This window comes from Anser anser (assembly GCF_964211835.1).
Source record: "Anser anser genome assembly, chromosome: 2".
NCBI classification, from domain to species: Eukaryota; Metazoa; Chordata; class Aves; order Anseriformes; family Anatidae; genus Anser; species Anser anser.
In genome coordinates this window covers 54,513,138-54,585,226 of record NC_139721.1, presented here as the reverse complement: position 1 = coordinate 54,585,226, position 72,089 = coordinate 54,513,138, and the positions used below count along the sequence as shown (strand labels likewise).

Here is a 72,089-nt window from a genome sequence, read left to right as displayed (position 1 = left end):
ATTCACATGTGGATTAGCTGCGGAATACTTGCAGCCATACATCACGACAACAGGGCCTGTTCTTGCACATACACATGTGGCATATAACATGCACATATGGCATGGCTGCTTATATGCAAATGCATGCATGCAAATATCAGCAGACTCGGAGCTCCAAGAACACAGGCTGCGTTATCCCCCGATCCACCCAAGCAAACCAGCTATTTTAGTCACTGCAGGAGCATGGGTTACATACGCATACAAAAACAAACATGTGGGGTGACATTCTCTCCACATGAAAAGACGACTCTGTCATCTCCGTGGATGTCAATTTAGCATAATCCCCGCAGAAAAATTTTGCTTGCTTTAAAATACACAGATGTCTTATTTAAGAAGGGCCCATTCATTTCAGGCCCAAAATACATAAACATGCCTTGAGTAATAAGGCAAAAAAGTACTTTTTGCTGATGTGTTGTGGTTTAGGATTTCTGAGGAGGTGAAGTATGGAGCTCAGTTGTTGTTTTCGTTTTCTGAGGGGCTTTTATTATTATTAAGTTTTAATTCAGTTTGGCTCAATCTTTATTTTGTAGGTATGTAAATACAGGCAATCCAGTGCCAATAGCTAGAGCAATAATTCTGGTCAAAATGAAACACAGAGCTCTAGGCTATAAAACTAAGACAAAAATCAAAGCATTTAAATGAAATCTGACATGGCAACTCATTAAATTCAAGACTATCCATGATATTTTATTAAACATCAGTTAAGTGCATCTTTAAACAAGATGAATGCAAGTTCAGGAAATGAAATAGTCATTGCCTAAATATTTAACATGCTAGAGACAAAGGCAACACACCATTGCTGAACCAAATCAGAGGAGCAGCCCCAGCTCGTCCACAGACTTATCTTTAAGAGTAGTCCCTGTCAGCGTCTCCAGAGGTAGCAATATCTTTTCTAGAATATACTCTAAAACCAGTCTTCAGATAAGATGACTGAACTGAGCAGAGTATTTCCAATGAGGTGACATCACCATGAAGACATCAGAGCGTGCAATTCTTTGACTTCCCGTGTCTTAGCTATTTGACCAATAGGTTTGATTTTAAGTTCTTTTTTTATATATATACTGAACATAAAGCTTTCACAATGACACCCAAAATACTGTTTATCAGGATACAAAAATCACCATACAGTGTAAGAGTCAAAGTCTCAGTCTGCAGTCCTGTTTCCAACAATGTCCAAGTGTTTCAGTGGGAGACCTAAGAGGTCTACAGCAAATACCTGAGATGATCTTCCCTCCTCCTGTGTCGGACATCTTCCTTATCAATGCCGGTTGGCTTCAGTTTAAGGTCTTTTTATGTGATGACAGAGTTCATTCAGAGTTCCAGATGTTCCTTCCAAAGGTACATTACTTTGTAACTTCCCTTGAATTTTATCTGTCATCCACTTGACTCAGTTAAATCCATCTGTCATTCTCCCCAGTCACATTAGCTGAAATATTTTTTTGTTATTACTTTGGATTTATTCATCCCTTTTTGCATATCATTAGCAAATATATATGGTAACTTCCATCTCAGGATATGAATTCAGCTCCCTTCTTGTAAATATTACGTTGAGGGTTGACACTCCTATTTTCTCAAGACACTTAGTTTCTCATACCATGGCTGTTTAAACCTTTTGTGGATATGTTTTACCAAGATCAATGACTAATTTAAAATTATCAACCAATTTTCCTTTGTCTTTTATTTTATTATGACCCAACCTAAGTTTACTAATAGATTGCAAAAGCTGTGCCAGTTATATTTGAATACATCATGATATTTTTAATGTTTTATTTCACTTTCAATGCTCTTTTTTAAGCAAGGACAAGAATCACTCAGTGAAGGTGTTGCTGCCCTGTAATTATTAACATCTCCTTTTTGCCCTTTTGAAACATACAGATCCAACAGAATAACTAAATTAAAACAGTTACATTAAAGCAATAAGAATTTTTAAGCAATGAGATCTTTAGATACCCAGTTACTGCCTTAAGCATATGGTGTTAAGAAACTGCTTTGTTCCTGTGTACATGTAAACAATTAGGTTTTAGATGAGGGTATAGCAGAGCTTGTTCAAAAATAAGTAGGTCCATTCCTGGCATTTTGAGGACTAACATAATGTATGCTTATCTGCACTACAAACAGCCCTGCTGTTCATCTCACTTCTTAGACATACATACATTGTATGGCAATTCAAAACACATTTTCCCAGCCCACCACATCAAGTCTTCAATCCCCACAGGATTAAAAGTGACTAAAAGAATAGGGAAACTTAAGTAGCTGACAAAATACATTTGAGTGTGGCCATTTTTCTCAATCTCTCCTGCTTTAACAAGCTAAAAGGAACAGGGCTTATTTTACCATGTATTTCTGGCTATGGCCATACTGTCCTATTGCCAAAAGCTCTGCAAACTGTCTGCAATGGGTGTACAATCTGCTTCTCAGATTTCTCATTACCCAAGGAAAATCAGTAGTCACCATTCAACCAGAAAGGAGAAAACTGATCTTGTGTGGCTCCTTGGTATTAATCTACATTTTGTTGTGAAGCATAACTTCTCCACCTCTATAGGAAAGTCACAGGGCTCCCAGTTACTATTGCAAAGCTGATTTCCTTGTTGCCCATACCATGCTCACCTTGGACCATAATGAATATGTCGGAGCTGTGGCACTTGTGTGCCCCTCCATGAAGCTTGTTTTCTGCATCTTTGTGGCTTGAATCACCCAACACATAACCCAACATAACACATAACCCCATATGCTCTGGCCTTCAACAGATAGCATTCTCCCATGTGTGGTAACATCACTCCATCATGCTTAATCCACTACACAAGAGCTGATTGTGTGGGGCACGGCAAGGTCCAAAGAGAAGACCTGAGCCCTCCTTGCTTTATCCAAGAGTATGTACGGCACCAGCATTTTCATAAAGCCTCCCAAAACTGGTACACCCAACACAGGGCTGTGGGTTGGGTATATTAACTGTATAGCTCAACAGCGTTATGCACAGGAGAGCAGCCAGTTCTAGAAGACTAAAAGCAAAAACACAACCCCACTCTAGGGTGAAAAATTCCTTCTTCAAGTTCGAGGTGTTTCTGACAGTCCGTCACTCATGCTGCAACATAATATTCACCTGAGCACAACATGGGATCTCAGCACCATCCAGGATAATTAAAAATAATAATAATAATCTAGACAGGATGATGTGAATGGCTACAGCACAAGTGATGTGAAACAGTTCAAGGGACATGAGAGAAAAATGGAGCAAAGGCAACTTTTGAGCTTAAGGATTTTTCAGAGGGCAGTGGCATAATAATCACATTGCTTTGTGAGTTTCTCACAAAGGACACACTGTCTGTTCAAAAAAAGACCTCCACAGCCCCATTAGGATCAGCACAACAACAGGTCTCCATGAGCAGCTAGCTATCAGCCCTACAACCCAGCAGTCATGGTCCAGCATTAGACCACCAGCAGTCATGGAAGACATCCCATCACCAGGCCAATGGCTAGGACTATTGGGTTTAGAAAATCTCCATCACTTGGGAGTGTGTGTATAGCCCATCAACTGAATTACACTCACCTATCCCCCAAGGAAGGAGAACACAAACTTGGTGGACTCTCCTCCTCCTTATCTTCTTCATTCATTGGGCTTGATAAATGCCTTCCTATAAGGTACCACATGATATGGCTCTGATATACTGGCCACACAGAAGACAAGGACAAAACAAAATCCCAAGTGATCATTAATTTCCAGTTTTAGCCAGTATTTTCATTCCCAACAGGCCTTCAGCTTAGGGACTTAAAGCATCTATGTAGCATAGTCTCTAGTACTAAACTCATAGACACAAAATACACCACAGTCCGCAGCTACCCAGGCACGCACCAAGCCAACTCTCCAGCTGTGGCAGAGTGGGCTTCTAACACTTCAACCAGGCAAGGGAGGAGTTCATCCAGAAGGACAAGAGGGAAGAGCACCATCTCACACACAAGTAGAGACTCTGTAGTGACTACACAGAGATGGAGATCAGCTAGGGACATGGTTTAGTGGGTGACATTGGTAGTAGTGTGATGGTTGGACCAGATGATCTTGGAGGTCTTTTCCAGCCTTAATGATTCTGTGATTCTATGGAGGGAACAGGACTGGCAGCAGCAGGAGTACCTGGTAATCCTGGCAGAGGAGCCCCGCCTCAGCTCTCCTGCTCTGGCAATACTACCTCATCAGCAGATGTTTCTACATGCCCTCCAAGCACTCATGAAAGCAGCCAGCCAAAAGACCTATCACTATTTTACTTCAGTGACTCCCGTATGAAATTCAAATCCCACATTTGCACCAGAAGCAAGCAGAATTAAAAGTGGCGCCTTTATCACCAATGAAATTGTGAAAGGTACAATGTCATCTTCATGCCCAAGAATTCAATATGCAACTTACATTTAAATGAAAACTTTGAAATAGATATTCTAGCTGAATCAGAATGATTTCAAATCTAAATACGTCAAAATTTTCTGAGAAATAACAACACTTAAACTTTGCCAACTCTCTTCCATCTGAATGTTCCATCTCACCCAACATACCAACGTTATTCCTCTTTTTTTTCTTTTTTTTTTTTTTGGGGGGGGGAGAGGGAAGGGGGGGGGGTAGAAACAGACTGAGTCAAATATCCCCAAGCTCTTTGATCTGAACTGTGAAAATAAATTATTTACTGGGTTAGATGATATCTTTGGGACTTCTAGTAGCATTGTCTGTAAATTTCCTTTAGTTGTGCATAACAGATGGGCAACAGGTTAGTTTTATTTACAGACAGACAGCATTCATAGAACAACAGAGGTGGAAGGGGAACAGCCTGTTTGCTTTGACATGAAGGACATCTCTTGGAAAAAGTTCTGCCAAGAGGTTTAGGGGGACTTAAAGTGGCCTTTTTTCTTTAATTGTTTTTCATTATCTGTTTGGACTTAAACATCCATCCCACAGTTCTATTGTTCTCCCCTGGAAACGTTTAATCAAAGTTTAAACATTAATCAAAAAGGAAATAAAACTAAAATTACCTCTAAACTGCAGTGAATTATGTCTTGGCAACTCTACCATTTTGACCCTGCTATCACTTTGATGAATCCATCCTATTGTGTTTTGTAGTACAGTGCTGGCTTGCAAGAGCTGTAACACAGGCTGCCAACTTGTACATGGACAGATTAGTTTGTAAATGCCTATGTTACCAAAGCCTCTGAGAGCGTATAAACAAAGTCATAGATTGGCTTAAACCAAATTCCCGAATAAAACCAACATCTAGGCAACAACTCCCAGTCATCAGAGAGAAGTTTGGGAGTGACTTGAGCCTTGCACCATGTCATAAAGATCAGATTCTCCAAAGCTAACAGGGAAAAAAATTAGCAGAGAAAGTAGTTTTCCTTAAGAATGATTGGTTGGGGTTTACTATCGGTAGATCTATCATAAGTTGGCCATAATCAATTAATACTAATAATCCACTGTTTATATTAACAATATACTCATCTCACTTGGGAAGACAAGCAGAATTTCAAAAGGTCTTCCTCCAGGCTGTACAAGGAATCAAGCATCCTTGTGTGCAATAACCTTTCTGTCAGGTTGTTGCCCAGAAGTCAGTATGAACACTTTCAGCTGCACCCACAAGTAAGGAGCTTGCACTGGTGAAGAACTGGTATAGTCTGTCCTGCTCTGGAGCACAACTGGACCTGTGAGCTGTAACAACAGTTTCATGTACAAAGGAGATCTCAGGTGCTGAGCTGTGACTTAGGAAACCCAAAACAAGCTCCCAGCTCTGCCATTGCTCTGCTGTGGGACCTTACCCGTGCCATGCTGACACTCTTCCACTCTCATCGTCTCTGCTTTAGTGTGATGTTTCGCAGTACACCCACATTGGGTCAGGTAGGCAGGAAGACTAACAAAATGATGTCAGGATCTTGATCTAGCAGTAAGCTGCAATTACCATTGGAAAAAGATGCTTTTCTACTGATATCACTTTAGTGTCATCGGAGCTGCCTGAAACAAATACTTCATTGTCTTATTGCATAAACATCCTTCTAGGTCACGTCTGCCCTGATGAACTCTTTCTGTGCCATCAGAGGATGACAGATGTAGCCAAACTGCGTCAGCTCTGCAAACCCACTGTTTCCCGGTTCAACAGCTAACCGAACTGTGTCCACACATCATTGCTAGGGAGCCGGCTCCTTCCCAGAAGGAAAATAGAAAATGTACTGTATCATTGTGGGGCAGCTCCAGCATGCTAAATAGAGTCATATACTACCACTTCATAAGCAAAACCTGCTGCTGAGGGGAAAGAAAGGTTATGTTTGGTTTTGAGGTTTCAAAAGCATTTTTTTTTTTTCTCTTAACCCAAACGGATCATAGCCAGAAGTTCCTTCCTGTCTGAAAGAGTTAGGCCTGGGACATTTGTGGCCTGATTCTCTCAGCTATATTGAGTTAAGTCAAACATACCTCCAGTGGGCTGACAGAGCTACTTCGGTGTAAAACCAGGGTGAGGGAGACAAGGATCTGCCCCACACTAATGAAGTCATAATGGCAGCAGCCATCCAGAGCGGTGTCAGCATTTTCAAACCAAAATGATGTTGATCTTTTAACTGGAACACACAAGATTTTGAAGCTCATTCAAGCGCCAAAATATTAAATTCTCTTCAGGCATGATTTTATTGTGGTTGATAATATGGGTCTGTAGCCTGCTGAGGCTAAGAAAAATGGCACTGATTTTACCCTTTTTTCTCTGCTTGCCAGTTTTTAACCCAGATGTAATAAAAGCATAATTAGAATAAGCATCAACTTTGGGTAAGGAACCCTTGCATATGCCACAAGGTATGACTTTCTCTAGTGCATCATGGTACTTGGTGACAGAGGGACTGTTGTGATCATGGCATGAAGACTACAGACGTCACCCAGCAATTCCTGCAGTGAGACCCAAACCCTTGTATGACTGGGAAGGGGTTTAGACACGGCAAATTCTCAATTTCCCTCAAGAAAGGACAGAACTACCATCTATGATTCTATTATCTGCTTTGGACTTATGTGGCAAGGGTTTGTTGGGGGTCACAGGAAGGCGGGAGGTTGCAGGAGTGGCCTCTGTGAGCAGAGCCCAGCAGCTGCCCCATGTCAGATCAGAGCCAGCTCCAGCCAGATCCAAAAGGGACCTGCTGCTGGCCAGAGCTGAGCCAGTGAGCGATGCTGGGTGGGCCTCTGGGAGAGCAGACTGAAGAAAGGGACAGGGGGGAAACTTCTGGGCAACAGCAGCTGGGAAAGAGGAGTGAGAACCAGCCCTGCAGCCCCCCAGGTCAGTGCAGCAGGAGGGCAGGAGGTGCTCCAGGCACGCAGCAGCAGTTCCCCTGCGGCCTGTGGAGAGGCCCCTGGTGGAGCAGGCTGTCCCCCTGCAGCCCATGGGTCCCACCCGGAGCAGATCTCCACGCTGCAGCCCGTGGAGGAGCCCCCGGTGGAGCAGGTGGATGTGGCCTGGAGGAGGCTGCGGCCCATGGAGAGCCCCCGCAGGAGCAGGCCCCGGGCCGGAGCTGCAGCCCGTGGAGAGGAGCCCACGCAGGAGCAGGGGGTCTGGGGGGAGTTGCTGCCCGTGGGGGATGTGTGCTGGAGCGGTGTGCTCCTGACAGATGGACCCCGTGGTATAGGTCCACATGGGAGCAGTTCTTGAAGAGCTGCTGCTTGTGGGCAGCCCCCGCAGGCTCAGTTCGGGAAGGACGGCATCCCGTGGGAGGGACCCCACGTGGAGAGTGGGACCCCACGGCAGAGTGACTGTGAGGGAGTGGCGGAGACAAAGCATCAGGGACTGACCGCAGCCCCCATTCCACATTCCCCTGCACCGCCTTGGGGGGAAGAGGTAGAAGAGGGTGGGTGGGGGGAAGGTGTTTTTAGCTTGGTTTTTAGTTCTCACTACTTGAGTCTGTCAGCAATAGTCAACAAATTATATCAATCTCCTTAAATTATATTAATCTCCTTGCCCATGAGGGTGATGTTTGAGCAATATCCCTGTCCTTATCTCAACCCTTGAGCCCTTTTTCATCATATTCTCTCCCTGTCTTCAAGAAGGGAGAGTAAGAGCACTGTGGTGGAGTTTAGCTAGCTGTAAGTGTGAAACCACCACAACATCATCATGTACCTCAGACCTTTTTCTTTTTAAATCAAGTTATCTTTGTAGACTCTACTAAAGAAGTGAGACTCAGTGTCTATCGTAAAGCAATCTTCTTTCTTTGAAGAAAAACAACTGCAGCCTCCAAGTTTGGTCCCTGAAAAACTTTGTGCCCTGGTACAAATTCAATTTCTAATCCTAGTTAATACAATACAGGTAGACTCTGCCATGGGGGACATGTAAGTTTTCAGCATACAGCGCTCCTTGTCTGCTCAGTCTTTTCTTTGACCTTCGAACTTCACTTGTAATTCTCGACTTAGCTCCTGACCCTTCTGCACAAACTTCTGATTTGACCTTTGATGATTTTCTTCCTTCTAATCCTGACCTGCCTGTATTACTTTGCCTAAACTTTATTTCTACTGCTATCCCAGAATCTGCTCTGAAATTTAGTCCCTGATCTTGTGGTTAAGCCTCCAAAGACCTTCTTGCCCTTCTGGCTGAGTGTACCCTATTTCCCAAATTGTAATTGACTGCAGAACCTACATCCCACCTCCAAGCCTGATGCCAACTTGATTCTTGTTGGGGGTGGGGGGGCTGATTACCCATATCCTACTGCATAACTTTTACCTTCCAGGGAAGATGAACGTGGTAGATTAGCCCCTGAGTCATCTTTGAAGACTACCGATATCCAGCCTACATTCATTGCTGAGACAACCTATCCCTTCCACATCAAACATTCTCCCCCTTTTGGAGATATTATTCAGGCTGAAATAGTTTGCATTCCTTTTTACATTTCTGTACTTAAGCATTTGAATACAGGAGAGGCCCCAGACAAGCATGAGATATCCTGGACCCACCCTGCACACTCCAAGTAAAAGATGGCTTTTCCTGTGTTTTGTTACAAAGCATATTTCCCACTCTGGCAGTGGACATCAACAGCCCAAGGCAGAGCTAGCCACTCAAATCTCCAAGTCTCATGTTACTGTTCCGGTCTCATCCTATTTTTGTGACACTCTGTGCAGACAGACACCAAGCAGACATAAGGTCACTGCCCTTCCCTTCATCTGCCACTCCTGAACCAAAAGTGTCTATTCTCCACCTGAACTACTCCTTCTTGAGCATGAGAAGCCCAGCCCTACTGATGAACGCAGCTCCCCTGTCCACACCCTGCCTGCATCTGCTAGCTTTTTCCCATGGCATCAGGTAGAAAAAGAGGGATGGTTCCTCAGACCGTTTTCTGTCTGTGTGTCGAAGCTCCCTGGAATTCTGGGTGTTACAACATACCCAAACAATGTAAATTAGACAGCACTGTAAACTGGGGTTGGGACTGGTAGAAAGGCTTTGTCGTCTTCCACAACATCAAAGTCAGAATCAGCTCCTAGCCAGGTGAACAAAATCTGCTTTAGCTGCTGTTGGTAAAGCCCTGGCTATTCACAAAAAGTTTCACATACACTGGCTACTCATAAATAGACTTAAATTAATTCTGACTAATATTAGGAATCCAGTAAGTATAAGGCAGATACTGTGCACAGATTCTTCACCAGGTTGCACAACAGTATACCTTCTCAAAGTCACAGGCAACTTTTATTAAGTTTTAGAGCCTGTACTAGATCCTTCCTTTAATCTTTTTCTTATACCTGTGCACCAATGCAATCCAGAAAGTTGTTGGCTGCTCTAGTAAAGGTACTAGGGCTAAGTAGATGTTTGTGACTCAGCAAGAAGTTATGTGTTTTTCCTCCTTCCTCATAAAAGATATTCACAGACACTTTTTATTTCTTTTCTGAGGAAATAATCCAATCTGTATGCACTGGCACACTGATGATTCTTTGACTTTCTCCTTCGCTTCTCTCCTGTTGGACTGCCCAAGAAACTAAATAGGTGGAGGTTTAGTATTTTATTACTTCTATAGCCTTATTCTGAGATGTTTATGAAGAAGGAAATCAACCTCTTCCTGGATTCCAATGAACTGTCAACTTCCTCTAGCCAGCTTCTTTGTAACACATGAAAGCCTTTCTCAGAGGCAGACTTATTAGCCTTGCTCCAGCTATAAAAGGGGAGTGAAAAGAAAGCAAAGGAGCTGGGTGGGGAGTGTGCCTCAAAATCCTTCCCTTGAACTCTTCCTCATGTTCACCAGAAACAGGTAGGAGCTCAGTGTGTAGCACACATCTCCGGCTGTGCCCACACTTCTTGGATTTGGGAAGGATTTTAGTAAGGAGAAGGCAGGCAATGTGTCAGAGCTTCCACAAAAGCAAGGGGGCTTAGATATGACCATTCCAGCAGATCAAAGCACCCAGAATAAATTGTGCATTGTTCCCAAGGATATAAACAAGAGATTCTTTAACTTTCACACAAGCCTTTGCAATTCCAGTTCTTCCCTTCACACGTGTATCTGGAAATGCTCTTTGCCAAAATATAAATGCCCCTATTCTCGGTGGCCCAGCAGGAAACCTGGGACGTCCATTAACAATTTCAGAGCTTGCCAATACCCTGAAACCCATAATGCTGGGTAAAGCACCTGGTCTGACAGTTTCTAGGTTAATAATTTTTTATTTTTTTTTTCCCAATAAACTTGCAGGCAACTATGTACTTTTCTCAACAAGTCTCTGGAGGAGTGTTCTGTCCTCTCTACTGTAAGGAAGGGTTTGATTTCAATCGTTTTCCAAGCTGGGCTGGGATCACAGCTCAGGCTTGAACTATTGACCCACCTCTCAAATTCTGGGAGGTAAGTTAGAGAAATTCATGCCCCATATCATATGTCTGATCCAAGTAGGGTTCCTTAATGACTGAGCCAGCTCAGATGTGGGCTCAGGACACCAAGCCACACACAGCTTGGACAATGGAATAGGTGCTGACCAAGAACACTAAATACACACCGCCTATATGTAATTTTGAGATCTCATCTATGAGAAAAGGACTAGGAAGAGCCTCTCCTGCACAGTCACTTGGCTCAGTGGCCAAGATAATGCATAACTAGGGGTAGATAAAAGACCTATTTGGAGCAGAAGTTAGGAGGTTAAAATGGGTAACTTCCCTGGGAGGCAGAGAGATATTTGAGGACAAAAATAGCTGAAGATTTTTAGGAAAGAAAAGACAAATATCTGGAGAGACAGCCCTGGAACACAGTGCTACACTTTTGCTAGGACCCAGGGAAGGAGTCATTTATGTCCTTCCTTGGTGGGAAGACAGAATTTTAAATTTTATTATTGGGAAAAGAGAAAAGACAGAGATTGCAGGAAGGAGGCTGGGTCACCCTACACTACAAGGAAGAAAAGACTTACAGGGAAGCTCATGAGGAAAGGGAGTGGTGAGCCTGAGGTTAGGACAGCCATCACCAGCAGCTCAAGAAAGCTGCAGAGCTGCAGAGGCAGTGGTGTCAAAGGACAGAGTCAGACAAGACAAGTGTGTGCAGAGCAGTGGGCTGATGGTTGGTCCTTTGCCTGAGATAGATTTGATGTTAAGAAGCAGGACAATTTCATAGCTGCTTAACTCTGAAGGAAGGAAAGATAAAAATACCAAGGAATCACATAACTGTCAGAAACAGCTTTTCCATAGCCAGCGGGAGACAACAACGAGCAAGAAACATTTTGCCTCAGCATTTGCGGAGACGGATCACATTTAAAAATGGACATTTTCCATTTGTTTTTTTTTTTTACTGTTTATTTGCTTGCTTGCTTGGTTTTTTTGTTTGTTTGTTGTTTGTTTTTTTTTTGAGTGATCTTTCTCTGATCACCTCACTGTCCTTTCCCAAGACTGAAAGAGATACACAAGGGCTTTATGCTGGTCTTGGAACAATGCCAGCAAGGCTGAAGGAAGCTGAGAACAGCTGTGTTGGGTACCCAAATTTCAGTGCAGCCCCAGACTTGGTTTCCTATCCTAGAGAAGCAGGTAAAGAAAAAGGTGGAGGTGTCTACCCACATCAGTATACCTTCCCTGGCACACCAACACAGCAACAGCTAGAACCAAAAACTCTTATGGACATGGCCAGAGCCCATCATGCAATAAATGGTGTGGTAAAAAGGCCTTCTCAGACCCAGCTTTCTCCTTGTCTTCTTCAACTGCTGAATAAGAAATAGGGCATGGGCCTTCTTTATTTCTCTTCTATTTTCACTTCCTGTTTTCACATCTCCCCATCCTACTTTTCCCATATCTTCCTGCTTGTAGCTGTATCAAGCCATTTAATTTCAAGCAGTCAGTGTTGCTAGTTGTATTCTTTTGGTACCAGGCTGTTTACAACAGAAAGAATAAATTCAATACAGAAGGTAGAATTAATCACCTTGGGATTTTTCATATAATAATAGAATATCCTGAGCTGGAAGGGACCCACAAGGATCATCGAGTCCAGTTCCTGGCTCTACACAGGGCTACCCAAAAATCAGACCCAATGTTTGAGAGCGTTGTCCAAACGCTTCTTGAACTCTGCAGGCTCGTTGCCCTGACCACTGCCCTGGGGAGCCTGTCCTAGTGCCCGACCACCCTCTGGGTGCAGAACCTTTCCCTAACCCCCAGCCTGACCCTCCCCTGTCCCAGCCCCATGCCGTTCCCTCGGGTCCTGTCGCTGTCCCCAGAGAGCAGAGCTCAGCGCCTGCCCCTCCGCTCCCCTCGTGAGGGAGCTGCAGGCCGCCATGAGGCCTCCCCTCAGCCTGCTCTGCTCTGGGCTGAGCAAACCAAGGGGCCTCAGCTGCTCCTCATACGTCTTGTCCTCCAGGCCCTTCGCCATCTTTGTAGTCCTCCTTTGGACACTCTCTAACGCTTTTATGTCCTTCTGACATTGTGGTGCTCAACACTGCACACAGCACTCGAGGTGAGGCCGCACCAGCACAGAGCAGAGTGGGACAACCCCTTCCCTTGACTCGCTAGCAGTGCCATGTCTGATGCATCCCAGGGCACGGTCAGCCCTTTCCAGAATCCAGCACTTGCTCTTGTTGAACTTCATATTGTTGGTGATTGCCCAGCTCCTATTTCGTCAAGACCTCTCTGCAAGGCCTCTCTGTTCTTGAGGGATTCAACTGCTCCTTTCCATTCAGTATCATCCACAAACTTATTTAGTATACCTTCAAGTCCTACATTGAAGTCATTTATGAAAACATTGAAGAAAACTGTCCCTAAAATGGAGCCCTGTGGAACCCTATTAGAGACTGGCAGCCAGCCTGATGTAACCTCATTTACTGTAACCCTTTGAGCTGGACCTGTCAGCCAGTTGTTTGCCCATCACATTATGTTTAGCTTTATGCTGGACATTCTGTCCTGAAGGATACTGTGAGAAACAGCACTGAAAGCTTTGCTGAAATCCAGAAAGATTACATCAGCTGCCTTCTCTCTTTCAACTACGTGGGTGACCTTGTCATAAGAGGAAATGAAGTTCATTAAACAGGACTTTCCCCTCATGAACCCTTGTTGGCTGTGGCCAATGACCACATTGTCTTTCAGGTGTTTTTCAATAACTCCCAGAATAATCTTCTCCATAATTTTACCAGGCACTCAAGTGAGACTGACAGGCCTGTAATTACCAGGGTCTTCTTTCTTTCCCTTCTTGCAAATTGGAACAACGTTTGCCACCTTCCACTCAACTGGGACCTCTCCAGATTCCCAAGACCATTGAAAAATAATTGAGAGATGTCTTGTGATTTTTGTTACAGCTGTGGCACTCTGAAGCTCTTATGTGGTTTTACTTCGAAGCACACCATTCAGAAAGGCTTCTGTGCACTGCCTTCCCAAGCCTCTCATCCTCCAATCAAACATGTAGTAAAACCTGCTGGTTTCAACAGTGTTCATTACATTACAGTTAAAAACTATCCTGCCAATCCACTGGCAATCATGCAGAATCCTACTGGAAAAGTAAAATAAAAGTAAAATAAATAAAATAAAATAAAATAAAATAAAATAAAATAAAATAAAATAAAATAAAATAAAATAAAATAAAATAAAAGTGAAATAATAGCACCAGTGCACAGATCTTTCACTTGAAAAAAAAAATCCTACAAATGCATCAGGTGTGGATAGCTGAGAAAGCATGAATCAGTCTCAAAGCAGCTTGAGAGCCTGCCCAGTTTCCACTGCCTGCCTCAGTGCAGCACTTTCCACAGTCTGCACTGAATTTGGGGCCTGATCCATCAGTGCACTGAGCACACGCTCAGTGAAAAGCACAGTTACTGGCCAGTGGCATCAATACACATCTAATCTCTTGTCAGACAAGATCTAAGGAGACAGGAGCTCTTCCCTTGCAGGCATGCTAACCACACCAAAGGGCTGGCGTGGCTTTCTGGCATGAAGCCATGCCTACTGAAAATCCCATTTCTCTCTTTGCCCTTGCTTTCCCGTTGCCAGGGTTATTTCAGTCTTGCACTTGTATTTCCTGCATGATCTCGTGCTGACCTTTGACAGGCTCCACACAGTTAATTAAGTCTGGCTGTCATTTGTTTCACTTCTAGCAGGGTGTTCATTTGGTCTCATCCATTTCCCCCTCTGCTGCAGGATACTGTTCTTCAAGGGAGATGAATTCTATCTTCAGGCGAAGAGGTCCGGAGGTGTTTTTTTGCTGTTGTTGTTGGTGGTGGTGGTGGTCGTGGTGGTGTTTGTTTTTTTTCAGTGACCTAAATTAAACTCCATATTTGCATTGACATAAAAGATAGCGGTATTCAGTCCCAGGACTGTTAAGTCCTGTCTAATTCATAGAAAATTATAGCAGCATCCTTTAAAATCTACCTCTATTCATTAAAGTATTTTAGTTATATTTATAGTACAATTGCATCTACATAGGTGTAATTTGACTGAATATTAATTATTTAAATTATGCAATTAAATTAATCATGAAAATAAATTGCATGCCTGTACTCAGGGAGTCAGCATAAAAAACTGGAGATGGAGAGGATTTCTCCTCTTTCACCTGCCTGAAAAAAGAACTGAAAATATACATGTTAATGCTAGAAGAAAGTTCTTGAATTAAAATATCATAGGTCCCTCAAAAGAGAGTAAAGGGCTAGGTAAGAATGATTAATGTGCTTTTACACAAACAATGATACTTTTTATATATCTTTGACCTTCTAAGGTCAAAGGGATTATAGGACTGTTTGAAGTTCAGGAGGAGCTGAGCAAGGAAACAAGAGAGCTTTTCATGGGGTGATGAGAAACTGTGGTTGACATTTCAAGAGCAAAAATCCTATTTTTATTAACTCCTTCTTTCTCAGGTAAAAGGGTTTTGACAGAAGAAAACAAAACAAATATACAGATGTGCAAAAAGTAATCCTATTTCCTCTGCTAACATGCAGAACTGAAGTTGAAGTTCAGCAGAACCAGCATGGTAGTCCATGAGGAAGCAGAAAAGAAAGACCATTGGAGGCAGTTCACTGAAAGCAGGATAGCATGACATTATCAGTGGTTAAATTGACATTGCTCACTGTACTTTTGGAAATTTAGTAGGACAGCTGCTCAGATCCTGCAGCAGTCACAGTATGTTTGTATCTTATATTTTTCTGTTTAAACTTTTGAAGAGTACTTCTTGTACATTTCTGTGCACAGCTCAATGTGTAAGTGAATATCAGGGCACTTATTTAAGCATGCAAATAATAGCAAATACAATGTGCGTAAACTAGAGAAAGAAGTACAGCAAAAGGTGAACTCTAGGGTAGATTAGGTTAGTTATTCTCAGCGAGTATTTCATTTGCTGAAAAACACTTTACAACAGGCAGGGGAAGGATAGGTTAAATTTAATTAATGGTTTTGGCAGTGAGATCTTTGAAAGATGAAGGACAAGGCAAAGTTTCAATTAATATTTTCAGCATTCTTTTCCTTTCTCATCTCAAATTTTATTTTTTTACTTTAAAATTTTCCAATTACTTTAAAGAGTTTTTAAAAGAATTAAAAATCCCACAAAGGAAACTAAATATTTGACTTTGAGTCAAACAAAAGGTTTTGATCAATATTAATTTGTTTTTGTTTTTATAGTATAATTACATATGGGTATGTGGCTTTTAGCATGAATATTAATATTTTGTAAACATATGCAGTTATATCAATCATAAAGCAAATTACGTATATCTATTTACTCAGCCACAGTGGTAAAGTGTGGAGATGGTCATTTTCTTCTTTGCTATTCTAAAATATACTGAATATCATGTTTTAATGCCACAGGAAAGTCTTAATACTAAGGTCTTGCAAAACAGAAAAAAAAAAATCACTTAGGGTCAACATTGTATCAGTAGTTTATTCCAATGTCCTCAATTCAGCTACTAAACTGAAATTCAGTGGAGATCATGCATGGAACTCTGGAGGCAAGGCTTACTTTTCCCTTTTCAGTTTTCTCTAAGTTTTCTGAATTTTTACAGACAAAATGAAACTTTTTCACTTCTCCAAAATTACTTTTCATCTTCTTTCTTTTTCTAACCAAAAATTGGAATGCAAAATCTCATTTCTTTCTCTCTCTCTCTCCCTTTGTTTACCCTCAGGGCATAAATGTTAGTAAATGACTGTTATTAATGCACTTTGCTCAACTTACATTAGACTTTCTGAGCACGAGTTGAGGTTGCCAACAAAAGTTCTCTATCTGTATACAGAAAAATGCATGGGTACAATTTTCTACAAAAACTCGATGAGAGTACTTTCCAAGACTGAACTCTAAAACTGAATTGAAAATAGTCTGCAAGTCTGCACAGTTCAAAATATGAGTAAATTATTTTCATGCAGAGCAATCAACTTGATCTCAGCTTTTTTTCCTTGACTGTGTGAGGAAAACATGGGAAGTTTCCGTAACCATGAAGATGCCATCACAGAGAGGTACAATTCTGGTAAGTCTGTTCAGTCCTAAATGAGGTCTCTCTCAGCAATTCCTCATTGTTAGAGTAGTTTGAAGTGGCTTTTCCTTATATTCGTCTTTAATATTCTTTCTGTAGACACCCAAATGCTGAAAGCAACTTCAGCATAGCTTATTCAGTCAAGGGCTTTAGACAGAGTAGAAAACTGCACGTACAGGATACTATAAAATCTGCAATTTAAAGTCCTTCACAGCCCATAGAGCAGTCTGCTATAGCTCTGCTTGTGTGGAGAGAAATGCCATGCATGGTCTTGATTTCTAGAGCTTTCTGAAAGAAAAGGTTAATTTCATCTCAAAGGCTTCATTCAGATTGCTGTTTACTCTGGACTCACACAGTAAATTCACACATGGACATTTTTTACTTGGTGCAATATCTGCCATGTAATACATGTAGCAAAGGGCAGACTGGTCAAATTCACCAAATCATTTTGGTTTGAGGAAAAGTTTAAAAAGCTAGACACAGGAAAGCATTAGTTGTGGTGTTCTTTTAACTAGTCTTACAGCACTTGGAGATCTTAGGCGGATGTGAGAAAACACCATTTTCCTTCCTCTGCTAGAGGATATGTAACCAACAGCCCTCACCTCCCAGAAGTTCACCCACAATATCAACACTTTTTGTATTCAGGACAGGGAATCCTTTTCAGTCTGCCCTGTTAACTGTTCAAGTTTCATTAGTAATCACAGAATTTAAGAAATCACTAAACTGCAGGTTTTCCACCTTTCAGTTGCACATCCTACCCATTGGAGTAGGGAGTCATATTAATTTGCTGTAGTTGTCTCAGGATCGAAAAATTATTTGCAGAGTGAAAGACAACCATAGAATCATAGACCCAACCTTTCCTTAAACACCCCCAGGGACGGTGACTCCACCACCTCCCTGGGCAACCCGTCCCAATGCCTGACTGCTCTTTCTGAGAAGAAATGTCTCCTCATTTCCAACCTGAACCTCCCCGATGCAACTTGAGGCCATTCCCTGTAGTCCTATCACTGGTTGTCTGTGAGAAGAGGCCGACCCCCAGCTCCCCACACCTTCCTTTTAGGTAACTGTAGAGAGCAATGAGGTCTCCCCTGAGCCTCCTCTTCCCCAGACCGAACAACCCCAGCTCCCTCAGCCGCTCCTCACAGGACTTGTGCTCCAGGCCCTTCACCAGCTCCGTAGCCCTGCTCTGGGCACACTCCAGGGCCTCGATGTCCTTCTTGTACTGAGGGGCCCAAAGCTGAACACAGCACTTGAGGTGCGGCCTCACCAGAGCTGAGTAGAGGGGGATGATAACCTCCCTGGTCCTGCTGGCTGCACTATTCCTGATACAAGCCAGGATGCCGTTGGCCTTCTTGGCCAAAAAGCTTCAAACAGAAGGGACTGATGGGGCCCCACTAAAGCTTGATAATTTAGTTGTTTACTACAGTGGTGGGAGTTAAATTCACTGCTTTTTGACTCAGCAGTTTGATAGAAAGTACAAAACTTTCAGAGAGAAAAAGAAAGTAACTGTACAGGTCAGAAGGGGTTAAAGGCTGTGCCATGCAAAGGAGGAGCATGTAAACTCTTCCTGCATCTTTACCACTGCTGTGCTTCAGAACAGAGATTTGAGTAAAGGTGGTGCTTTCTGGTCAAATTTTTGTTAAACATTTTTTAAAATGTTCAAGGGAAAGAGATTCAGGAGGAGGCATAGGTAGTCTGCAAGTTGGAATACTCCTCTGGGCTCATGTCTGTGTTCCAATAAATGTTTATACAAAGTTGAAAAGTGACAAAACAGAAGATTTCTCTGGCAATGGGATAAAAGTGTCTGACTCCTCCTTTTCATTTTCCAGTTTTGTGAATCTATCCCTTCATTTCCTTTGCTTTTCTTGCAAATGCTTGGAAAATGAAATGTTTCATTTTGGGTTGAACAGAATGTTTCATTCAACATATAACATAATTTTCTGAGTTTTCATTCTTCCTTGTGGAGAAAAAAAAAATGGAAAAAAAGTCTAAATTCATTTTAATCCAAACCAAAATCTTGTTGTTTTTTTTTTTAACTTGGTCAAGAGAGGAAAAAAAAAAAAAAAAAAGGAACAGTGCTTTGCATAGCCTTAATAATTCATTCTATCAATTGCAATTGCTAGGTCTTACTTGCTCAGCAGCTGTAAGCACTCCAGGCTACAAAAATGAATTGCTGCAACAGGGGAAGGTGTGCAAAGCAAGTCTAAGTAAAAGACAGTATGATTTAGTTTCACGAAAAAGGAAAGAAGAGGAAGAGAAGAGGGAGAGAAGAGGGAGAGAAGAGGGAGAGAAGAGGGAGAGAAGGGGAGAGAAGAGGGAGAGAAGGGGAGAGAAGAGGAGAGAAGAGGAGAGAAGAGGAGAGAAGAGAAAATTGTCTGATGCTGTCTGCAAGAAGGTAAGTCCTATTGACAGCCACAGCTCCTCTGACTTAGAGAAATGTGAAAAGCCAGCAAGCAACTGGTAATTTAGATCTGCTATTCTTTAATATTAATGAAAAGAATTAAAAAAAAAAAAAAAGTCCAAACTCCTACATTTCAACACTTCACTACACACAAAACCAGGTAAACCTATGCCAATTCCTCCCAGCGTGTGTGTTGAGACTTGGCTGATACTGCATTCCACAAATATTTCCTCTTCTTTGTGCCTGCAAGACATTTTGGTGTAGGAATGGGAACACAACCCAATGCTCTCAATTAAAATAATTATTCAAAACTGGCAAACTCTGAGATACTTCCATTGTTTCTTGCTTAAGAGGTGGCATTTAAGCTTTCAGAGATATGGAGAGGAACTTTGTTTATAGATCAAATGCAGTTCTAAGGAAATCCTGCATCTCTCTTGCCTCTTGTAAAGAACAGAAACCCTCTCTAAGGCCTCCTTATAAGGGGACATAATTAATATATACAGATAAGGATCTTATTGCACATTCAGGAAAATATTCCTAATCAAATATAAACTAGAAGACCATAAATATTGTGCGGTAAAAGGATTAGCCATCACATAAAATTATTATATTGCTTGCACAGAACAATGCACCATCTTCCTTTCTAATGGTTCAGTATTCATTAAACATCTCACCATCATTTCACATGTTCTCCGTTAGTTCCTCTATTAACACAGTTTCAAATGAAAATGAGAGAGATTTGACTTTCTCTTTATTTGACTGAGAAAAACTAGCCTCTTTCTGGATTCATGAGAAGGGCACATATAAACAAATAGTCTTTCGTAATTACAAATATCTATTAAGCCTCATTTCTTATGCATTACAGTCAACATTAATCAAAGGGCAATGATCATTCTCACAGACTTTGAGATTTCTAAGCTATGCAGTTTTGTGTGTGTGTGTATGCATTATAGCTTTTCTGAGGCAAGTTCTATTCTTTGACTCTAAATATCTCCCCTGTGGCTCAGCCCTTTCCTGTTGCTTTAATGAAAAAGAGAAATAGTCCTTGATCACAAAGTTCCCAGGTTTTTCCTCGCATTGACAAAGGAGATTGTTGTTAACCTGCTGGCAAGTGTTTTGAACTGTACCAAAGAAATGGGATTCAAGTGAGTACTCTCATGAATCAGGAAGGGTTTTTTTAGTCCTCTGTGGAAGTGTTAAGGACACAGCAATAAGAGCATGTAAGAGAGGCAAGGGCAAACATGCACTAAATGCATCTTTTAGGGCAGTTTCTCAATTTTTTTCCACTCACGAACTCACTTCCCATTGCACTTCCAGGCTCATGACCCCACTTCTGATTGCAAGCCCTACTCCTGCAATCAAGTCCCCATCAGGCCATCTCTTAAGTACTACAACCTCTTGTTTGTACACCAGTGCTCCTAGGGGTCTCGTAAGAGGTAACTCCATTGTGATTCCCTCAGCACAGCTGCTGCCAGCAAACCACACAGATCTCAGACTGCTTGTTCATATACTGTATTTGCTCACATCAGAGAAGAAGATATTTCCACCTAATTTTGTCCTGGAATGGTCCTCATAGATGATCTCCAGAGGCCCCTTTCAACCTAAACCACCCTGTGATTCTGTAACTGAACCTCTGTCCTAAAACCATAGAACTAAGATGTTTAAACCCTCCAAATACACATGGGCCAAGAAGCCCAAATAGTATTCCCTCAGCCAGGCTGTACCCCGGTCACAATTCCTCAGAATCAAGGGGACTTTTCACTGACCACCAGGATCTCCATGTAGGATGCCACAGGGCTGAGTGCAGCCACAAACAGGGTGTGAAACCACACCTTGTCATGACTCCTTTGCCATCACATCACCCACAATTCGCAATGGTTCTTGTGTCACTAGTAGTTGGTAGGGGAAACAAGCCACCTTGGTAAACCTCCCTTCATTTTTAATCCTTCCCTCATAAATCAGTTCATCTGATATTAACTCTCTGGCTGTTCATCTCTGGCTTCCCTCCATTTTACCGTTGAAGTTGGAGAGTTTTCAATCATATGATCTCTTTCAGAACTCTTTAAAAGATAATATACAGCTAATCACAGAAGAACTGTAGACTTTGGTCATGATTTAGTATTGAAACTGACACCTAATCAAACTCACGCATGTGTTCCCTCTCCGTGGTACCTTCTCTTCTGAACAGCCCCAAATCCCACCACATTTCATTTGTCAGTCTGCAGATGCCGCTGTGGATTAGTAGAACCCCAAAAGGATCCACTTCCAGTTCTGTGTGGAATGTCCTGACAGGTCTGCTTCAGATACATGTGTGTCTACTAGAGCAACAGAGGGGAAAATGCAAACTAGTCTCTGCTCTCATAAAAAATAGTTCTTTACAGGATGTTGGAACATCTGCCCCCCATGCAACATGGCATCTCCAACTGCAATAATTATATAGGGAACCTTGGATTAAACTGGAACATTCAAATGCATGTTGGTCTTAATGCCACATGACTCCCATTCTCTAAGCCTGTCTCTCTGAGTACAGGGGAGATCTTCACACCTATGCACAAAAGCATAGAAGCATGGATTGATTTCCCCCCCTTAACAAACATGCTTGCAGGAACGCGGGCCAGGAAATACCAGCTTCCATAGGCACTGACGCTGTGGGTGGTTTGAGGCTGGTGCACCCATGCCTCTGGGGGAACAGATGTTGCCACTGATTCACTTTGCAAGCATGTGAGTCAAAGTCTACATCTGTGACAACTTACAGTAAAGAACTGTGAGCAGCTGCAGAGCGAAAAGCACAGAGTGAAAAGTCAATCAAGATGTAAGGCAAGATACTGCATAAACCCCGAAAACTGACAAATGGAATCCATTTGATTCAAGCTGCGGCAAATCTACCTGAATAGAAAAAAATAGGAAAAGAAAAAAAAAAAAAAAAGAAAAGAAAAGAGAGGCAGACAGCAGGTCACTCACTGCCCCATGCATGTTGCACACCAACTGCTCTCTGATGCCTTCTATGCTCCCTTCTGCTTTAAAAACAGCTGGAAGAGGTCTGCACATTACTGCAGGACTTCAGACAAACACCAGAGCACTGCAGAACCTCTGCACCTTCTTCCCATCCCCACCCTGACCCACTGAGCCAGCCAGAGGGTTTGGTTAAGTGCTGCCCCTTGCTACTTATACAGTCACAAAAACACACAGGGTGTTCTTCATTACAATGACAGTGTTGATTAAAGGGTGCTGGTCAAATTCCATTTCCACCATTTATTTTGCACCTTTGAAACAATGCTGACACGCTCTCAAAAATAAGGAAGATTGCTTTGGATTGATGTGCACTGTCTCTTTCACACCACAGGCAAGCAGACTTCAGATGACAGTAATGTAATATTGAATTGAAGTTTATATATCAGCTCGTTTGTAAAAGGTGTTGGAGCTCTCCAGGTGAAAAGCATTGTCTACATAAAGAAGTAAAGCTATCTCTGTGCCTACATAACAGAGTAAATACCTGGGGGGGGGGGGGAGGAAGGGAAAAAAAAGTCTGTAAATGTTTGATCAACTTTCTAAACAAACGTTCCACATTTTTTGCTCTTTTATGCTTGCTTTTTCTGGCTATTTGTGATATCAGGTTTTATTAGCTCAACTGTTTGTAGAAGGTAGATATACACAAGGCTTCATATTGAAGGGAAAAAAAAAAAAAGTGCTTTCTCCCCTGATTCTACAAGAAGCAGGGGTATATTACTACACCGGTCAATCACAAAATAGAAGCCACTCCATGAGTCTTAAGTAAACTAAGCTGGTGATGTAAGAACGTTCTCAAACTTACTGGAAATATCGGTACATCAAAAGATAGTTATCTTTATAATCTTCAAACAACTTAAAATGATGATTAACCTAATTTAGTTAAAGTTGGGGTTTTGGCCAGTCAGAACACTCTTCTGGCTGTTACCAAGATGATAATTTTGCAGAGGGAAGAAGTATCTTCAAAATTATGTTCTTTATGAATGTTTTGTCTTTTAAACCTGTGTGGTTCAGGGAATTCTTAAATTAAAAAGGAATGATTTGACTACCTGAATAGTTTGTTTCTTGTGTGGGTAGAACTTTGTCTAGTGTATATGCTACATCCAGCAGCCTAGTAGCTACACTCTTGGCAGGGGTTTTACTTTTTTTTTTTTTCTTGAATTCCTGTAGCATAAAACTCTTTCTACAGTGTACAGAACATTTCTGTAAATTTGCACTGCATTTAGCGATTGTTTTGATAACTATTACTGCATTTATAAACTGCATTTAGCAAAACCGAACTCTGTTTGCTATGAGTGGTTCATTTGTCTGATTTGTTAATGTTCACCTAATTTCTCCCTGTCTCTGTCTTCCTACCTATTTTTTTCACCTTGGTTAACCTAAATTATGTGGGAGACATCTGCTGCTGAATTACTGCCTGTGGGCTCGCAATCATTTCCAAATTATTACTGTACACATCAAACATTGTCCCTAATATGGAAACCTGTCAGACCCTCCTCTTAAGATTTTGCAATAATGAAAACTGATCACCGATGGAAATTGATCCCTTCCCGTTTTTTTCTGTAAAAACAGCTCTTTGACTTTTCACTGGTGACTACTTAATTTCTTAACAGTTGCTGTCAAAGGTCTTTCCAAGTCTAAATAAATGTTATCAACACATTTTTCTTCATCCTCTGACCACTTTATTGACATACTCAAAGAATTCCAGCAAGCTTCCCCAGGTCAACTTTCCACTGCAAAGACCTATTACGATCTTCCGGATTCATTTTATTTCACTGGTTTAGTTTTTTGCAAGGTCTGAATGTAAGGTTTATGGCTTGAAAATTCCTAAATGATCTCTAAAACAATCCAAGAATTCCTATAAAAATGAGAGAAAAATAAAGAACACATTCAAGCAAAACCTTTTCAAATAAAAGTTTGAAAGGAAAATTTGGGTGAATTGCCCTAAAAATGTTCATTTTGATTCTGAATTTTAAAACAATCATACTACCTTGTTTATCTTAAAACAAACTTTTTTTTGGTATTACTGCTGTTCATCCTCATCTAGTCTAGCTTTACAGAGACAGATATGAAATGATGGCTGATTACCCCTCTCAAGTAAGATCCTTAGAGTAGATATTTTAACTTAAATACAGGCTTGGTATCAAGAAGCCACCAGTAAGGAAAATTGAACAGTGAGAACTTTTAAGAAAAGACCAAAATTAGTTACTATTATGCCACTGCATGTGCTTCTCATGTGCCTGCACCTTGTATACTGTGTGCAGTTTTGTTTCTCTGACCTCGGAAAGGATATATTTGAACTGAGAAAGGTTCAGGAAAAGGTCACAAGGATGATCAAAGGTGTGGAACAGCTTCCCAACTAGGAATCACTAAACAGAATAGGCTGGAAATGAAATGACTGAGTGGTGATATGACAGAGGTCCATAAATCACATGTGTCACGGAGGGAACAAGTTGGGAACAATGAGAACAGTGTCCCTTCCTGGGCAGGAACCGGGGGCATAACGTGAAACGAGAAGGTGGCAGGTTCAAAACAAGGAAAAGGCAGTGGTTCTGCACACAACATGTTATTAAGCTCTGGAGTACTTTGCCCTGGGACGTTGTGGATAACAGCAGTTTCAGAAAGCAGACGGATAAATTCACGAAATAAACATGTGCCACGGACTTCTGCATTTTACAGATGCAACTCCCAGCTCAGGAGATTTTTAAGCCCTGAATTGTTGGCTGGCAGGAGAGCACACCAGGCAAGTACTATGCAATAAGCAATAAGCTCTGTTCTACTCTTGCCTAGGCAGCCACAGCTCCCTAACATTAGAGACAGGACCCTACGTTAGGTGGGTGCCCGGTCTGACCAGCACTGCCATTCTCATGTTCCTATTTTCTATTTTTAATGCTGAAAACTACTTTTATTGTCAGCTTTTTGCTAGTATCTCAACTATTTCATATTCAAGTTACTGGCAAACCCTCTTCTTTTGTCGACAGCAGCTTGTTTTAGTCTCTTTTCTTCCAACATTTCTGTCCTTCATCTTCAACTTCCAACCACCATAATCTTTCAACTCCATCTTCACTTCCAACCACCAATAAGGAACCACAATTGTATGGAAGTCAAGGGGAGCTACGCATGCATGATGACAAACAGTTTCTTCTGTTTGCACTGCAGTGTACAGAAGGTGTTTAAAAAGTGGATAAACTAATCCCTAGAATACCTGATTCCCCAAGCTTTGGGCACTTAATCAGGCATGTTGGAACAGAACAGACAAAAGATAGGTTGGGCCAGATTAGACCTGTGAGTTTGAAGCAAAAAAGAAATGTGCCAATTAAAAAAAATAATAATTATCCTGTTCTACTGATGTTCTGTATACATACCCATATGCTATTTCAAGATCTATATTGGATTATCTTGTCCTCCAGGGTAAATAAAAGTAATTTAATAAAAAAAAAAAAAAAACACCTTCCTGAAGACAAAGTTTCAGAGGTTGTGGAGGAAATGGGTAAATATATTTGATTATCAAGATGAACTACAGTATTTTCAAGCTCATCTGACTGTAACTGCAAATTCAGGGCCTCTGCCTTGAACATTTTGTCTTGCTTACATGCAAACATTCCCTTTTTTATAATTTTTTATTTATTTATTTATATACACTGAAAGCATAAACACTAATGCAGCAACATCCTTTAGGTTTGCGTATTAATATTCAGTCTAAAAAAGGGTCAGTAACACTTATCCTGGATTCATCCCAAATTTCAGATGTTCACCTTCAAAATACTCACAAAATGGGTCTTTTATGCTTTCGTGAGATCTTTCATGAAGAATTGGCTCTGCTTGGAAATGAATGGGGCAATGTGACCTGCTTGACATGAAGAAGTAAATTTTCTGGGTTTCATTCCTGGAACTGTCACCAAGCCATTGTATAATTCAGTCAGTGGGATGGTAGGCATTTTTTCAATTAATGAAGGTTTTCTTCTATCAAAAAATGTAAATTTTGTAAACATAGAGTTTTGATGTTTGTGGGTTTTGAACAATCCCAACTGATTTTTTTGTGTGTTTATTGAAAGCTTTGACATTTGATACTTTAAAAGCAGGAGAAAACTCACAATCCTCTCTCTGTTATCTTTAAGTTTGTGCTGAAAAGAAAGATGTCATAAAAAAAAAAAAAAGAAAAACACAATATTTTTGTATTTCTATAAACTCAACAGAGCAAAACTGATAAGAGAACAGAGAGGTCAAACTTAAATGATGTGGTTTTTTTCCACTTAAATAGGCAAAGGACTGAACGTAAATCTGTCTCACTTCACCCACCACACAGCGCCCTACAGCAGAAACTCAGGCGAGAGCCCTTCCCCTGGCTCTGTGCCCGTTTCACCGGGACCCGCCCATGGTCCACCACGCATGGTGCTCTCCATCCCTGGTACCTGCAGGATCCTATGGGGCACCACATCACCCCGAGCATTCCTTACTAATGCTCTTGCTGGTGTAGGCACGCTCTCATCATGCTAAAAAAGTGACCAGATTGAATAGCAGTTGTTTTTCAGGCAAATGAGTTCCCTGCTCAGGGTCACCAGGTGGCCAAGAAGCAGTTTGTGCTGGCCAGAAGCTGTGGTGGACCAGCAGACCCCAGCAGGGCTCTCCATGTGAGTACCTTGCTTTTTTGGGAGATGGCCCTGCAGGTCAGAGGGAATTCCCACATTCACATCACTTGCTAGTCTGACTGCAGGCAAAAAAGGCAAAAAAAAAGCAAATCCATCCTTCCATGAGAGCACAGCTAATGCTGGCGTCTGTAAACGCTTTGTCTGCATGTGCTAGATGTGCTAGCATGCCTTATGTCAGGAACGGTTATGCTAGAAACTGATGAAATTATGCATAGTGTTATGAGCATCCAGAAAGGAAATAGCAATGTTTACAAATAGAAGAGATGAGATTTCGTCAGAAATAAAATATGTGAGTCTGAGGTCTTACTTCATTCAACATACAAGGTGTATATATCACACTGCTTGGATCCAATACGCTTAATGGAGAAAGGAAAAAAAGCTCAGTCAAAACTGAATTTAGTTGCCTGACATGCAGGGTACATGCATGAAAACGCATGGTGTGCCTCATCTTTGCCTGTACGTGATAATGCTTACCTACTCCACAAGGTTGTTACAGGAATGTTTTGACCTAAATTAATTTAATACAACGCATTAGTGACACTTTCCTACAGCTGCAATAGTGAAATGGATGCATAAGTGGTGCTTGGGGACATGGTTTAGTGGGTAGCATTGGTAGTAGGGCAATGGTTGGACCAGATGATCTTGGAGGTCTTTTCCAACTTTAGTGATTCTAGGATTCTAATGGCAATGGCTGTCTTTCCAGCAAGTTCGTTCCACACACCAGGGCTGTTCACACAGAGCCACGTCCTCCAGACATGGGTATGGATGGCTTCCTATATGTAGGGGATTATTCAAGAACATAAGCACATGGAGGAACGGCGCCTAAACTTTGTATGTGGAATCTAGCCAGTGCATTAGTACTGCTGGACACTGATACTTGTTATTATTTATTGGTTCTCCTTTCTTGTTCTTATTCTCTAATAGCCTTATTTATTTCTCACGGTGGTCCACCATTTCATAGAACAGTGTGTCTTTTCTGAAAGAAATCACATGTTAATTTTTTTTGTTTGTTTGTTTCTTTTCAGTATTGTACCACTATCTTTAAAATTTTCAAATAAAAGCATGACTGGAAAAAAAAAAAAAAAGTTAAATTACATCCACATGGATACTAATAAGTAGTCTCTAAGGTCTTAGCCAGTTGCCTAACCAAAACACAAAGCATATGGGAAAAAAAGGGGGCCTGAAATTGAAAAGCAGTGATTCTGTACTTTGATTGTTTAGTCTGCGTGGTTGAAGAGACATGAGGGTAGGGATAAGAGAGCAGGAGTTGGAAGTCTAGTGCAATTACTTGGATGTGTAATGATGTTAAAGGGCCCCCATCTGCATGTGTAAGCAAATACTCTATACATTTAGGTCTTTGCTCTTCTAAAAATCTTGTATTCATTTTTGTTTTTTCTATATCCATACATCTAGAAGGTACAGGACCTGGTCCTCTGGCGTTGCACCCAGCACCATGTGTACCGGACTGAACAGCCTTACTCCTAAAAGCTTCACCAAGAGCTCGGAGCTGCTCAGAGCTTATCATCTCCCCAGGTCCCAAACGCAGGGAGTAGTACTCGGTCTGCAAAAGGACCTGCATGGGGTGGAAATAACTGCGAGAGTCCCTCAGCCTGATTGAGACAGTTTGCAATTCCCTTCCAAGCACCACCATGTTTTGCAGATTTTGGTATATTGATGAAAAGACCATTTTTTCTCTGTCCTTGTCCCACTCTCAGAACAAGCTTTCAAATCTGAGCTACCTTACCTAGGGGGAATCCAGGAAGCACTGAAAAATTATGGCATAGCATGAAATGATCTGATTCCCAGAGGAGAGACAGACCTCCACACACTGCACTGCTTCATCTGTATATTGGGCAGCCTGTCCCTATCAATAGCACCAAGAAATTGTGGCAATGACTGTGGTTTGCCATGGTAGATCATCGAGTAATCATCACGGATGGGTAACATATCTTCCACTCAGTAAGAAACATAACTGAACAAAGTTGTTTCTGTCCAAGAAGCAGCGATGTCTTGTAGACCAAACAGTGCTGTGCATCTCAGAGGGTATCAAGACTTGATTCTAAGACCCGGAATAAGTTGTTTTGATTATTTTTTTAATGTCCACTAATTTTGGATGCCTTGGATGGAGTCATATTTTTCCCACGTAAGTAATAAAAGGTTTTTTTCTTTTTTTTCTTTGTTTTTTTTTCTGATTCCCTGATTCCCTTCTTTAGCCCCAGGCCTCTTCACTAGGTTCATAGAAGGGCATTTTCTGGTAGGTAAGGCAAACCTTTTCTCTTGCCTTTCACAGAAACAGTGAAGAACAAACAACATCTTGATAAGTCTTTGAAAAACCAAATTTCACCCTAAAGTAGAGACCTAGCTAAGACAGCTCAGAAAATCACAACCTAGTGAGGGGAGAAAAAAAAATACCACAGAGAACACTATGCAAGCTTAGCAACTGCAATTCAAGAGAAGCATTTGTTTAAGTACAACACATCTTTCAGCTTCGGTTTCTCAATGTATGTGATGAGATTACTTGAGTTGAAATAATTATAAAAACTTATGTGGGCTAACGTTCACTGAATGCAGAGACAGGCTGCAAAAATTTCTTACAATGCCAGGGCCTTTCCAAACAGATGTTTTATTTTAGTTTTACAAAACCATGCTGCTTAATCTTGTGACACAATCTACAGTTTAGACATAAAAGGATTTGGCATATATATATATGTGTGTGTGTATGTGTATGTATATTATATATACAAACACATATATGAACAGACACGTACTTAAGACAATTTAAGTGTTTTAACACTAGCATTCATATGCAGGAGAGAAATAGTAACAGGAGAATATAATTTAGTTGTTACGATAAACTGCACCCCACTCTATTTAGAGTTTCTTCAGCTGCAACTGTTTACCAAGTGTCCTTCATCAGCAGATAAATATTTCTTCGTAAAAAGCTTATAAAACTTTTCTTGTTAGCACATCTCTAAGTGTTAACTGTCACCATATCTCCGAGGGTGTTACTTCCCTGTATCATTATAATAAAATGGGGTTTGCCTATGAGTGTTTTGGATTGTTTCTGCTTTGCCCAAGTGTCTGAGACTGTTTAGCTGAATTGTAGTTTCTTCGACTTCAGCAGCGAGTGACGGTGCCGTTAATCAAAAGCTTCTGTGATGCAAGGGGTCAGGGCAGAGCAGGGGCTCCTCGGTGCCACAGTCATAGCCCCTCTCTTCACGAGAGAAGAAGGGCCCTGAGCTCCTAAGACCTAATGGTGAGGTATGACAAAAGACTGGAGGTATGAAAGCAGAGGACCAGAACTCCTAGAGTCTGTGTGTTTTAAAATGTAGTCTTTGTCCTTTGACTGAAAAAAAAAAAAAAAAAAAAAAAAAGCCTTTCTTCACTGTTGTAATAGTGGCAAATTGCCCTGAAAGCTAGACTGTGGAAACGTGCCTCCATCCCCACTAATATTATTCAAACTTCCTTGAAGACAAGACGCATTAAATACATTAAGTCTTAATACATTAAATCTTAATACATTAAATCTTAATACATTAAATCTTAGGCCTTTGAAAATGAACACTTAAAGCCAGTTCTGACCCAAAACAGCTCCCACCCAACATCAAGGTGGCATAAAAGTGAGTTAGAGAATCCCAACTGTTCACTTAACATAAAGGATTAAGAGGCTCACATCTTTTCTTAAACAATCGTTTTTACAGAAATTTTTCATTCTGTGTCAAATGTGACCCATTTTAAATGCAGCCCATCACAACTCATGCTTAAGCTTGAACCATTGACATTTCTATAGCTGAAGTGACCACTCTTTTGAACATGCAAACACCAATGCACCGACAGAGAAAGCTGAGGAGAAGGCCTCCTTTCTGTTGCAAACAAAACCCCCAAGAATATTTCTTTGCTATTCCATCATACAGGGCATGATCAAAAATTTCTGCAACAGCCTCAGGGAACACCTCCTCCTTTACTTTCCTTTTAGTGGGAATAAATCTCCTGCTTTACTTGCAAATTATTTTAGAAGCATTTAATTTGTGGTAGTATAAATTTTTCATGAGCACACCTTTCAAAGTGAGATTCTGAAAAGTTTTGCAAGAAATTTAAGCATGCCTTAAGCCAAGGCCCACAGAAATTAAATGAGATAACCAGCATAATGCTAGTTTATGGCTGAGCTAGTACTGGAACTTGAGAGTCCTGCTTCTTGAATTCTCTGATGTTAGATTGTATTGATTTGGAAAGATACACATCTTGGACTCCCAGAGGAAAGTGCTCCAGACAAAATAAATCACTGTCAGAAGTGGGTGAGATTCCACTGAAGCTATGCCAGGGGTGAGTTGAGCAATTCGTCTTCAAAGAAGTTTGTTGCATCTTATCTCCAGGAAGATATTAATGATATTAATGGCACATTTACGCAATGTAAGTTTCAACATGCAAATTATCTTTATTAAGACATTTCTTTCAGTTGTTTGCACTTGCTTTCAAACAGAACTATAAAGGACTTGTAACTAGCCCTACAACCTATCCCACTTCTGTTGAAACCAAAGGTGAAACTCCCACTGACTACAATAGGAAGCTACTGAACTATAAACCTGGACAAAACCTGGAACCATGGACTTGGTGTGCTTGGAAATCAAATGAGCAAATAAAAGGATAAATATTTTCATCATGATAATCAGGGCTGGTAAAAAGCAGGCTAATTGCTGTCCTTAATTGAAAGACTTCTGTGCAACTTTGTTCCTGGGATACAAGTTATCCTGCCTGTCATCCCGTAAAGCATTCCCAGTGATTGCATCTAGGACATTTCACTATTGAATAAGGAATATATAGCTCCTCAGAGCAAACTTTTGTACTGTCAAGGTGCCCAAAATCAAGTAGAAGCAAGTAGAAGAAAATCTGGGGATCTCGTAAGTAGCTACAGACTCATGTCAGGCAGGAATGAGATGAGTAATAAGTTTGGTAATGGTTGACCGTGAAAGCATGTGAACAATCAAATTGCACTTCACTGTAGTTTTTGGTTTCCCAATCTTGATGTTGAAGAGAAGAGAGAGACAGTGAGCGGTGGAGCATGTTGCAGGGGGCTCTTTACACCCAGCCACCCCTACTTCTCTTCGCTCTACTTCTCGGAGGTTTTAGCTCCTAGGCTACCGTGGCTGGTGGATCCTGTTGTGGTTGCACCCTCAGAAGATTTAGTAGGCATGCTACTGACTATATTCATAACATACAGGGATAAAAATACAAATACACAATAGCTCCAAAGAGGCAATCTTGCTTTGCACTCTGAGAGTGAGAAGTTAGCGCCTATCCACTGCTTGGGTCTCTCTGTACTCCCCAAGGGAAAATCAAAATTCACGGGGCATATCTGGCACATAGACCTTAGTTTGACCCAAGGAATTAAGGAATTTATATGAATTTCACCCACTCCTCTTCCTGCCAAACAGCTCCCTTCATTGCAGCCAGTTTGCTCCCGTTTCATACAACTGAGGCTCAGAAGAAAATTCTGCTACCCACTCACATATCAGTGCAGAGCCATTGATATGGCCAACGCCCTGGTCACATTAGCTTCCTCCAGCTCTGGAAGAGTAAAAGCAAGAGTGAAAAAGCTGCCTGACCCTTGATTCATAATGGAGACAATCTCCACGAAACACTCCTTTGAAAATATCTCACAGAGTTTACGACATTTGCATTAGGAGCAGAGAGCTTTGTGTGTAGACTTCTTCACTTAAGAAAATTACTACCAAATGTACTTTTTCTTTCTCTAACATGATGGGGAACAGTTCAGTAATTAAAGAGCACGCTGAAGGGGATATTTTTAGTAACTCGATAGCTTTAAGATCGCTGGAGTGAGCCAGGAGAGAAGCCGCACACAAGTGCAGTTACAATTGGAGGATCTGTGATTATTCCCATGGGAAACAGTTCCCCAGGTCGCCTGTGCAGGGGGTGTTTATTCATGTGCGTGTGTTTGACAGAGGAAGAGCAGTGCAGGGGGCAGCATTCCTCACCTTGTCTGTGGGCCACATCTTTGCTCTGTTTTCCTCCTCGAGCGTCACACGCATGCACGGCCCCTTATCGCACAAAGCAACGGAGGTGTGAATATGCCTGTTTTGCCAGGTATTTTCTATAATCCCCCACAGCTGCGTGTTCCTTGCTGTTGGGAGGCAAGTGCAAGGGGGCTGGGGCTGGGAGGAGGGCTGGAGAAGATGTTACTGGAGCCCCCAGGGAACGCAGTATCCATGCTCCAGGACACAGGTGGCATGGTTGGGTAGAGGGTAGCTTGCCTGTAGGTGTCCACATTTCAAGCTTTGCTGCAGCGCTGGGGAGAGCTGGCCAGAGCACAGCCCGTTTCCTGCCTGTGGGGTGGCCGGGGTGATGCACCAGCTTTCCATGCCGATGACTCAAGGGGCAGGCTGCCACGAGGATCCCCATGCTCCCATCCTTCGGCGGGCCAAGTCCTTTATCCCTTCTGCACTGCGATTAATTCCTCCCACGGCAGGAACAGAAAGTAACTCTGTGTGCTTTTTTATGGAAGCTAAATGTAACATTGTCCAGACCAAAAAAAGGGCAGGAGCAGAGGTAGAAGGCATCCTCCAGACACAGAGACCGTGCAGCTCTTTCTGCACAGTTGCCTATAATATAGACAAAGACAAAAAAAGTGGGCGCAGCAGCTCTCTGTTACTCCAGAGGGTTACTCACTAGCTATTTTCTGGAGCCTAAATAGCATCAGCCCCAGAAAACAGAGGGATGTCTTACACCACCCCGGCTGTTGTCATCGGCTCTTATACTCCCACTTCTTGTACCAAGTACAGAAACGGAAGACCAAAGAAATCAGCCAGAATTCAGCCAGTCAGTGTCTCTCTTTTCCTTCTTCTCTTCTCTTTTTATTACCTACAACTGTAATTTAGCCCACTGCTTTCCAAGAAGCTGCTGGTAATATTTTCTCAGCAGATAAGCAGTTTTCCTGCAAAATCTGGCAGCTCTTAAGTAGCCCAGAGAACACCTTGCAGCTGCAGACAGGCTTGTGAAAGGAGACTGCCATTTAATTCAGGCAGTCAGCAAGCTGGCTGGCTGCTTATGGACTTGAAGAGCATGCACTTGGATAATGCACTATCCAGATGTTTCAAAGATTTTATATATATATATAAAATAGACATTTTAGACATATGTAAGTATTAAATATATTCATATGCCACCCATGCAAGTATGTATATAACATAGGTTTTTACATGCGTAAATAGATGGAAATGATGGAAGGAATTCAAAACTTACTGCAGTTGATTGGGAATACCCTGAGAAAATGTATACACCTCACTTAAAGCCATATTAATGCCTTTATATCTGTGCATGAACTCCCACTCAAAGTAATACTTCATGCTATATATGCATTGCTTTCAGTCTACGAAGCTATCCTCAGACTTGTACACTTTTTCCACAGCTGGGGAAACGGAGGCCCTGGGAAACCGAGCAGCTCACAAGAGCGTTGCACAACCAGCCAGGGCAGAGGCTTGCCCCTGGCACGCCGGCTGCCTAGGCTAGAAATGGTAACTCCTCAAGATTTCTAGTTGCTTGCTTTTTTTCCTCCTTATTTTCAAATGACTTGGGAAAACTTGGTTCTGTGTTTTTTTTTTCAGAGCCAACCGAGCCCTCAGTGGCCGTGACGACACCTTGACCAAGTCGCAGTTTGACAGTGCATTGAGGTGGTATTCTTTTGCTGAAAGACGCTGCTTAGCCCCACCTTGGGGGAAGAATTTGCAAAACGCACTTGTGCTTCAACATGTAAGTGGTTTTCAGAGCCAGGATCCCGAGGATAAAATTCAGCCTAAAACCTGAACAAACTCAGCTTTGTAATGAGCAAAGAAAAAACACCTGCACATCTTTGAGATAGCTGCAGAATGTGATACCCGTGATGTGAAATCAAGTTTGAAACTGGCTGCAATAATACCACAATGAGAAATAAACAGCCTCAGTGTGAGAATAAGACTGGATGCCTCCTGGTCAAAGGGCCACAAGAAAAACCCAGCAGCTTTGTGAAACAGGGTTGTACTTGAGACTTATCTTTGGCCATTTGTGTATCTAAGACGCATTACAAGAGACTTATCACTAAACACAAACGCTGAACCAAACTGTGAAAGAAAATTTTCCACTTGCACCCTCAAGGCAACACTCAGGACCCATGAGACAAGGAGAAGTAGCTGTGGTGGGAAAGAGCATCATGAACCAGCCATCTGACGGCACTCACATGGAGCCAGCACAGCCACGGAGGAGAGCACGCGACAGGGAAGCAAAGACAGAGTTTCCCACCTTCCGTCTCCTCCTGGGATAAACCTTAGTGCCCAGCTGCTAGCAGCCTCCTCCTCTCTGAAGAATGGCTCCCTTTGTAACGGGGCTGCTTGGAGCAGGTTCAATTTCCCACTCCTTCTCTCTCCCATTTGCATTTTCTCTGCTGCTCAAGTGGAAGGAAGGCCATGGGCAGTGCTCTGCATGGGACAAAAATCACATTTCCCAAAGGATCTTCTAATTAACCCGGAGAATCAATGGTCCCAAAGGGACTACAGGAAGAATATAAACTAAGAAAGTAACTCCCAGGTGCTTTATAGGAGCAAGTTGTTATTTGAGAGTCTCATGTAAGCTTGGCAGGACACATTAATCCATTTTTCAGTTTGGAAATGAACTCTGCTTCTTTGCGTAGTTTATAAAAAATTGCCAGAACTTCCATTTTCTCTAAGAAATTAATCAAAATCAAAGTTTAATTTTATTCTGAGAAAATATAAGCTGTACTGAACAACACTCTACTTGTGTTTAAATTTTTCCAGAAGCCTACTTTTGTTTTCAGAAATGGAAACAGTCACTGCTCCGATCAATTGCACAACTCTGCAGAGCAAGAAGATATATGGAGAGTGTTTTTGCCCAGACTGTAACAAATTTTCAATTGGTTGGTTTGGCTGTTGCTTTTTTTTTTTTTTTTTTTCCTTTAAGAAACAACATCAGAAAGCTGCTGTGAAAACAATGGAGCACATAAACAACGTGTATGAAGGCATTTTTACCAAGCTGGTTTTCATGGTATTTGAGTGCCATGAATGAATGAAATCAGCAGTACTGGGAAGGGTGAGGATGGCTGCTAGCGTGTACACGGGATTAAGAAATATCTTCGCTCCCCCTTTTTCTTGCTTCCAGATTAACACCGCCAGCATACAAGCACTAGCTGTTCCTGCTGGCACTTTCAGCAGCCTCCTCTAGGGCCTGATCCAGCTCTCATTACAGTCAATGGGAAGACCCCTACTGGGTTCACTGGGAGCTGGAGCTGGCCCCAAAGCTCTGGTTGCAGGAAGAGCCCCACAAAATTGCCCGTGCTCATAGCGAAGTAATTCTAAACGGAGGAGTTGCGCTTTGGCTCTGAGCAATCCAATCACAAGCACGTTTCAAAAGCCAGAAACAAGTGAAGATGTGAAGAGAGGAGCATGTTTTATGGAAAGCCGTTCGCTTTGTTCAAGTGCTTTGCTTCTTTCTTTGTTTCTTTTGTCTGGGATTGCCTGAGCACTGCAGGGTCTGCTCTTCCTGTTCTTTTATACCCTTGTTCCCAACTACTTCTCAAACTACTCTAGGAAAACTGAAAAAAATGCTTCAGATAACCACATTTTTGTGCAAACAGTGATCTCTCAAGCAAGCCTCTTGTAGCAGATGGGGTCTGTGTGGTGTGCATATGCATGTGTGCATGTCTCTGCATGTATCTGGAAAAAAAAAAATGAGGAAAAAAGCCTGCCTATCTTGACAATGGCCACAAGACCTTTTTTTTCACTGTTTGGTCTATATTTTCCATGCCTGTTCCTAGGTAGCAGACCTTCAGTGTGTGCATTGTGTCTTACAAGACTAAAACAAAAGCATTTCCAAAATACACTTCTCAGAGCAGTTGCCTGCCGAAACAGAGAAGAACAATAGAGTACAGACCTCTGAGGCAACCTGCACCGCCTCACAGATCAGTCTCACTCTCAGAGCCACGCTTTGCAGGTGAGCATCACCACAGGTACAGGTCTAAGCAACTAAACCAGACTCAGCATCCCTCAAAATAAGTATGAAATTCCACTGTCCTCAGTGGCTACACTGAAGATCAAGCCTCCAGTGGGGGAAGATGAAACACTCTGCACAACTCTGTGAGCGAAACATCTTGAAAATACTGCCAAAGTCTCTGTCAAGTCCTTCTGTTAACAAAGAATTAGAAAATACAAATAATAATAATTAAAAAAAAATCAGGTTACAGATCTTATTCTAAAAATATAAAAATGATAGAGGCAGGAACTGAGAACCTGAAATACCCCACAAACTATAGATTTTTCAGTCCAATGTGAATGGAGAAAACAAACTGCTTGACATTTGTTTTACACTGTAAAACAATTTAACTTCTCCCTCAAATGGCCAAACCCCAAGCAATAAGTCATACAGTACGTGTTTCTGTGCATCAGACAGGCTCTAAGCTGGTCTCACGGATTCTAACTTCAGCTGGTCATGTAGCAAAACCACTCTCCAAATCTTCACTTGAATTGACAAATTTGACATGGACAATTCACAAATAGAAATCTGTCAGACTTTTGATTCCTCGTGAATTAGTCACTCCACTCCTTTCCAATAAATCTTTACATCCCACTCCTTTGCCTTATTCAAAAGAACATATTGTCTTTTTAAAAAACATAATTTATCCATTAGCAAATCACAGTTGTGGCACTGCCACAGCATTACTGAGGTGAAGGGAGCTACCCCATCCCATTCTTCTCCACAGCATAAAGTGCCCCATATGCTCACGGCCTCCATGCTTTCCCATCGTCTCTCTGTTTTACATGTCTTTCACCACAAGACTGGCATTTGGCTGCCAGCCAACAAGCCCGCACCCTAGCTAGACGAGTGCCGCGCTGATACGCCTAGGTCTTTGAAGTGTCACGCAACAAGCCCAACAAGTTAGTTTTCTTCCTATTTTAATACTTTTGCAGAGGGCCCCAGCCCCAAAGTACATTTCCCATCAGGTTATGTTTCAGAACGGCTACTTTCTGTGCAAGACTCTGCTGACTTCCTTCTTAAAACGCTTTCCCTCCCCATGATATTTTTGAGAACATGGCCGAGATGCCTTTGTAAATGATTTTACTTTATATCGACATTAAGCACATACCCTGCCCCAGGAGCCCAAGTTCAGAAAGTCATGGTTGGATTGGTTAATATAATTTTTAATGGGCGTGGATGTGACATGCTGCTTAGATCAAAGTGCGGAGAGCTGTTATTTGTCACCGCTTCCCGTTACAGCAACAGTAAATTCAGAACAGGGGCACAGTAATGAAACAAGTAGGACTAAACTGGGCGTATTTTCAAAAAAATATTGTGCATCAGTCTGAAAAATCCCACGTCCTTAAAATAATGCGAAATAAAAAAGGCGAGTAAAAGACAAAGTATAGTCTCTGTTGTTTTTGGAAAGTTCTACCGTGTCTGGGTCTACTGGGTATTGATTTCATTTTACTTCATTACCACATCTGAAGCTGCGCTGATAGTAAATCACAAGCGGAGCCTAATTTACAAAGTTGGCCAGTGGAGCAATAAAGTCATTCCCCTTTCTGCTTATGAAAAGCTGTTAGCGATGCTGCTGATGGGGGGCTCTCACTTCCCAGGGGACAAGCTCTGCACTTTTGGGATAGCCGACTTTTTGCAGACAGTTCTCAGTCTCATCTTTTTGTAGATAATTTTGTTGTTTGATTCACAGATGGCAGAATAGATGGTGTCTACAGGAAAGAAAAAAAAAAGAAAAAAAAAAACTCCCTAGGGATGTTGCTACTTTTATACAATTACACTTCAAAACTTCTAGCCCTTCATTAGTGTTCCCAGTGATGCTGGCTACGCCTTAAACCCTGGGTCTGCATTTCTGTTATCCCCTTCTGACTCGCTGCTTCTTCAGGAGAGGTTGTAGGTTGGACATGTGGAGGGGGCAACAGCAGGAATACGTACCGGGCTCTGAAGGGACACGCACTCACTAACCAGCAGTAGCAGGCTTACATTACTAGAGCCTTCCTACACACCGTGTCTGTACTCTGGCCAAATAAGTGAGACTCTTCCAGCTGGCTGCATCCCACCAGGCAGGACCCCGTCGCAGCAGTGTGCTGCTCAGGACCAGCCCTGGGGCAGCTCACTTTTTCACCTGCATTGCTTTTCACGCATCCTTGTATCCCATAGGGGAGGCAACGTACCTGAAGCAGGTCAAGGGTCCCCAAGACTCATAAACACAGATGCTTGTACCGTATATAAGTGAAGTTTTTTAACTTGCTCATTGGGCCTTACAGAGCCTGCAGGTAAAGAAAACCTACTTTGGTGTCTTTGCTACTGTCAGATTGTTACAGATGGTGAAATTAAGACTTTTGGCCTGGATTAATCTTGATCCCCTCCTAAAAACAGCCAAGTGGAGTACACAAGTCTTCTCAAACAGCTTTTCCAACTGCACTGGGTATACAGCATGAATCACTGAATCACAGAATATCCTGAGCTGGAAGGGACCCACAAGGATCATTGAGTCTAGCTCCTGGCTCCACACAGGACCACCCAAAAATCAGGCCACGTCTGAGCACCTTGTCCAAATGCTTCTTGAACTCTAGCAGGCTCAGTGCAGTGACCGCTGCCCTGGGGAGCCTGTCCCAGTGCCCGACCACCCTCTGGGTGCAGAGCCTTTCCCTAACACCCAGCCTGACCCTCCCCTGTCCCAGCCCCATGCCGTCCCCTCGGGTCCTGTCGCTGTCCCCAGAGAGCAGAGCTCAGCGCCTGCCCCTCCGCTCCCCTCGTGAGGGAGCTGCAGGCCGCCATGAGGCCTCCCCTCAGCCTGCTCTGCTCTGGGCTGAGCAAACCAAGGGGCCTCAGCCGCTCCTCATACGTCTCGCCCTCCAGGCCCTTCACCATCTTTGTAGCCCTCCTTTGGACACTCCCTAATAGTTTTATGTCCTTCTTATACTGTGTCACCCAAAACTGCACACAGCACTTGAGGTGAGGCCGCACCAGCACAGAGCAGAGCGGGACAATCCCTTCCCTCGACCGGCTAGCCGTGCTGTGCCTGATGCACCCCAGGACATGGCTGGCCCTCCTGGCTGCCAGGGCACACTGCTGGCTTGTGTTCAGCTTGCTGTCAACCAGAACCCCCAGATCCCTTTCTGTGGGGCTGCTCTCCAGCCCCTCATCCCCCATTCTGTACATTTGTCCAGAGATGCCCCATCCCAGGTACAGAATCCGGCACTTGCTCTTGTTGAACTTCATATTGTTGGTGACTGCCCAGCCTCTAATTTGTCAAGATCTCTCTGCAAGGCCTCTCTGCCCCTGAGGGAGTCAACAGCTCCTCCCCATTTAATATCATCTGCAAACTTACTTAGCATACCTTCAAGTCCTACATTGAAGTCATTTATGAAAACATTGAAGAGAACTAAAATGGAGCCCTGTGGAACCCCACTAGAGACTGCCTGCCAGCCTGATGGAACCCCATTTACTATAATCCTTTGATTCACCTCCCTTCACACGCACAGCTGACAAACATCTCCGTGGCAACTAGACAAATGGGTTGAAGCTGAGCAAATACCTTTGGGTAAGGGCATTTTTATGGCCGTACCCCGTGTTACTTGTTCATGTTCATGTGCACCTGCTTCTTGAAGGAGGTTGCTCTTTGTGCATCTGTCTCCAGGTCACTGACCGGATATCCAAACACTACTGGTTTGTAGAGACCGCCACCAAGTGCTCTGGAAACCATTCTTTCTGTCCTGAAAAACAGTTGTTTGAAGGAAAAAGTTTAACCCTGAGAATCCAAAGCACCGGAGCTCTAATTCTGACTCACCACTTACTTGTTTCTGTTTCCTCTCTATACAAATAAGGAAGATTAAATTTATTCTTCCTTCTCGAGGGAGTTGGAAGGAGCCATTATTGTTTGTATTTCTTTGTAAGCATGCAGTGTGTAAACACTTTAGCTTAAACTGTTCAAAAGTCAGATGTGTTGATTTTCTCCAATTTGTTACATATTCTTTGCCATGGGACCCTATGGCTGAGCTCATGAGTCCAAAGAAAAGCCAGCAAACATGATGTCCCTGAGCAGAGGACATTATAAAAGAAAGCCCCGTGCTCCAACCCAGTCCCATGAGTCATTTGCGTGTACAACACTAAGCACACGCACTGAGCGCTTGCACGACCAGGGCCTCAGCCCAGCCTAAAAATCAAAACTACAGACGGGGGCGAAAGGCGTGCAGAGGAACGCAGCCCTGAAGAAGGCAACCTAGGCGCCCACCCTTTGCTTTTAACGTGGAGCCACGCTGCCACACGAAGCTGCATCCTCACGGCGGGGGGGCAAGGGGCACTGGGGTTGCTGTACCTGCCCACAGCCTCCCCGGGGGCACCTTGCCCCCCCCGGCACCGACCCACCCACCCTCCCGGCGGGGGATTTTGGGGTTTAAGGGGGAGAAGGGTGTCCGTCCTCCCCCTCCCTCCGCGGGAAGACCCCTCCGCGGGGTGTCGGGCGGAGCGGGGCCGCCCCCTGCAGCCCTCCCTGGCCGCGCAGTCCCCACCTCCCGCCCCCTCCTCCTCCTCCTCCTCCTCCTCCTCCTTCTCCTCCTCCTCCCGCTGGAAGGGGAAATATGAAGCGGGGCCGCCGCGGCGCTCCGCGGAGAGTTGCCGGCGGCGCGGCGCGGAGCGGAGCGGGTCGGAGCGGAGCGGAGCGGGAGCCCCCGAGCAGCGGGCAGCGGGGGCCGGCAGCCCCGAGGAGAGGGTCCCGCCGGCCGCCTGCCCCCTAGCGCCGGCCATGGGCTGCCCTTCGCGGCGCTGAGCCGCGGGTCCCGGAGCGCCGGGGCGCGGAGCGGAGCGGAGATGTACGGCAGGCTCATGCGGTGCCTGCTCCCAGCCCTGCTGCTGCACGGTGAGTGCGGGGCACCCCGCCGGGGGAAGCCGTCGGGGTGGTGCGGGTGGGAGCCGGCAGAAAGCTGCGGGGACGGGGCTGCTGCCGGGCACCTCCCGCGGGGATGCTGCGGGCTGGAAGCAGCAGCTTTGTCACCGCCGGGGCTTGTGCCCGAGTGGAGGAGAGCCCGGGTGTCTCTGCGGGCAGTTCTGCTCCGACACGCTCTCAGCTTAGCCCTGGGATGAAATTTCTCTGAAGCTGCACAGTAGGCAAAATGTTAGCCCTTGGCATATGGGACTGGAGCGTGCTGCGTTCGGCTTGTACGCTCATACCAAGACAACTTTAGGTGACAAGGCATTTGCCCAGAATCCCGGAGTTCATCAAGAGCGACTTCTGCAAAGGAGGCTGTTTAATTCGCTGCTGAGGTATGTCCAACATTTGGCAGCCAGATTTGAAAAGTCCGGGTGAGATCTTGTTGTCAAAGAGTGACTCAACCTACTCAGCTACAGCGTCGTTCTGAAGCATGTTCCTAATTCGGGAGTGCTTTGCAGCATCCCACCGCCTTCTGCTAAATTTCTTAGGACCCTCAGCTTACTCGTAAAAAGAGGAATTTAGCTGTTACGATGCAAGCAACCTACATGGATTCAATGTGAGGTCTTTGAGGGGGGGGGTAAGGGTTTCAAAGCTATTCCTGGGATTGATTTTGTGGAGCAGGGATTGTCTCTCTCTGTGTTTGTACAAGTGCTAAGCACACAGATGGTATTCGATAAATAATAAAGAGCATGGACTTCTGATTGTGTATTTTGTTTTGAGAGACAAAGAGCAAGAGACCTCGTTCCCCAGGAGGGCGTTTTATACCCTTCTCACAGCTCAGCTATGAAATCCAGAGAGTGCATAAACGTGTTTAGTTAAGCCAGACCTGCTGGGACGCCAAAGGTGTTCCTTAAAACTCTGTGAACTGAGACGTAAAAGTGGAAATGGGAGGTTTGAAGTTAGAGGGTAAGGAGAGGAGGTGTAATTACAGGGTTGGACTCCCTGGCTCATCTGCTTGGAATTACAGAGCAGTGCTGAACCCTGGCTGGAGCGGGAAACAAATCAGGGATGATGATCAGATCAAAACAGCAGCTGCCAAAAGAGGATGAAGTAGGAAAATTGTCCATTTTTTCCATATGTAGTTATATTTCACCTAATAATGTACACCTACATTGTCATAGAAAGAAACAGGTCAGTGTGTAAACATATACACATCACTAATGTAGCAGTGCACAGCTTGGATCTGAGCTTCAAGCATGGGGAAACTACTGCCCTCTTAAAAGTCTGAAAACTCACATTATGCATTTGAAGTGTAGCCAGTCGAAATGTGTTTACCCTGTTAGCTTTAACTTGGCCTAGAGCTTTTCTCCACGTGCCACAGAGTCAACAGGAGCGTCCTTTGGCCAGCGGCTAGCCCGAACTGGTAATACATAAGAATAACCAGCAATCCCAGGGGATTGCAGTGCTAAGCCTTTTCACATCACGTGATGTTGTCTTAAACTCTTCTATTGTGAATGGCAAATTAAGGGTTAAAAGTGAGTGAGAGGGTGTGTGTGTATTTAGGGTTTAAAGCTTTATAATGCAAGTCAAAATGTCCAGTAAGACTTCATTATGTTAAGAAATGCCTCTATTTAATGCCTAAATTTAACGTTGCTGAATTACAATTTGGAAAAACTTGTATTCCTTAGTCAAAATAAAACCTGTACAATGTCAAAAGAGGTTTGCAGCTGGAAGTTGTCCATTATCACTGTTTTCTTTGCTTAGACAAAAAGCCACAGAAGTTTCAGATGTCAGATGCTAAGATCGTTCAGCTCCAAAAAACCTGATTAATAAGAGCCACCTCCAAGTGGATTCAAAACAAATTTGGCTAATTTCTTTTGTAAATGTAAACTTTTTTTTTTTTTTACAAATACAAACGCTAAGAAGAAACTTTAGTATATTTCTGATTATGTTACCGCTGAATTAGAAACCATAACTAAAACAATTTGTTGATAACGTCATGGAAATAGTCCTAATAAAGATGATGAAGGCAGGACTGCTGTGTGTTTCAGAGCAAAACTGTTTATGCTTTCAAAAGTTCTCTGGCAATATTGCTTAAATTAGTTGCAAAGTGTTTAATTTCAAAACCTGTTCAGGAAAACAATAAGTAAATATACAACGATGTAAATACCCATGTCTGTAAAATGGACAAGAACTGCGCTCCGTGCTAGAGGCATATGAGATCCGCTCCCTCAGTAACATACTTCTGTTGGAAATCTGGAAGACAATGAAGAGGAAAAGAGAGAAAGACACGCCGCTTGCCCTTCTAGAGTTAGCAGGGAGAGCTAGAAAACAGGCTGAGTTTTATTCACAGTTTCATCAATGTAAATTCGATTTCACCCATCTCCGTGGCTTGGCTGTGGGCTCGTGATGTTATGGCGTGGTGGTCGTGAGCAGAAGGGGTGATTTCGGCACTCTGTAGCCTGTCTGTAGGAGCCAGGCTGGTAGGTGGTGGAGTCCCAGACTCGCATACGGCATGCTGAAGGCAAATAGGCTCAGCTCTTTGAAGCAAGAGTAGTGTCTTATTATCTATGCAGTCCTTTAGGTAGGGCTGGTGGAGGGTGGGATTACCTATAATAAGCTCGTTTAGTGCTGTCTGTACTTGGACAAAAGTCCCATCAGCACTGAAGGGAGTCCCACCTGAACAAACACCCGTGCTTTGTATGGAGGATGGAGCCGGGGTGTGCAGCCCGCGCGGCAGAGCACTGCAGATGTCTGTGATGGAGACCAGATGTCGGCTTCAAAGGGGGCAAGACCAAACTACTGTCGATATTGAATTGCACTTACGGCCCAGAGCTGCACCCACTGCGCTCCGGCTGCCCCGCGTGGAGGTGGGCTTTAACCCTTTGTGGCTGCGGAAGGAAGCAGTGATCCAACTTAATGGCCAAACCTAAACCTAACAGAGTTCCTCAGCTCTGCAATTTCTTGGCACTTGGTCCTCTGGTCTCTCCCAAACGGGGCCATGGAGCAAGGACAGAGCTATAAGATGATGGAGGGTCTAAGCCTGGGCCGGCCAGCCTTGGAGGAGTTTCCTTTTTGCTCTCCCGTTTAAAGCTACTTTATCTGTCTCTAGGATCTTCCACACTGTGCAATGCCTATTTCCCTCTGCGAGGCTACAGGTCTCTCTTGAAGCCGTGCCCGAAAACGCTGCATGCACAAGAAAGGCAGCAGATACCTGTGAAAGGAAATCATTGTCCCATCTGCTTTTATGACTATGAAATTCAGGTTTCCTTTCCCGGCCCCTTTGTTCATGGTAGCTAATTTAGGTCCTGATCCTGTGAGGACTGTTTGAAGTTTCGAGCGCAGGGAAAACACTGGTAAACACAGACAGCGGCTTGGTAACGGGACATTGTATTCTGCACCGCAGTTACACAAGTTTGCACTGCAGCTGAAGGCCTGTCATGGGCGTTATCTAGCACGCTCCCACATCAAGAAAGAGCGTAATCCAAATGTGTATTTATTTAATTGTGCAGGGCAACTGCCCAGATAAGGAGAACTATAAACTTAATCCGGTCAATTATTCTTTATCTGTGGTAAAGTTTTTAAAGTTTCAGACAAGTTCGAACTTGAACAGGGCTTGCTGCAGAAATGCGGCACGAATGTTCAGATGTTTCCGTCGGAGGTGAAGCCATCACGTATTGCGAACTTGGACTGCCGCTCGAGATTGTTTTAGTTTATAACAAAATGGTATTCTGGATTTAAGTTGCTGTAAATGAAAGAAAAGCAGTTCCTACTAAGCAATCCCAAGCTAAATCCAGTTTTGAGTCCTACTTTCTGGTAACTTTTATTCTCCTGTTCAGCCAAGGATGAACCTGCCAAAAGCCTAGGAGCTTTGAGCCCGCGTTTTGCAGCACTACATTTGGCCACATTTGAAGCCAAGGTTTGGATTCTGGTAGAGGTGTTTGTTAATTAAACTGATTAAATCTAAACAGTTTAACATTTAAGATTATTCGAGTTGTACTTTTGCAACCAGGAATAGCTGAGAAGAGAATTTGGCCGGGGTGTATAAGTATGAATTAAAAGATGAGAATTCGTGTTCAAGCACAACAGTACTTACCATTATCTGTGGTGCAATTGTTCGTTATTTGCATACTATTTTTCAGAAAACCAAGACATTTAGTGTAGCAGCTCACAGTTTTTTTGCAGAAATGTTGGCAGGGAGCTTTTACAGAAAGCTGCTTTTGAAACACATTTGGGTAATGGGCTGCCAGCAGATTGCCCTTTTAAGATTTGTATTTTACTCGCAGCTATGCGCAGAAATCTTTGAAGAACTTGAAAGTAACCTATCTTCCCTTGCAATTATTTTTATCTAGAGTGGTTGTTCCCACATCAGATAGAGGTTTAGGGGTGAACCCCGGAGCCTGAACCCTCTTCCTTATCAGCACCTGGTACAGTGCGTGCTGCCAGCTGTGCCTTACTGGCCTGGCAGCTGCACACAGCTCTGCTTTCCCATTCAGATGGATGTTGGGTCTGCCCCTCTAACGCATGATTTGTGAGGCCCTGGGAGGGGATTCCCAGCTAGAATATGGAGCTGTAGCACCTCCTGTGCTGTCTTCCATGAAAACTTCGATGCCAAAGCTGGATTGTGATCTACACTACTTGGGCTTGATTATGAAAGTGAAGATGGATATCGATGCATCAAAAATGTGTTTGTTTTTCTTCATTTTGTTTCTCTAACTGGTATTTTTGACAAGTTCTGGAATTTTCCTTTTCCTTTTGGGCTTGCTCCTTTGAGTAAACAGCCATCATGGGGAGGGAGATAAAATCTTACGGCCTGTGGTCATAGCATAGCTAATGTTAGTGTTAACCAGAGGCTTCACAGAAATACTGCTATTAGCCTTTTGCAAAGAATGGTTTTTATTTGAAGGTTGTCAAGCTTTTGAGTGATAATATAATGGATTTTTTTTTCAATCAAATGCACAAAATTCCTTCATATCACACACACAAAAATAAATAAGTAAATAAAAGTAAGTCAGACCTTGAGTCTGAAATACATGACTTGTCATGGAGGTGCTGGTGTCTACCAGCAGGTGTCTGTGCTGTAGAGAATAGCAGAGCTGGATCCCTTTGAATGAAAGCAGTGACTCCAAGTATGTTGCAACTGCGTCTAGGCTCCGAAGTGGGCTTTTAAGAGCCATGAAATACTTTTGCCAGTTTTGTGAAAGCACTTTTTAACCTTGAGCCTTCCAGCAGCATCCCACTTAACATAGCCAAACGGACCTTTTAAAATGAGTGCCATCAGCCCCGTGAGACTCTGGTTTTGCAGAACACTTCACTGTGCACAGCCAAAAGGAGAGTAGGGGACACTGTGCTGCTTCGGATTACCCTCAGTGTGGAAAAGCACAGGGGAGTGGTGTTCAGTTTAATGCCCCATGCAGGAAGCACAGCACCAGTCTTTGTAGGGGATCTTTAGATGATAGAAGAGACGTTATGGCACTTTTGTATGGCAGTCATGTATGCAGGCATATGTAGGTGCATACAAAAATGTTGAAATGATTACTCAGTGAGGGCAGAGGCTGTGCTAAATTAAGTATTTCCTTGCCCTTGCGACACAAACATTGCAAAGTTTAGTGAGCAAGGTAAGGGTCCCATCACTGCCTTTTAATCTTACACCATAATTCCTATCCTGATAGTCATGTCCAATCTATGTGATGCAAACATCTTCTACATCTTTTCCTCAATCTCTGCAGTGTTCCTTGTGTCCTCATGCCTGTCTTGATCACCTGAATTTGTTCCTATCCTCATTTGTCACAGTTTAATTGATGGAGTCCTGAGCAAATACTCTCTCTTCAGGTACAAATCTCGGTGGCTGATGATGCAAATCTTCCTTCCATCTGCTGGGTTTGTTGCTTGCAATTTGCAAGACAGAACTACATCCAGTTGTACATCCAGGGAGAGTTGGGGCACAACTGGCTTTTAAGCAATATCAAAAAGATGCTGTATAATAACACATAAAGTTCGTCTCCTTCTCAAAAACCCCTTCTTTTCATTATTTCCTCCAGGGAATTATTGGCAATGTATAACATAGTTACTGCATTTTCTCCTTTGATATGCACACGTAAAAGATGGTATCCTCCTGTAAAAGGATTTTTGCTCGGAGAAATTAAATGTTCAATTATGTTAAAAGGGATAAATCATTTATTTTCAAGTGCATCTGTATTCATGAGTCATATGACATGAATTAGGACAAACATAACTGTCCAAAAGCAAATTGCTTAACAAATATGCCTTGGAAATAGTTACTTGAACCATTTCAAAACCTCCTCTTGATGGCAGATTTCAAGTATTTAACAAATCAAGTCAGAAATGTAAATTTTCAAAGGCTTTTGGAGTGTGAGATGATTTCTTTGCAGGAGACATCCTGACAGCTGTGTTTCTGTTGAAAGAGTTAGTACTGATGGCTCCAGCATCGAGCAGGTACCTTGCAGAAGGTGTCTCTGCAGACACAACAGAGGCTCTGCACCCATGAAGAGGAGCTTTCACTCCATTTCAGAGTGACGTGCTGAAGTAACGTGGGCTTTTTGAGTGTGTGGAGATGTAGAGGTGGAGAAGGGTATTGGAAGAGCAGGTCTCTGTCACTAGCTGTGATTCATAACAAAAATAAGTCTACTCGTAAGTTCACACGGACCTGGCTGAACTTGCTCTTCTGGCAGTGTAAGGGCCTGTGACATCAGCCCCATAGCCACGAGGTTTCAGATAAACCCAATAAACCCGAGCTTTTGAGGGAGCTGAGTGCTGTTCCAGGTGAGCTGGGCTGCAGACCAGGCACAGCAGAGAGCTGTGCAGAGATGCTGGCTTAAGGCCAGGAGACGATGTGCATGAAGGACCAAACCGGTCTAGTAAATCCTGCCTCTCAAAAGATCATTAGCTCCAGCAGAGCATCGCCTTGGCGTGGCCATACCACCTCTGAAATGGCACTGCTGTTTCTGGCTGGAGAACAACAGTTGTTTGGTGCTCACGTAAGTGAGACTGATCGGCAATGCAGAAACACCTGAGAAGACTGACTTTCAGAAAGGGAGAGGTATTGACCCTCTGAAAGTCAGGCTCCTTTGAGGGCATCTCCGACGGCATGCTCAAATATCAAAGCATCTCTCATGTTTATTACCCTTTAGAAAGTAAGGCCATAAATTCTCATTCAGATGGAAGAACTGTTTGTAACCTGCAACAAAGCTACCCGTTTTTCTAGTAGGCTTTGTGAGGTTGTATTCATTAATCTCATTAAATCTTGAGATCATTCAGTGATGAGTACTGTTTACATTCAAGTATTTATAGTATTGTTTCTGGTCATTCTTTATCTACTGTATAACTTCTTGCCTTTGTTTAGCTTAGGAATTGCTCTCTGAAAACAGTTGACATGTATGTATATTTTTGGCAATGACATTTTCCCAGGTATTAGCCCAAGTTTCTTCCAGAAGATGTAGGACCTAGTGAACATAATGAGTCATTGACACTGTTTTCTTTTAGCAATAGGAGATGGCAAAAATTTGAAATGGTGTCTTATCTAAAAATGAATAATGTTGATTTTCTTGCAAGTTCTTTAGCAATACCATGCACTGTTGGACTGAGCCACAGCCACAAGATTACCCTGAATGACAGACCTCACATTTAGAGGCTGCTCTTCATGCCTAGTCTTTAGATGTCTGGCCTGGGGAACACAGAGTAGGGTCTGCCTTAGGTGGCTTGGTGCTTCATAGGGTGTGCGAGCAGAGGTTGTGCCACACACGACCAGAAGAGCCCTGTTCCTGAGCCAAACCAGGGAAGAGAGCACCAGAAAAGAGGGGGCAAATCCTAGCCCCTGTCCCTGTGAGCACGTGTTACCACGTTTTCCCTCTCCCGAGACAACCATCCAGGCTTCCAGGGCACAAAAGCAGTCCCTCTAGCCCACCCTGTACTCTTTTTTCTTGCCCAGCAGTTCTTAAATTCCTTTTGGCAAAGTAATACAGTTTCCAACCCATTATGTAAGGTTCATGTTTTTCACCTCTTAACCTCTAGATGTGTGTTTTTCTTTTGATCCGTGTTTTCCAACATATCTAAGAGCACTCGATGCCTAAAAGAGTAAAGGCGCATTCCTTCTGAAGCTACGTATTCATTTTGTCCAATTAATATTGTGTAGAAAGATCGTTGGTGGGTTTTGTATGTATACATTACTAGAAACCAAAATTACTGTGTGCTGGAGATAAAATTAGCTTTTGAAATTCCTTTTCCCTTTTCAAATAAAAATAGCAGAATCTGCCTTTAATTGACCACCTCAGTCATCACAGACGCTTCCTGTGTGCAGAGGCTTTGCTTTTAGTATCTGTTTTCCCTTGGCTTTAAAGAGTAGTCTTTATTTGCAAGTTTATTATAGAAGCATTCAAATTAGAGGTGGGCTGAAACCGCAAAGTTTACAGCCGGATCTGGATGCAACCTTCTGAAAGCTCCAAGGTCCAGGTTTTTGATTGTCCTGACCAGAGGCTAGAGAGGTGTCTGTAAAAGTCAGGTTCAGTCACATCTCTGGGTCTAGAAATGCAATACTTTGACTCAAGCCCCTTCCCCAGTATGTTTCATAAAGCTAGACTACTTAGTGGATTGTTCATGGACTGATATGAAGGAAGAGCATCCCGTATTTATTTTTCAGATGAGACAAGAAATGTAAATAGTGCTTTCCTAGGCACATAACGGTGTGAAAAAGTGTCTTTCAATGCAAGATGTTCACAACCTCCTTTATCATGTTGGAGGTGATCTTACCAGGGTCTCTTGATGGTTTTTGCTTTTCTATTGCAGGGCTGGGAGAAGGTTCTGCTCTTCTTCATCCGGACAGCAGGTCTCATCCTCGGTCCTTAGAGAAGAGTGCGTGGAGGGCTTTCAAGGAGTCACAGTGTCACCACATGCTGAAACACCTTCACAATGGAGCCCGGATCACTGTGCAAATGCCTCCCAATATTGAGGGACACTGGGTATCCACTGGGTAAGGAAAGATCAAACAAGATGCCTGAGTAATATGTGTGGAAGAGAAAAGGGGAAGGAAGCAGTGAGGAAGTATGAACATTCCTACTTTAACCAGCAGGGGAAATACTTCCTTTAATATGGTGATGCTCCAAATTCCAGATGCTTTATATATGTTTATGCATAAAAGGAGAAGGAGCTGCATTATGTACATAGGAACAGCATGCTATAAAGCTGTCTTGATGAATCAATTTGTGGTCTGGATTTTAAACAGCATGCTGTGAAGTATCTTTAAATCTCTTTTCAAATAAGAAAGAGACCATTGAGTTGCCAAAATGGATGCTTATTCAGACATAACATTATACTATCTTTGACTACACACATTAGATCCATCAAATGGATCCTTGTTTTCAGAGCATTTGTCTAGCACGAGTTTTACTAGCAAAAGAATTTAAGAAACTATATTTCCCCAGTTCTGTTCTTCTCTATACATGATGACTTTTAATTCAGAGAGCTATTTTTCTTTCCATGTCTCAGCAGGCAATATTCACCCACTTATTTGAAGTGACTTGTAGTAGGAAAGTCTGGGGATTTTTAACAGGAAGGAGTGTATTTATGTTAAGCAGTGTGGATAACAAAGAAATGGGACAAGTTTGAAGGTATAAAAGGATTTTCTAGAGGAAATGGAATTTAACTTCTATTTACACCTTCAGGAAAAAAATGAAGTAACAACACTCCTCCATTAAGCAACCTCAATACTACATGGTCCATATTGAAGCCAAGTAGAAGTTTTGCATTAACTGCCAGAAGTTTGCATTAACTGCCACCCCTGTTGAAACTTTGACTGCAAAAGCTGAGGACAAGATCCTGCAGGTTCTCTGCAGACCAGAGCTGGCGGTGCACCACTGAGAAGCTTGTACAGCAGCTGTAGAAACCTGTTCTTTGCACTGTTCTGTGGATATTTGGCATTTTACTTTCTGATGTTATCAGCTCTTTTGCTAAATCTACCATGCAAAAGAGAAGAATAGATGTTTAATATGCTACTACTTTTTTCAGAGAATTGAGTCATGCAGCACTCCTTAGACAAAAAAAGAAAAGCAAAATATGACTCAAAGTATTTAAACCTACAGAGAGTAAGCCATTGGGTAGATACGATCACCATGAAGAAATATATTGATAATAGTATAATAGCAGAGGTAATTGTCAGCAAATTGGCAGGTATATATACCTAGTTCCTATTTACTCCCATTTATGCCAGAGGGACACAAGCATCCAGGCATCTCTGTAGACCCATGCACTGTTGCTCACTCTTGTTACCTGTAGTGTACATGACGTGCAGCCTTGTTAAAATTTTGTTTCCATCACTCTCTGTCTTCCCACAGCTGCGAAGTTAGAGCAGGCCCCGAGTTCGTCACAAGATCGTACAGATTCTACCACAATAACACATTCAAAGCCTATCAGTTCTATTACGGTGGCAATCGCTGCACAAACCCTATCTACACATTAGTTATACGCGGCAAAATTCGACTTCGCCAAGCATCCTGGATCATCCGGGGGGGTACCGAGGCTGATTATCAGCTACGCAACATACAGATCATATGCCACAATGAAGCAATAGCCAAAAAATTAAGTGAGCTGGTGAACCACACATGTCCTGGATTTATACCAGAAGATAGTCCCTGGGAGCAAGATGTGAGCTATGATTTGCTGAGAGAAGAGAACGGTTGTGAATGCACCAAAGCTCTGAATTTTGCCATGCATGAACTCCAGCTGATCCGCGTGGAGAAGCAGTATCTGCATCACAACTTAGATCATCTTGTGGAGGAGCTATTTCTCGGAGACATTCATACCGATGCTACCCAGAGGAGGTACTACCGACCCTCTAGTTACCAACCTCCTCTTCAAAATGCCAAGGTATGTGTGTGTATATATGCCATCTTTTTAAGATACTAGTGACAAAGCCTGCATTATTCAGCTCTTCTGAATCAGTGTACTAGTGTAATCTAAAATGCGGATGTGGTTCTAAAATAAGAGATGGACGGTGGCCTTACAGGTGATGTAGTCAGTTATAAAAAGATCACAGAACATACTTCATGTGCATAGAAAAAAACACTCTTCTGCGGTTTATGAGACTGCATCAAATGTGTGAAAAGTAGTCTGATGAGCTAAGTTCAACAAAGGCCACTCTGAGTCTGGAGAAGGAATCAAAGACGTATGCAGAGGTGAGAGTTGTTGGCTGGGACTATTGTAGGCTAGCGGCAGAGAAGAAAGTTTGATACAGCACTGAAAAAAAGGCAAGATAGAGACGCATCAGTGGATGCTTGTTTAGTTGCAGAAGTGTCAGGGAGAGAGGAAATCAAATTGTATCAACATATGGAAGTTAGGTGATCCATAAACTGAAGGGAAAGAGGAAATTGGAAGGTGAAGACATGAAAGGGACAGCGTGAAGGGAAAAAAACTGTCAGATTTTGCAGGTCATGAATCCAGAAGCACGCACACACATTAATGAAATGAAAAACAGGTGAATTTTGAATGGGTCTCTAATTTCATTGATAATTCAGTTTTCGAAGGGGCCTCAGAGTGCCCTTAGCTTCAGTGAGAACTGATCAACCCATAGTAAGTTAAATAAAAATCAAACAGGAAGAGTAGACATTGATGGCTGGTAGCAGGAGGTCTGTCTGTACATCTTTCCAGGTGATGTTTCAAAGGAACGCAGCAATTGGAACCACATTGCAGGCTGCAGTTGCTATCAATATGTTCCAGCTAGATACTGCTGCAGGATCACTTCCAGCTAATGGGTTATCACAATTTTTAATCATCTCACTGCAACTGATTCAAACATCAGCTACAGCTTATCAGCAGTAGCAGGAAACACAACAGGGGAAGTGAGAGTTTAGATGAGAAAACCTTGGCTTTCCCTTTCATTAAAAACCACTCTGTCCGCCCCGTGTTGTGTCTGCCTCCTCTGAACTTCAATAGTTCAGGACTTCACGTGATCTGCCTCTAATCATTTTAATAACCTGGCCTGGTGATAATTTTAATCCGCAGTCAGATATGTCTCTATACAAACACTGCCGTCATTTCTGTTATTCTTATGCTCTCTTCAAGTGACCAGGGACAAATTTTAGCTTCTTCTTTACAAACATACATCTTCCCAAAACGAAGGGTTTCAGCAGCAGTAGATGAACCGCAGCACATTCTTCATCAAAAATGTTGGATTTGGCAGTTTAAATTTTCTTTAATTAATTCAAACAAGTACATCTGCTTTCTCTGTGCTCTTTTGGGAGTGAAGGTTCTTTCCTAAATCTCTTCCTTTAAAGAAATCTGTAGAGTCAAATTATTTGACACCAGCTGTGTGAACTAATACGTTATATTAGTTCAGCGAATATGGTAGATCTTTTTCTGACCACCTGTACAGAAACCACATGTACAGAGACAAAACTACCGATTTAATACATCCCAGCTGATTATATTTTCAGGTCTATTTGGTCAAGTCTAGTTATCTTATTATGGGCTGATAGATGACATAGTAAATGCCTGATGCATTTAATGCCAAATGCATTTCCACCTGTAAGTAATTACATTACAGTCAGAATGATCAGGTGTGCTGCAAACCAGCTTTATGAAAATAAGACTTTTGTCCAAGTCCAATGTAATTTTAGGACACACTGGTCACAATTTTCCTGCCTGTCTCTTGTACTACTACAGCATCACTTTTTTTGCCTCTAAAATATAATGCCTCTGAAATGTAATGCTCAAATTAAAAGGATTAAATCTTGCATAGAGGTTTCTTTCTCAAGCCAGGTTAAAAACAAAAAACGAAACTTAAAGACCTTACAGTTATCTGAGCAATGAAACTCTCGCTTACAATTACAAAGCCCATTATCTTAGGCATAATATGATGTATCTTGTATTCTGATGTATCAACAAGCTGTGACACTGTGGAGGGCGCCTGTCTGAGCCACCCTGTATGCATTTAGCCCACAGTCCCACGTGTCGTGGTGGGCAGGTCCTGTCCTGAGCTCTGCACGCTCTGAAATCATTGAAAACCTACAATGTGAATTCCATACTGTATGTTTACAAGAACTGGGGGCGTAGGAAGGCAGACAAGCCAATAAGTTATCCATTGGTATTCATGAAGTACAGTGCTTCCAAATAATATTTTTGGTAGCCAGATCTTGGCAGAGGCTGAATCTTGAGGCTGAATTTCTGACACTGGAATGCCATTCACACGAGTACTATTGGCTACAGAAAGTGCTGTTACTATAGAAAGCACAAGTTAACTCTGAGTACACCAAAATACATACAAATTCCAGCTCTCCATGATGAAACCCCTGTAGCCTCACAAATGGAGCTGCCAGGTCGTAACTTTCAGACCAGTGCTCGACACCCATTTTGTCCAGTTACGAGTTCTGGCAAGTTACTTTAGCTCTGTTTCTCCTCAAATGTTTGCCTGCACAGCCTAGTTGGCTCCTACAACGTTTGCATGTATACATTCAGTGTCTGGTTTACTGGGACACCATTCTCAGATGAGAAGGTAGAACTCAAGTTTTACGTGTGCAGCAGCCTAGGGTCTCTTCGTATTTTTGGTGGATTAATCTTGTTCAGATTTGATGTGAGATTTCTTTTATCTTGAGAGAAGTTGGGCTTGCTGATAGTAGGTTTTCAGCATGGCACAAATAATAGTACCCCTGAAAAATGAACTTTAACGTTAGTTCCACTGAAAGACTTCTGGGTTTTGATTTGTTCTTAGCCATGAAGTTCTGTCTGCTAACAGGTTCTCAACCTGGCTGTGTGACTTGGTGTTTGCTGAATGGAGGAAGAATAGTAACAGAGAAGCATTTTTTTAAAGCTCAGGCAAACATACCACTGGAAGGTTATAACCCTTCTTCTTTGAACTCCTTTCCTTTTCTAATTGTTGCTCCACTGGGACCCAGCTGAAAATGAGTTTAAATGCTAAATTGAGTTTAAAACTACAAGTAACAGACTCCTCTGGAAATTGGACACCATGAATAAATAGAAACGTTAAATCAACTTGTTTTTTTAAGGTTTCTACAGTCATACCAAGAGGTTGGGGAGGCCAGGAAATTGCTTCTGAAGTGAATCAGGTGTATTGTGTGGAATCTTTCATTTAAGGCTTTTTTCATTTCCTTTTTATTTATTTTTATTTTATACTTATAAAAGCCTGCCTAAAATAAGTTAAGAGGATTCACATTTTGAGTTAAATTTATAGTTAAGCCTGGATATAGAAGAAAGTTCCACCCAGCTCAAGAGTTTACACAGTCTGTAAGTTGGATGTGGTAGCCACGTTCATTACTTATGTGGTTGAAATGAATGGTAATTAAAAGCAAATGATTGCTGGATATGCTAGGAATGCCAAAGCCACATGATCAGGACTTTAAACAAATAGAATTGGACCTTCTCCAAACTCCTGCAGTGATTTCACCACAGGATGGTAAATCAAAAGGGCTGTCCAAAAACCAGACAGCTTTATACCGAGCTACAAATCTGAATAATTTCACAGATTACCATATCTCAAGTGTTCATATAAAACCAGGGAGCTTTTAAAAATATCTAATATGTCATCTCTTAAAGCTTTACAAATGTTCGTAGATAAGAGCATACCTTAAACAAATTCCTCTTGTAAAATACGTGGAAGTTCTTAAGTGCAGCTGTTTAATAGGTCACTGTATAGATTTATCTTAGCAGTCCTCTAGCTTTGCTCAAGGTATGAATTAGGACTTGCTGATGAGGTGGGTTGAATGTCTTTGATGTGCCTTGATGTAGAGAGTTTAGAAAGGCATTCAAGCTAGTGCACGTTCAGCTTCTTTACCCAGCAGGAAAGAGCATGCTGGTGGAAAGGGCAGGATGGTGGAATTGCTTGGACGTCATCATCTGTATTGTACAAAAAATACTGATTAGGACAATACCAAGGAGCCTGGCTGACCAGTCATAAAATCACACCTGATTTGCAAATCTATATGGGAACTTGTAGCATGAAGGAAGGCTTGAATGCAGTATTCGTTCGCTGTGCATAAGGACAGAAGATGTTTTCAGAGATATCTGCTATGTCTAAAAACACAGGAAATGTTTACAACAGCAATACTGGGACACTGATTTCACATCTAATTGCCTCAGAAATACCATTTTGTAAACAAAGAACTCCTTATGCTATTTTATCATCTGACTGAGTAACAGGAAAGATCAGTCCACAGCTGTGATGACAGGTCATTCTAGTTAGATCATTTTTTTAGGAACAAAGCTGGAGTGGTCTGGAACATCACAAGAATCCTAAAACATGCTAGAATAAATTTCCTTCTGCCTTTGCCATGCTCAAACATTTGCTGGCCACACATTTTCATTAAAATTTTCTCAAGGAAAAGCAATCCCAAATTGTCAATCCTCTCTGACAAGTTTATTCACCATTGGAAGCTGACTTTCAGCACCACTCGGTGTTTGCAGCTGGAGCTGATTCCACGAATGGAGGCTGGTGCTTGGGTTTTGGTTTAGCCAGGAGGTAAAAGAACAAAGTGCACAAGGTCTTCTAAGCTTTTGAAAATTTGGGTGTTCATCTCTTTGAAACTCGGTTACTTCATCTGTAGGGGGAATGCTGAGTACTGGAGGTGCTCACAAGGAAATGCAAGCATAAGTTAATAAATAGATCTTAAACATGTGAAGCGCCTCAGAGAAATACGCAAAATATTATCTCAATCAAAAACCATAATTTTGGAGGACAAAACTCCTCTGTTTGCCAGAGCAGTGCTACTAGACTTCCAGATTAAGCCAACACTTGAAGGGCTTCTTTTGTTCATTATTACTGGCAAAAGACTCTTGATTAGGGAAATTTTGAGGGCAGCGAAGAAAGAACATTGAGAAGACTGTTCAAACAGGTTAATTCCAGGTTTATGAACAACAACAATGTGTATGATGCACTTCAGAGATAAGAGAAGCAAAAAGCTTCTAGCTGAACCTTCAAAAGCTGTGTTGGTTTTTAAACCATATTCATCTTCACTGATCACCGTCTGTTTTGCAATTACAGTAAAAGTCTGCTCCAACACAAATACAGTACCCCAGATCAGAGTTAAATATTTAGTTTAGCAACATAAAAGAAGGGTCTTCAGATCAATGCAGCAAATATATCTAAATTACTGACACCTTCCTTCTTGTTGGCATCTAACCACAATTACTTCACATTTTTTAAGCGGGAATGGAGGACTCATTGTCAATATTGCTATGCAGTAGCATAGTAGGAGTATAAGTAGGCTTACATAGGTTGCTTTTTAAAGGTACAATAGACGCATAAGGCAGCTTTATTTTGGAATATTCTGTTCCTGAAGATGGACATTAAAACTGTTGTTTCATAATTTCCAGGATTTTTTTTGATACTTCTCAAAATATTCATGTCACTATAAATTAGTATCATTTTAGTTGGATAGAGGACATGTGAGTAAATTCATCTGAGAAAAAGGCCATTATTTATCTGTGTTCCCATCTTTGGTGCAGGCTAAAGGAGTTTATATCATAAGGGAACAAGCAGAAGACTCTTGTATTTCATTGCGGTCGTGTTTATTTCAGTTTTGTGCAGGGTTGTGCAATGGAATCGACGTGATAGATCAGACAGTTGTGTAATGGTAGTGCCTTCAGATTCCTTCGCTATCTTTCTCTTCCTGGGAGTAGTTAATAAAAACCGTTCCTCAATATCTTAAAATATATGGTACATATTTGTAGATAAATCTGAACATACCTCCACCCTCCTTACTGCATGCAGCTCCTCCGTTCTCCACCAAAAGAAATCCCAAACTGACAACCCTGCAAAGGAGTTACCGCTCTCCCCAGCATTTCATTTGCTTCAAGATTTTTTAATTAAAGTTTTAAATCTTTGTTATTCTTCATTCCCTTTGGCAAGCTGAATTATAACTCTGTCAACCGTGCTTTTCAACTCCCCAGAGCCAGCCTAATGCATGTTAGCCAACTTAGCTTCATATGAGGTCATGGAAAGCCTGCAAATTATCACTTTTGTGGTAGAGGGAGATTTTAGCCGTTTATTAAAGTGTTGTCTTGGTCTGCAGTTATCTGGAGCGGTGGAAGAGTGGAGCTTGATACTACACTGAGCAATTCATAAAAGTGTCCTTTGGGTGGACTCGGTTCCTTGGCAGCATGAGGCAAAGCATCTAACTTTTTCTGTTTACTTGGATGCATTTCCTTGAGCTGACACCTTCTCCCAGCTGATGTTCTCCAGAGGTTTCCCTTTGTACTTGTCCTGGGAGCATGCAGTTATTGATACCAAAACTTGGCACCTGGCTTCTCGGGCGGTGAGGCTGAAGGCACCCTGGCCAGATAGGCCTCGCCCCAGGCCTATCTAGCCCAGCCCATGACATACGGCACTTGGGTGGGTGTGGGAGGTCACTGCTAAGCATGTCTTTTCTTTCTCCTCTTCTTTGATGCTTTCTCTCATGGTCAGAATCTACCCTAAAAGGGGAATCCCCAACGCAAGAGCAAGACAAACTTGTGAGTAACCAGAGCCTGGGCTGCCTTGTGTTGTTTAGGAGCATCTTCCCCTGGCGGTGGGTCTTTTTTTGGCCTTGCCACTCACAATACAGTATAGATGCAACCTGTCCTCCTCTTCCAGCCATGAACAATACCTGCTTCTTGCCATGCAACCAATGCAAATCAGTGCTAGCCAAAGGTGGGTTTATACCAGCTGGGAAACTGGCTCTTCCAACCAAGCTTTCCATGTTACACCTGCACAGACATTGGTAAAACAGACGTAGCAGCAGAAGAATGTTGTAGAAATATTTTTAATGTCAGTACACAACTTGATAAGGCAGGATATTGCTACAAAAATGTGAAATATGTGACTTCACTGGGTATTGTAACTGAGCAGTGGTGACAGCAGCCCAGGAGGAGGGAACAGACCCAGCTGGCAATGGTATTGGGAAAGGGAGGGATGGGTGTACTTAGAGTAGCCACATGGAATATCTGAGTTTGAATAAAAACTGAAAGTTGAAAGGCCTGAGCCCCTAGAGAGAGATTGCAGAAAGAAGCAACTGCTCTGCCAGGAGTTTAAGGGTTGGGTTTTCATTTGATACTGGCATTACTGGGAGGGAAGAGGAGAGTGAGGAGGGAGTCCAAAGGCAGCAGAACTGACTGCAAAGAACAGCACTTTTCTGTGTTTCTGAGGCAGAGCTGATGCTTGAATCTCCTAACCAGCTTATGGGATAGAAAGGATGTGTTGACTGTGCAGCAGCTCCAGATAAAAAGAGAAGGTGAGATGATTTCCCAAATTACTTTGGGAAAATAATGTGTAATTTCATGTCAGTTTCAAGACCTTGCAGATGCAAAACAAACTGCTGCTGAGAAAACTGGCTAGGTTCACCGCTTCTCAAGTTGTCAGCTGCTGTCCCTCAGCCCGAGTCAGCTCTAAACAGCACCAGTCCCTTGTCTGCCCTAATACCAGACCTAAAACAAGAGTTGCCATACTGTCAGATGGTTTAGAAGTTTACTACCTTCTATGCTTTTGTCTTCTTAACGTGTCTAGTCTGGTAAAATACCAAGTATTTGCAACTATAAAAGATGACAGAGAGAACTTGTCAGAAAATGGTCAAAATTCTCCATTAAAAATGCCCAGAAAGCCCCTAAAATGCTTTTCTGCTAAGAATGCACTGCATCTCTCAGACTCTTAAGTAGTCACCATCCCTGGGGGTGTTTAAGGAAAGGTTGGAGGTGGTGCTTAGGGACATGGTTTAGTGGGTGGTATTGGTGGTAGGGGGATGGTTGGACCAGATGATCTTGGAGGGCTTTTCCAACCTTAATGATTCTATGATTGCCAAATATCAGAAATAGTCATCTACAGGGGAAAAGGTGGGTTACAATTGGAGCTGCTTCAGACAAATACCATTTAATTTATTTTTTTTTTATTGAGATACAGACACATTTTCAGCATATAAAAATAGATAGATAGCAGAGTAAATATATTTGAGCAAGATGTTCTGTTGAAAATAACTGTATTTTCAACCTCCTCTTTACTACTTGTGCTTGTTTGTTTTGTCCCTAAATACACCTGTGCTACATCCTGCAGGTCCTCTCTTTGATATTAAGCAATGATTTCAGCTTCTGCTTTAACCATAAGGAAAGGGTAGATTTCCTGTACATTTTGGAAAGGGTTTGGCCCATAGATTTCTTGGGCAATGACAGCATCCAAATACAAAGTTGCTCAAAGAAAACTAGAACACCTTCCAAAAAGATCTTTCTACGTGTTATTCAAAGCCCGTTTTACCATTGCTGAGAGAACATCCCAGTTGCGCGACAGTTTTTTTGTCCTGGGCCGTAACAAACACTATGAATTGATTAGAGGAGAATTAGCTCTAGGCAGCCACAGAATCCAATAGAACTTAAGCACAAAAATAAAATGTGCTGAGACGATTTGTGTTTCCGACTATCCACAGCAATTGGGAAAAAGATCAAGGAACCTCATCCTTGTTTGCTTTTTTATTAGAAACCTCTCTGCTTGGCTTCCAGAGCAGTCTGGCCCTGTTACCACTTCAGCTGAGGCAGCAGGAGGGAGGGATAAGGAAAAATGTTCATGGAAATTTTCAGATCACAAACTATTTTCTCCCCAAGTATACAAGAACTGTTTCCAGCCAGAGATTCGGGCTTATTTCAACCCTCATGGCCTCATGGATTAATTCACAAGTTGGCTTCAGAGAAGCACCCAGGAGGGTGAGGAGTTGGGCCAGCACGGATTCAGCATTGCAGAGCTGCAACAAGGCTCCCTTCCCCTCATCTTCATGGGAAGGGATCTTGCAGACACCGAGCAGCGGCCATTCCTGGGGCTGTTCCTTTCTGCAAGACCCCTGTATTAAAAATACTGCACTGTACACCTAAGATATTTGAAACATGAAACAGATGTGCATCCTGTCCGCTGATCATTTTATTGCTTTTTAGTTTATGTCATGCCCAAATTAGCTTTTTATTAGAGAGTACTTAATTGTGTTTGGACTCAAATGTCCTCTGCCTCTGTTCTGTATTTTCTTTGAATGTCTGTTTTTAGAAAATAATCTAAGACGAATGGAAAGGGAGTGATTTGCAAGGCTTTAGCCAGTGCAATTAAGAGCCAAAAGCAGCTGACCTGAAAAAGCAACAGCAAAAAATACATTCAGTTGTTAAACATAAATTACTCCACAATTAAGTCCAATTGTCTCATAATAAAACTAGATCTTTCTCATGTACATTACTTGGACAAAAATTGTACTGAGGGGTTTTACATGTGGCATATTCTTCCACTAAGTAGTTCATAACTCTGTGAAAGATAATATCAGAGTGAAAAATGTAGGCTTAGATTCAAGCACTAATCTCAGAGAAGCAATGCATTCAGGGTATGGCCTTATGAGATGCCTGAGCCGCTTTGGTATCTCACTGCTTTGAAAGGGATACTCTTGCTTCCCTCATCACTTCCCCAGCTTCTCCCTGTCCTACTCCCTTTTTATTGCAGCAAGTGCCCATTCACCACAGCCACTTCATCCAAGTGTTAGGCAGCTGTAACGCTTGTCTGCCTCATGGCAGGTCAGCAATGCTGGAGAAAGAAGTATTTATTTGGTGGACACCTGGCCTGGTTCACTGAAGGTGTCCGTGCAAGGACAACAGCAGATTTTGTGGTTCTGTGAAACCAAACCCTTTCCAAAGAAGAAGACTGACATCCTCTAAAGAGAGCTAGAGGTTCAACAGACCCCTTTCATTAGTCCCAAACAAGCTTGCAGATGATGAGTGTTTACTGTAGACAAGAGGAAGGAAGACACTGGACTTCTGTCAGATTGTGCATGAAAGTTTGTTCAGGAATAGAGCTACATACAAATATATTTATTTATCAATCTATCATATACAGGCCCCTTACGTTTCTGTCTGCTTTCTGATAGCTCACTGTCTGTATTTAACCTCCTACCAGTCCTGTGTCAAACAGAAAAGCTGTAATTGTCTGTTTCTGTGAACTGAGATTAAGTCCATGGGAAGGTCACACAAGAAGCCTGTAGCAAAATAGAAAGACAGGCTGGATCTTGATTTCTCTCTTGAGAGAAATAAGAAAGCCCAAATTGAAGCTTGCAGTCTCAGAAATCACCCCAGTTTTACAGTCCTTGTGTGTTATACATGCTTTTGGTGTTCAGAACTACATATTTTGCACCAGTCTCTGCTGTTAGATACAATGGCACAAATCTGCTAACTTCATCAGTTCCAGTTTATTTACTTAATTAAATATACTTTGTATTTTCACTAACATACTGATGGCTCCTGTACTTGCTTGCAGAAGCTGGAAAATGAATTTTTAAATTAGTTAACAAGCTCCACAATGGGAAAGAATGACATCTGTAGCATGCTGACACATGGTCTGCAGAAGACCACATGGTTTTGGGTGGAAAGCCCCTCTGGAGGTCAGCAGGTCCAGCCTCCTCTTCAGAGCAGGTCTGTTGGCCAATGCTGGTTCAGGTCAACCTGGGCTACGTCATTTATAGTTATTTTGCAGACAGACCATTATTCTACAGCCTGGTGAAGCTGGCAGCAGGCTCATTGATTTCACTGACTTTTGATGTCTGTGATCTGGAGGGGAGACAAATATAAACCCTGTTCAATATGTGTAAAAGGGTAGCATCGCCTGAGTTGTGCGTTGGTTCTCGGAAGCTACCTATGGTTGTATCATCAGACAAACTGAGGGCACAGATGAAGAATGTGTAAATGTGGTTCCTAAAGTGTGCCCTGAGCTGAAGATAGCAAATAGGGAAACACTGACTCCATAACGTCACACGTGGGCTTTAAAATATTAGTGATGAATTTGAGCATTTATGTAATGGGAGGAGCTCAGAGAGATCACAGAGAAGAGAACTAGAAAGAGGCATGAAGGAAAAGTGTTTGTGCTGTATAAATCCCTCTCCCCAGTGGCTGTGTGGGAGCTTCAGCTCTTAGCTCAGTGCACTCTGAAAACTCCTCACAGCTTGAACGAACTAGGTGATGGAAAGAACCCACCCTGTTCATCCCCCTGTCTCCAGGAGGGATCAGGTATCCTCAGCAGATGATGGCAACGTCTGGCTGTGGGGTCTTTGCCTCTCGCAGAAGTGATTAGCACTAGGAGCACCATGCAAGCACATGGTGGGCAGCGCCTCCGAGAAACCCCACCCACGCATCACAAAATGGCCTCGCCCCTCAGGGACGTGGCTGGACGCTGGGGCATGTGGATCCCAGAGGTTGGTGCTCGACAAAGCGGTTCTGCTGTGGGCCTTCATCGGGCCTGACCGACACCACAAACCTCATTCCTGGTGGAAAGAGCCACAAAGCTTTCATCATGTTCAGTGACAGTAGGCCATATATGCTCTGTGCAAGCTCACTTACGTCCCTATATCCACGTTGCTGTCAGCAGAGCTGTGTGCCTGACATGGAGAAGAATATTAGCAGAAGCCACAGTTGAGACTGCTAAATACACAAAGGGTATGCTTCATGAGTTTGTGTTAGAGCTCAGGAAAGTTGAAAAGGTGCAAAATAGCAGGTTACTGTTCTCCCAGGCTGCTGCCCAAATGGAAAACATGGAAAACCTGTGTCCATCCGCAGCACCCAAAGTTAACAATCGGTGCAAAATAAGAACTGAACGAATGTATTCATTTCTAACATGAGACTTTCCCAGTCCCTACCACAGCAAATTACTGCCTGACAATATCTTGTGTGATTAGAAGGACAAATCAGCCTTTCAGGTGCTTTGAAAACCATTAAAAACATAAGAAGTAACAACGTATTCCGTAAAACCTGAAGCTGGTGTCACTTCAGCACGAAACAAATGCCCCGATTCACTGCCCTTTTTGGCAGGTAACACCTAACGAGGGTTTCTCTCTGCTTCCTTACAGAACCACGACCGCACGTGCATCGCGTGCAGGATCATCTACCGCTCGGATGAGCACCACCCTCCCATCCTACCCCCCAAGGCGGACCTGACCATCGGGTTGCACGGCGAGTGGGTGAGCCAGCGCTGCGAGGTGCGGCCGGAGGTGCTCTTCCTCACGCGGCACTTCATCTTCCACGACAACAACAACACCTGGGAAGGCCACTACTACCACTACTCCGACCCCATCTGCAAACACCCCACCTTCACCATCTACGCCAAGGGACGCTACAGCCGAGGAGTGCACTCGTCCAAAGTGATGGGGGGAACGGAGTTTGTGTTCAAAGGTAGGGTGGCTCACGGTGGTTTGATTGCTAACGAGTTCATGCCGTCGTTGGAAGGATTTACTCCTTTCTTGGGCAGTTTTAGGCCTTCTGTGATTGCCCAGGCAATGCGTGGTATTTTACACCACTGAAGCAATACTCATTTGAGGCAAAATAGAGAGATCTTAAGTACAACACAAGAAAGTAAGTCTTCTCATCACTTAGTCTTGGAGCCTGGTGGCCAGACTTCAAACATCTAAGCAAAGTGCCCAAGATTAGATCCCTGTCCTAAGGCTCCTTCAGCATAGAGAAAAAAAAAAAAAAAGTGACTTCAGAAGGCATTTCAGGTCATAAGTGGTATAAATCATTTTTTGGCAAAGACAGATATAGTAGCATGTGTCTTTTCATCAGCTTCCAAGGGGGACTAGAGCAAGTAGTGGTGTCCCTGAAGACAGCTCTGATTAATCCCACCGCAGCTATTACTGGATGTATCTAACAGCCCCCTCGAGTACTCCAGGAAGCAGCACTCAGTGGTGACGCTACGCAGGTCCCCGTGGCTGAAAAGCCTTTTCATACAACAGCCCCACAGCAGCCTGCTTAGAAAGAGCTCGGTGGTTTTAACCACTCGCACAAACAAACATCTCCAAAACACGACGTCCCTCCACGGCACCAGCCCCAGTGGAGCCTGTGGAAACCCCGAGCACACTGTAGGCTCTTACCCTCCTTATTTCAGTTGACATATGAAAAGCATATAGCTTCTTGTATGTCTCCAATTTAGAAAAATATCTAACTCTGAGAAATGTTTTACTAATCTAGGATTTTCATAGGAGGCAGGAGATATCCCTGCCTGTCAGAGCTCTTGTTCTTTCTAGCTGTATGCAGCATGTTCCAGCTTAGCTCCTAGAGTAAAATCCAGTTTTTGCTCGAATTTCTGTTTGATAACATGCCAGTTTACCTCACAGAGCAAGCTCACTAATTTTGTTCTTTTAAAACTTCTAGGTTCACTCTCTATAGATCACCTTTTATGCCAGCTATAGCAAATAACATGAACTGTTGAGCCTTTGAGCCAAATATCTGCTAGTAAAACTTCAGAATAAAAATCTGAGTATAAAGTATAAAAATTTAAGTATAAAAAGATATGTACGTTATTAATGACCTGTATGAGAATTTGGGAGTTTGGGGTGTTGGGTGGCATGAGGGTTTGTAATTTACTTGTGTTTTGGTCAGCACCAATCTATTCTGAAACCCTTTTCTTGATATACAGTACCAAAAGCACACCAAGAATAATCTCTTTTCAGCTTCCACAGGCTCTTTCAATTTGGCTTTTCTCAACTTTTTAAACCCATCTGAAAAATAAAAGTGTACATGCTCTAAACTCCTGTGAAAGGTAGCATACCTATGAAAGGTATGCAGGTAACTTCGAAGTGAAGAAGCTGCAACATTTTCTGTGTTTGATACTGCAAGCTGCAGTCGCTGTTTAGATAATAAGAAGTCTCTCTAGTTCAGAAATACTTCATGCAAAAAACTACAGGCAATATATAAAGATTGTAGTATTTTACAAATTTTACAATTGGAAATTATTATTTCACTAGCTTTACAAGGTAGCATATGTTTTAAAATGATAAAAATAGGTTCTAAACAGCCCTACTTATGGATAAATATGGGTGTTAATAAAATATGAGCAGAGTTTTATTGTTTCCTCTTTTATGTATCTCAACCAGTCTTTATCTGGAAAGGATTGCCTGGAATTTATATAAAGCTCTGCTCAATCTCTGACTGAGATGTGCGGCCATCAGGTTTTCTTCAACTGAATTTGTGTGTGTGTGTGTTCAGTACACGAAGCAATTACATCAAAAATGTAAAACGATGCAAATAGATTTCCCGGCCACGCCTACAGTACAAGAAAATTGATTTAAGAAAGAACAAACAGAGATTCAGAGCTGCTGCAATTCCCATTGGTTAGATTAAAAGACATCCTTAAGCAAATTCAGGAAGCACCAGCACGTACACAAGGGACGTATTTAAAATAACCTTATCCCCATAGCCGCTAAACCCATTTGGCAACACATCTGACTTAAACCTTTGTGACATTGCTAGCAGCAGACACAATGAACAGAAGCAAAAGGGTCAGTTTCAAAAGCATTTTGCAATTTTCTTCCTTCACCTATTTTAGCATGCACTTCATCAAATGCAAATGGTCCTGCCTGCAAAGGACACAGTGCTGTCCGGTACAGGCAGACAGAAGGGTGAGCCCCCGTTTCAGTGCTGATTTCATGGGTACACCCCAACCAGCATGTTGCCTTTGCCCCTCTGCTAATATCTCCTCTCTTCCTCGCTCGCAGTAAACCACATGAAGGTGACGCCCATGGACGTATCCACAGCCTCTCTGCTCAACGTCTTCAACGGGAACGAGTGCGGGGCGCAGGGCTCCTGGCAAGTCGGGGTCCAACAAGACGTCACCCACACCAACGGCTGCATCGCGCTCGGCATCCGCCTGCCTCACACCGAGTACGAAATCTTCAAGATGGAACAGGACGCCAGGGGCAGGTACTTGCTGTACAACGGCCAGAGGCCCAGCGACGGGTCCAGCCCCGACCGACCGGAAAAGAGAGCCACGTCCTACCAGATGCCTTTAATTCAGTGCGCTTCGTCTGCGCCCAGATCTGAGGAGTCACCAGAGGAAAATAAAATACGTCTGTATAGCAGCGGGGCACCGGCAAAACATCCCAGCGCCCCAGCTCTTGCTTTGGTGTTGTTTATTTGTACTGTGACATATTGGGACATTCTCAGCTAGAAGTGAAAAAAAACTCTTTTTCATGACTACAAAGCCAGGATTCCATAAGACTGAGGGTTGTTTTTCTTCAGAAAGAAAGGGACGTTTATTTTCTTGATGCACTTGAATGCCTGAGAACTGTTGTTCTTTTCCTTATTCCCCCCCCCCTTGAATCACAAACAGCACTCGTTTGATGTTTCTCGTGCTTTGAACTTCATCCAGTCTGATCCCTGGCCTGACATGACTGCACAAAAGTAATTGCACTTTAGGACTGCAGACTTCTGGGGGGAGGGACGGGGTCTCCTTTTATTATTATTTTTTTTAACTGCTGGGGTGAACATTAAGATCCTGCTTCAGTTGTCTCCGCCATTTTACCACTGTGGTACTTTCTCAGACCAACGCTCGGTTTCTCATCAGAATTTAACTGGGGAATGACTCAGTGTAGTGTTAATACTGTGACAGCAGCTTCCCCCTCTGACTTCAGGACTCTGGTGTAGATATGTATATAAGAAGAAAACCTACAAGGATTTATCTAGCCATTATCTCACAGCTCAACAGAAACAGCAAATCAACAGCCCTCCCTTGAGACAGTGGTAAATGGTTGATATCTTCAAGTTGAAAAATATTCCAAATAATTTAAACTATTTTTACAACTATTAAGTTGTAAAAATAACCAGTGGCTTAACATTTTCTCATTGATTTCATTAGCTATGTAATTGCTTCAGGACCTCCCTATGAATCAAGTAAGTAGTTACAGCCAAGGCCCCCTAAAGCCAGACAGAAAAAGCATTCTTTTCCTGTCAGATATACAAAGCACAGGTAAGTTGCTGATAGAAATCTGAAGTGGCTTGTTCTGTTCCCGTATTCGTGAGGCCACGTGTACTCCACGTGCAGTATTTGTAGCTTGGATGTTGTATCAGCCAGGTGGACGAACAAAGAAGCACCTGGGGCTCCAACAAGTTCTGCAGCCCTCCTCCGTGGCCTGTTTTTAATGATTTAAGTTCCTTGAGCAGGAACAGGTACAGGGTTTCAGCAGCAAGCCCACCACGGGCCCCAGTGTTGCCTTTAGCTTAGAGAGCAGGAGAGCAGCAGGAAGCAGACCCACATCCATCTGATGGATGGAGACTGGCACGGTCTTACCCAAGCAAGGAGCAAGAGTTGCACAAACTCTGCCGCCTCCTCCCTTTTCTCCTTGCTAGACAGTCCCAGAACACATGGTTTCACCGAGCTTGGTATGCCACCTCGGTATGGGGAGACACTACTGGGAAAGTTAGAGGGGCAGAGCCCTCAGCTTCCCTCAACAACGCCTGCTCTGGAAACCCTCGGATTTTCTCCCAGCAGCAAATACATTCTTGTGTACACACTGACAGGGATGAAAGCAAACAGGGTGGGGGAGATATTTAAGGCCAGCAAGGAGGTGCAGCTCATGAATGAACCATGCTCCCCAGTTTTTATGGAGAGGAAGCCAAGGGCACGGCTCAGCCTGGAGGCCTTTACTGATATACACGTGAGTCCTGGCTCTCAGGAGGAACCTGTGAGAGAAACACAAGGAGTAAGGTCACTGTGTTTCATCAGCAGTAGCTTCTAGCTGCCCCGTCCTGTACTACGGGAGGAAGAACCCTCCAATGTGTCCTTTCTAGCATCATAGGAAAAGCCCATCTTGAATAAAGCTCTTTCAGCTTCACACAGGTGAGCGTTTATAGCACGTGCTACACAGCAAAAGCATGCTTTGAAATAACAGCGATAGCGTGGACCTTCCTAGCAAAGCAAGCAGGAAAAAGCCATCCAAGTAGCAAATGGCTATACTCAGGCTCCCTACCTCCTCAGCGTTTGTGCCTTCTTGACAGTTTGCTCCAAGCTGGTTTCAGCCTTTGACAGGAATTCCCTGAGTGGTAAAGAAATGGGTTCACCTGTTTTCGAGACAGCAAAAGGAAGAGGGGGAAGGAACAACCACAGGCTCTCATTGCCACATCACACCTTTCACATTTTTTCCCCAGACATGAAACGTCACAGAAAACCCATAAATAGCTCAAGAGGCAGGAACTCGGGGTGACTCAGTAGCCACCAGAGAAAGCATTCATCCATTCACCGGGTACCAGATCCTCCTTCGGCTTGCTGGGAGGAGCTGAAAGCCAGCTCACCATGATAAATCAAGCCCTAAGAACACCAGCTGCTCTGCTTAGCATTTCTTAACGGTTTACTGCTCCACTCCATCAAACCTTGAAGAGTTCTGGATAGTTGCTAGCATAGAGGCATCAGGAGCACAGCTTTAACCAGAGGGTCAAGATAGGGACATGATGTCTCTGAAAGAGAACCTAAAGGCCAGATAGGAGTTTGGTTTTCTCTAGCTAGACCTCAAGTTTTCTATTCAGCAAAATTACACCAGCACATCTCCAAATGAGTTGCTGAGCTATTACAAGATCTCAGACAAGTTCCTCCAAATAGTAGCTTAGTCTCCGACCTCTGTTTAAGACATAGGTGCATGAGTGAGTTCATGTTAGTTTCTATTTATAAGGATGCGTATGGTGTGATGTTCCTTAGACCACAGAAGACAAGCTTCTTTCACCACATTAGGTGGTCTCATCTCTGGAAAAATATAAATGGCTAGGAGCTGTTAGACCCTGACCCTTCCCTACGCAAGGCCCACACAAACACAAGTCCCGGCTGAAATCTGCCCATATTTGAAACGCGGCATGGAACCCAGCAGCAAGAGCCACTCCACAGCACGATGTTCCACATTCACCAGGACAAGGAGCCACAATTTATGACTGTGTTGTCGCTCCTCCGTAAGCTGCTTAACGTCAGAAGTATTACAACAGTTTCAAGAGAAAGACCTGTCTAGTTCTTACCTCTAAAAAGCACATCCAAACCTAAACTACAAGTTAAATCCTTATTTTGAGTCACAGACTTGCACCAACCTAGCTTTGCCAAGACATAGGGCTACACTAAACGCAAACGTGACACAATGTACAAACCGAACTAGAAGTGCCTTTTTTTCCCCCTATCACCCAGAGATGGTTAAAAAGGAAGTGCTAGAAAGAGACCTTTGTAACGCATTACAAAAAAAAATCTGCTTCTGGTTTATTATGGTTCTGGTATATTATGGTTCTTTTGGTTTATTCGTATTGTTGACTTGAAACATACTTTTATGATCTGGGTTTTTAGCATATGCTGCTGCACCAGCAGCCTCCTTGTGCCTACGTATTTTTCCTCTATTTTCCTATTAGCCAATAGAAGCCAAGTTGGACACAGATAAGTCAGCCTTCAGTGTGCGTGTTATTTGTCAACCCACGTGCTCTGCAAGGGGTCTCCTAGGTTACAGGCCCAGGACTAGGAGCTGAGCTCCCTTGATCTCCTCATTTCATCAGGCGCTAAATTTACTGTTGCACAGCCCCATACACATTTGTGACAATATACTCCATTCATTTTGTTTCTCCAACCTGACCTCGTGTGCTGGCAGCCCTGACTGCCAAAGGAGTTAAGCCGCAAGTGGCTTAGCAGTGGAAGACCTACAAGCTGAGCCGTTTGTCCCATACCGAAGCTCAGAAGCATTAAAGAGGGAAACAATTAATGTTGGCATCTTCAGTAACTGCCAGGGTTGCCAGAACAGGTGAAAGGTTTCCGCTTGTCACCACTGTAATGTCCTCCTGGAGGAGCCACCTGGCAGAAGAAACGGTAACCTGAGGAATCTCTTGGGCAACTTGTTTTAATACATGCTATTAAGAAAGAAAGAAGGGATCAGAAAGCTGTAACAGTTGTACCTGCTCTGTTTCTATACCGTTTACATATTGTGCCTGCTGCCCTGGGGTAGAATGTCATTTTTAAGACCAGAGGTCCATATTTTAAGATGCAGTGTCTGTCTTGCTTGAGTTGGAGTGTGCTTGCTTAAAGTGCAGGATTTAAAAAGAAAAAAGAAAACTTTTTATTTTTGTAAAGCTATTGAAGATATTTCTTCTCAACTATATGTTCCAGATTAAACTGCCGGGGAAGTTTAAGCACTTGTTGAACTATTGATTGAAATAAAAAAAGCCTAACAAAAAAAAAAAAAAGGATTTCTTTGCTCCCTACACATTAGTTTTCTGTTGACTCACCACCTGTATAGAGTGATACACGTCTCAAAGTGATATCCAAAATCCCTGTTGAGTGACTTGTGCACAGAAAAGCTCATTTCTTACCACTTAGAAGAAAACATCATTTTCTTGAGAACACAACATTAGAAAAAGCTCTGATGAATGCAGCAGGGGTGATTTGGGTTTTGCAGCACATCTTTAGGTTCTCTGAATAAAATGAGCCGCAATGCAGGC

General features: G+C 42.8%; 1 protein-coding gene and 1 long non-coding RNA gene across 3 annotated transcripts; one reads left to right on the top strand and one right to left on the bottom strand.

Annotated features, from left to right (window-relative positions):
- Positions 1-30,329: 30,329 nt before the first annotated feature.
- On the bottom strand, positions 30,330-41,503 carry LOC310894579. Its single transcript, XR_014580019.1, has 3 exons — positions 40,798-41,503; positions 40,539-40,716; positions 30,330-38,709 (listed from the first exon to the last, which is right to left on the bottom strand). It is a non-coding gene; the product is annotated as an uncharacterized lncRNA (long non-coding RNA).
- A 46-nt stretch (positions 41,504-41,549) lies between these two features.
- On the top strand, positions 41,550-71,844 carry APCDD1 (APC down-regulated 1). Of its 2 annotated transcripts, XM_083824834.1 has the most exons (5): positions 41,550-41,858; positions 50,673-50,856; positions 52,217-52,748; positions 64,715-65,036; positions 67,355-71,844. In XM_083824834.1, the coding sequence occupies exons 1-5, from the start codon at positions 41,810-41,812 to the stop codon at positions 67,804-67,806; spliced, it is 1,539 nt and encodes a 512-aa protein (XP_083680960.1). In that variant the 5' UTR covers positions 41,550-41,809; the 3' UTR covers positions 67,807-71,844. The 2 variants fall into 2 exon arrangements, with proteins under 2 accessions (XP_083680960.1, XP_083680959.1); XM_083824833.1 differs by lacking the exon at positions 41,550-41,858 and having other exon boundaries at positions 49,927-50,856.
- The last annotated feature ends 245 nt before the right edge of the window (positions 71,845-72,089 follow it).

Coding starts and splice junctions, on each gene's coding strand:
- APCDD1 (XM_083824833.1), top strand. CDS start 50,597: ATGTTCACAACCTCCTTTATCATGTTGGAGGTGATCTTACCAGGGTCT. Junction 50,857..52,216: donor GGACACTGGGTATCCACTGG/GTAAGGAAAGAT, acceptor GTCTTCCCACAG/CTGCGAAGTTAGAGCAGGCC. Junction 65,037..67,354: donor AACGGAGTTTGTGTTCAAAG/GTAGGGTGGCTC, acceptor CCTCGCTCGCAG/TAAACCACATGAAGGTGACG.